At 46.3% G+C, this 72,089-nt stretch overlaps 1 protein-coding gene across 1 annotated transcript; it reads left to right on the top strand.

The window, feature by feature from the left end:
- Positions 1 to 19,106: 19,106 nt before the first annotated feature.
- Positions 19,107 to 67,845, top strand: WNT10B (Wnt family member 10B). The gene is made up of 4 exons (XM_056866081.1): positions 19,107 to 19,171; positions 38,788 to 39,050; positions 57,378 to 57,730; positions 67,387 to 67,845. Exons 1-4 carry the CDS (start codon positions 19,107 to 19,109, stop codon positions 67,843 to 67,845), a joined length of 1,140 nt encoding a protein of 379 aa, XP_056722059.1.
- The last annotated feature ends 4,244 nt before the right edge of the window (positions 67,846 to 72,089 follow it).

Genomic DNA, 72,089 nt, shown 5'->3' with positions numbered 1-72,089 from the left:
ACTTCATTATCACAGTGAGATCCCAAAAGTTAGTAGGGAAAGAAAGCTGGTGGACTTGACTGGATGAATACCTGGCTGTTTCTGCTTTCCCAAGTCAGTGCAGCTGACATCTCTGAGTTCAGTGCCAGCTCCAGCCAGCAGGGGCTGTTGCAGGATTGGTTATTATGTTAGTTTCTGCTTTGGATGGGAACTGAGCAGTATCCGCTGGTATGACAGACATCCTAACTGCACGCCTGTAATAGTCCAAATGCCCTGTTAAATGAAGAAAAGCTGCTTCCCCTGAGAGCGATTGGGAACAGCCTTTTAAAGTATTTAAGAGCTGGAAATGAATATTGCCATTTGCTCAAGATGCCCTGCTGTGCTGTGGGCTTTTACCCTCCAACCATAGTCCAGGGAGGCAATAGGAATCTCCTAGTGGTGCTCCTTGAGATGGTGCACTGAACATCTGCTAAAAGCTGCTCTCACTTGCTTGGCTCACCTGGCAGCCGCTGCAGTCCACAAGGGGCACCATTCACCTTTGCCGACATGTTTTCCGTACAATGCAACATATGGTGCCATCCTACACAGTATTACACCTTTCTAAGCCCATTCACTTCAATGGACTATGTTTAGGAATGCACTGATACCCTGCCTTTCTATCCATTCATTCACTGGCACATAAAAAGTCTTCTATAAAATATTTTTATTAGACGTTTTCGGATAAAAGAAAGATTAAAAACAAAGACAAAAGTGGAATCATTAAAGTATCTCACAAAAACTATGCATATAATCAAATAGTGTTAAAATATTGCTAAATCATACAAGACACAACACTAAGTGTACAGCCATAATCTACACCAAAAAAAGGAAAATATTAAAGACTCCTTTTTCATGCTGGACTTTCCTAATAAGCTAGATCCGTCCATAGCTACCCAATCAGCCCTTCAATGTTCAAATTAACCCTTCCCTCTATCATGAGTATTCCTATTTAGGAATAGAGGAACTACAGCAGAGGTGAGGGGTCAAGTTTTTCAACCTGCAGCTGCAGGGAAGGGATTATGGGTGGGTAGGTGCTCATTTGGTCAGGAAAAAAAACTGGCCAGGAAATGGTTAAACGCCCCCCCCCCCTTTGCAACTCTGATAAATATTTGCACAGCACCCCACCTTCTCCAAGGATGTATTTACAAAACAAAAGCCTGAGCTGGTTGGGTCATAAGATGTCCACTCATTGCTTACCCCATTTCAAGCAGCAGAAACAACAAAACAGTGATATTTGAGTTGTTCAGGTTCCTTGGGGGAATGATATGAAGATGGAATGGGATGGGCAGGAATCCTGACGTTATAGCAGGATGACCTAAGCAGCGGGACAGAAAGTGAAGCACGCCCACAAAAATGCACTGAAACCCCAATTAACAGGAAGTGATTGTTTAAAAGGAGGCAGATGAAAAAGGACAGCTGACATTTTAAAAGTTTGCATTTGTAAATTACAACACATATTCTATTAAAGATCATAAAACAGGACGCTGTTTCAGGAAAGAGCACACGGGGTTGGGAATGAAAGAGGAGCCAGGATTCCTGGAAAATTCAGAGTCCCTAAGGCTACCGTGGGAGCCACGATTGCACCACTTTGTCAATTGCTTCATCTGTGGAATGTAATCATTTCTGCTTGCAAATGCGGGGGTGGGGGGGGGAGACTGGCAATCAAGCGCTCAATGGGATGCTGGTCCTCCTGCCTGTTTCCCATAGCACTGAAACAGAGCAGGCCAATGCACTGATCACCTCATCACAGTGAAGAGAGTGAGAGACTGCTGATGAGCAGTGCATGTCTGAGATGGCTCTGATTTAAATACATATAGCAGGAGTGGTTCTCAAATTTTCAGAAGTATCTCTACACACAAAAAGGGAGCAAACTTTAAACTAAAATAGAAGCTGGGGCTTTCAGAATTCTAGCACACGCTTTGGGCTGATTCCTATTTAGCATACTAGAAATGCATGGGCAGCATATGGGGTTTCCCACACAAGAACAGGTGTAATTTCCTCGTTGCTGCTGCAGTTGCAGATATAGAGCAGCAGCAATGGAGCTTCCACGTGGTAGGGTTTCCCTCATTTTTCCTGCCCCAGTTCCCCAGCAGTGCCCCCACCATGCACTACCTTATGACTTAACTGGATGAATGCCTTCTAAAATTGGCCATTGAATATTGTTATAATGTTATAACTAGCTGTCTGTCACATTCCCTGAATTCCAAGGTTTCATTAAGGGTAGACTTTTTCATTGTAGAGATATAAGTGGAAAGGCATACCTCTATAGCTAGAGAAAAAATAATCTAAAAAAATGAAAATGAAAGCTGGAATTTCAGAGAACCCTATAGACAGATTGTTATAAGGTTATAACACTATAACAATACTCAATTGCCAATTAGAAACAAAAGACCTCCAGTGATGGGGGATGGAATGGCTGCCATGGGGGACTGGGGCATGGAAAATGGTGCAGATGTAGGTAGGGAAAGGAATATCTTTTACTGCGATCTTTCCCAAAACACTGCCACCAAACAGGTTTGGAAAAGACTGCAAGAAAGACAGGGAAAACTTAGGTGGGGGTGCACTGAAGCACTACAATGCTATGGGGAAGTGAGGGGGAAACCCATGCTTTCCAGTAGCATCTGAGGCGAGGCAAACAACCTGTGTGTAAGTGCCCATAGTATGAAGAGGAAGACACATCTGCGAAACAAGCTGCAAGCACATGACAAGCACTTTCTGCCAACTTCAGGTCCCTGGAGCATGGCTGTCATGTGTCATCAGAAAACACATGTCAGGAACCGTCCTGATGCCTGGCTCTTGACATCAGTCAGGCCCGTTGCTGGATCCCTGGCTCTTGACATTAGTCAGGCCCGTTGCTGGATCCCTGGCTCTTGACAGCAGTCAGGCCTGTTGTGCTCACTGCAAGTGTTTCCCTCGCTGCGGCCCCCTGATCTGTCCTTGACTCTCATGCTAGCAACTCCGGTGTTATGGCTTGCTCACTCCCTTCCTCCTAGCTGGTGCTGTTATCTCCCTGTTCCCAGGCCTGCCTAGTACTGCACCTGGGATTGTGTTATGCTTATAGTTTAGGCCGGTAGACTGAACTGCCATTAGCAGCTTTGAACCTGTGGATTGCTTATGCTGTACCTGCGGACCCTGAATAAACGTTAACCTGCTTTGGACTGTCAGTCTGAACGTGTGACTTTTTAGGATTACCGAGGGGAGCTGGAGAATCTCACATTAAGCTGCTAATCTTCATTGATTCGTTGCCCGCTCCCATCCCGGTGTGTGAGTGGCATGGCGGGGAATGGAGATGATCAGAAGACGGAGGACAAGCCAGTGACTCCGGATGAGCCCGACACTGGCTCGAAGGAGGAGAAACCTCCTGGGGAGAAGCCGAGCGGTGGTGCTGTACCGAAGGTTTCTCGTTTACGGTCCTGGCTGGACTCCCCCCGGCCCTGGATGGAGTCGGGAGTGGATAGTCGCGCCGGAGGCCAGCTGTTACCGGCATACCCGAAGGGCTGTGGGACCAACCGGCCCACAAGGAAGCGGTGTTGCGGCGTGAATGGGAGGAAGAACGCCAGCATCTCTGCCATGAGAAGAAGGAGATGGCTGAACGGATGGATGCGATGCAAACCTTGATGCAGGACATGTGGCACGAGTTGAACAAGTTGCAGCAGTAGCAATCCCCTCCTCCCGGCAACCAACCGGTGGTTCCTGTCAACCAGCCGGCTCAGCCACCACCTCCTCTACTGGGACAACCGGGTCCGGCGCCACCAACCCGGCGGGACCTAAAGGTGGTGTTTGTGACGTGGAAGCAGGCGGATTAGCAGTTATCCAAGACATACCACCAGAACTCCTTGCTTTATAGAAAACAGTGTTGTTTAATTTACAGTGCACAGATAAAAGACAAGCCATCACGTACACTTCTCTCCACCAAACTTCCCAACACAGAGTTACAGTTACATAGACTTATATACAAAACTCCACTTGAAACCAATAAGGCCACCTGTAGACCTGGCCATAGTATTACATCATCCTTACTGCTTTAAACCGGTTAGTTGCAGTTCACCCTAGAACCTGCAAGGCTATTGCTGCCTCTTGCATCATCCTAGATGCCTCTGATCTGACAGCTACCTGTCAGCTATGTCAGATTATTATGGGCAACTTGTTACTCTGACAGTTTGATGGGTCTAGTGACCAGTTGTCTTACTTCCTGATCCAACTGGATGTGTTTATGCGGGATCAGGGAGCAACTTTCGCCACAGATGAAAGTTGGGTGCAGTACGTTGCATCCCTGCTGCAGGGAGAAGCAGCTGCGTGGATGGTGCAACAGTAAGAACTACTGGTTCTTGTGGCTTATCCAGGCTGTGTAACCGTGGTCTTGGTATTTTCATTCCTGACGTTTCGCCAGCAGCTGTGGCCGGCATCTTCAGAGGAATAACACTGAAGGACAGTGTCTCTCAGTGTCAAGTGTGTAGGAAGAGTAATATAGAGTCAGAAAGGGGTTGGGTTGAGCTGAATCATTGTCCTGCAAAAAAATATCCAAGGTAATGTGCTAATCATTGTCCTGTAAGTATCAAGATAATGTGCTAATGAGGGTGTGGTATGTTAATATGGAACCATTGTATCCTGAAGTGATCTGATAATGTGTGCAATCCAAAGCTAATCTGCATGGCTATTGTTGACTGTAGTCTTTGTTAGTCTGGAGGTTTTCAGGACAGGAAGCCAAGCCTTATTCATTCTTAAACTCTCTTCTTTTCTGTTAAAGTTGTGCTGATGTTTATGAATTTCAATGGCTTCTCTGTGCAATCTGACAAAATAGTTGGTAGAATTGTCCAGTCTTTCAGTGTCTTGGAATAAGACCCTGTGTCCTGTTTGGGTCAGTCCATGTTCAGCCACTGCTGATTTCTCAGGTTGGCCAAGTCTGCAGTATCTTTCATGTTCTTTTATCCTTGTTTGTATGCTGCGTTTTGTGGTCCCGATGTAAACTTGTCCACAGCTGCAAGGTATACGATATACTCCTGCAGAGGTGAGGGGGTCTCTTTTGTCTTTTGCTGATCGTAGCATCTGTTGTATTTTCTTGGTGGTTTTAAACACTGTTTGTAGGTTATGTTTTTTCAAAAGTTTCTCCATCCTATCAGTGACTCCTTCCTATGGGAGATTGTTTTTCCTGAGTTTTCTGATTTTTGTTTGGTTTAATGGCCCTTCTGATTTCATTTCTGGAATAGCCGTTTGCTAGCAGTGCATGATTTAGATGATTAGTTTCTTCCTTGAGAAACTGTGGTTCACAGATCCGTCTTGCACGGTCCATTAATGTTTTGATTATTCCTCTTTTCTGTTGGGGGTGGTGGTTTGAGTTTTTGTGTAAGTAGCGATCTGTGTGAGTTGGTTTCCGGTAGACCTTGTGACCTAACTGAAAGTTTTACGGATGACAAGGGTATCAAGAAATGGGAGTTTACCTCAATTTCCTTTTCCATGGTAAACTGAATGTTTGGATGAATATTATTAAGATGGTTTAGAAAGTCCATTAATTTTTCTTCACCATGGCTCCAAGTAGTAAAGGTATCATCTACGAACCTGAACCAGACTGTAGGTTTGTAAAGTGCCGATTCTAATGCTGTCTTTTCAAAATATTCCATGTAAAAGTTTGCTATTACTGGACTGAGTGGACTTCCCATAGCTACTCCATCAATCTGTTCATAAAATTCTTTATCCCATAGGAAATAACTTGTTGTCAAACAATGGTGAAATAAGGCTGTTATATCTTCTGGAAAAATCTAGTTAATCAATAACCCTTTCTGACTATATATTACTCTTCCTACACACTTGACACTAAGAGACACTGTCCTTCAGTGTTACTCCTCTGAAGATGCCTGCCACAGCTGCTGGCGAACTGTCAGGAAAGAAAATACCAAGACCACAGTTACACAGCCCAGATAACCCACAAGAACCAATGAACTCTGACCGTGAAAGCATTCGACAATATTTAGTATGAACTATGCTCCTGAGTTTTGCAAAGTTTAGATGATTTCATGATCGCCCTTCGTAACTGGTTCGAAGATCCGCACAGGGGTGATCGAGCCAAGACGGCTTTGATGCAGCTGCGCCAAGGGACTAAATCGGTAGCGCAGTATGCCAGCGAATTTTAGTTACTCGCGAGTAAAATAATGGACTGGAGCGAGGCCACCCAGGTGCAATATTTCCGGGAGGGCCTCAACCCCGACTTGCAGCACTGGGCGTTTATGCAAGGGAATCCTCCGGACATGGAAGGATGGGTGCGCCATGCAGCGGACATTGAAAACCGCCGGCAACTCTTGCAACTCTCGAAGCAGCACAACCTACGAGACACCAAGCCCCACAGAGAGAGGCCCGGCACCGCCAAGGGATTCCGGCCCCTCCAAGGAGGGAGTCTCCCCGCTACAGAACGAGCGAAAAGGCTTCAGTCCGGGGCCTGTCTGGTGTGCGGGGTCTTGGGGCACTTCGCTGCTAACTGTCCGTTTCGACCCGAGAGGGCTTCATCCACCCAACCCGCAGCGGCGGAACCGGAGAGGGTGCACACTGAGGGACAGGCACGTCTCAGAAGCGCTCCACCGGGACGACGGGATAAGCCCACAGCTCTTCAGCTGAATCCACTTTCCAGACAAGAATCACCGAAAGCCTCATCGGCTCATCAGAGCTGAGGATTACAAAAGAAGACTCCTCTTCCTCCAGTGAGGAGGAAGAGTGTAGTCAGCCGGCAAAAAACGCCCCGGTCTGCTGTAGAAGGAGCTCCACAGCAGACTGCTTCGGATCTTGAGTAGGGAGCTCCAGTGATGGTAAGCGATCATGCAAAGAATGTTTTTATAAAGGTCGCCATCGCTTTACCCCGAGGGGGACCTGTGCTTCGAGTTACAGCCTTGGTTGATTCAGGTTGTGCTCGAACTTTGCTTAATGAAGAGACCGCATGGGAGTTGCGAGTAAAAAGAGTAGCGCTCCCCAAACCCATCCAGTTCGCTCAAATGGATGGTAGTGACTTTAAGGGGGCCCGGTCACGCACAGAATGACCAGGGTCGCCCTGGGGGTAGGGGACCATTGGGAACAGCTTCACCTCACCATTGCCCCGAGTATGCAGTATCCAATAGGACTTCTCAAACCTTTGGAAGTCCCGTCTACTCCATGGGAAGTCATTGCTATGGACTTTATTACGGACCTTCCTCCAAGCCGAGGAAAGACTGTGTTGTGGGTGGTGACGGATTTGTTTTCTAAACAAGTACATTTTATTCCTTGTACGGGGCTTCCAACGGCACAAAAGCTGGCACGCATGTTTATAACACACGTGATGAAACATCATTCGTTCCCACGCAAGATAATTTCCGACAGGTGGGCTCAATTCTTGGCTAAATTCTGGAAAGCCTTTTTGAAGTCAATGGGGGTGGAACAGGGGTTGTCTTCAGCGCATCATCCTCAAACGGATGGGCAAACGGAACGAGTGAACTCTATTGTGGAATGTTATTTACGCTGTTATATAAATTACCATCAAGATGATTGGGTGGATATTTTACCTTTTGCAGAATATGCTTATAACAATGCTCCCCACCAGTCCACCGGTTACAGCCCCTTCCGGGTGATCTATGGCAAAGACTTTGGTCCTTTTGGCAATGTGGATTTTCAACGGGAGGGGGGTTTAGCCACCGATGTGGGCGACTGGGTACGAGTGGTGCAAGACACATGGCCTTGGCTTTAGAAGAACTTGGAGCGGGCCAAACGCAAGTATAAGGAGCAAGCTGATAAGCACCGTTCCCTGGGGTGGAATCTCCAGGTGGGGGATCAGGTATATCTGTCCACCAAAAACCTCCAATCTTTACGACCTTGTAAAAAACTCAGTGGGAAATATGTAGGTCTCTTTCCTATCACACGGGTAATCAATGAGGTGACCATGGAGTTGGATTTCCCAAGGCTCTCAGGGGAATTCACCCAGTTTTCCATATCAGCCTTCTCAAACCCTATGTAGCCGCCCCCCAGTTTCATCCGAAACCCCCGCCTGAAGTGCCGACAGTGGTGGGGGGAGAGATGCATCTAGAGGTTTCCAAGGTCCTGGACTCCAAACTCAAGAAGGGAAAGCTGTATTATTTAATTCGTTGGAAGCATCTAGGTCCAGAGCAGAATGAATGGGTCGCGGCTCCGCATGTGGCAGCGCCCCATCTCGTGCGTCAATTTCATGAGTCTTACCCCCAGAAACCTGGACCTGTCTCGGAAACGGGAGGAGGGCCTTAAGGGGGGCAGAATGTCAGGAACCGTCCTGATGCCTGGCTCTTGACATCAGTCAGGCCCGTTGATGGATCCCTGGCTCTTGACATTAGTCAGGCCCGTTGCTGGACCCTTGGCTCTTGACAGCAGTCAGGCCTGTTGTGCTCACTGCAAGTGTTTCCCTCGCTGCGGCCCCCTGATCTGTCCTTGACTCTCATGCTAGCAACTCCGTGTTATGGCTTGCTCACTCCCTTCCTCCTAGCTGGTGCTGTTATCTCCCTGTTCCCAGGCCTGCCTAGTACTGCACCTGGGATTGCATTATGCTTATAGTTTAGGCCTGTAGACTGAACTGCCATTAGCAGCTTTGAACCTGTGGATTGCTTATGCTGTACCTGCGGATCCTGAATAAACGTTAACCTGCTTTGGACTGTCAGTCTGAACGTGTGACTTTTTGGGATTACCGAGGGGAGCTGGAGAATCTCACAACACAAAGTCTACACACTGCAACAACATTTGCCTTGTAATGTGTGGACTGGGTGTGGGCTAAGTATAGGGAAAGGCACACAGTTTAGCATCCACAGATTCTTGTAGTTATCTATTGGCTCAACTAGGTTCAGAATCTACAGATTTATTATTGCCCTTTATGGGCTAGAACCTACTTCTTCAGATGCACAAAGTATGATACCCATTTGTACACACACACACACACACACGAGCACAGATTAAAAACTACAGTAAAGAACGGGGTCAAAGGGTAAAAAAATGCAGGAGATACAATCTGTTACGTTTCTATGCTGCTCTAATTGGGCATCAAGCTCAGTGCCAGCCTAGTGTTGTGGTTAAGAGCAACGGGACTCTAATCTGGAGAACTGGTTTGATTCCCCACTCCTCCATATGCAGCCTGCTGGGTGACCCTGGGCCAGTCACAGTCCTCTCAGAACTCTCTCAGCCCCATCTGATGGGGCTTCCTGAGGTCGCGCTGGGCCGTGGGCCTACTGACAAGGTGGGGGGAGGCCTTCCTGAGGTTGCGTGGGGCCGCTGGCGCGCCTAGGGGTGGGGTGGAGGACTCCCCGTGGTTGAGCTGGGCCGCTAGCGTGTCCGGGTGTGTGTGGGGAAGGCTTTTCTCTTTTCTTCCTCTTTTTCTGTCCCTCTCTCTCCCCTTTTCTTTCTTTTGTTCGTTCTCTGTCTTTCTTTCTTTCTTTCTTTCTTTCTTTCTTTCTTTCTTTCTTTCTTTCTTCTCCCCCTCCCTCTTTCCAAGTGACATTTATGTCATATCCAGCCCTCCTAACAAATGAGTTCAACATCCCTGCTTTATAGCATTTGCAGGTCTGCCCTGGTCCTGTTACACAGACATGAGCTAGGGATTCCCTGATGAAACAAGATTCTCATGAATATGGAGACATGGCGTGGAGGGGCGTTCTTGGGGGCAGAGCTGCTGTTAGGCAGCTCCCTGTGCCCTTTCGGCCCTGGACGCCGGCAGTCAGGACGGCGTTGCTGCCCCTGCTTTTTAGCAGGCACAGCCTTGCTGTTTTCAATGGGGCTTTTAGCCCCCAGTGGAAACGAAAAAAGCCTTTAAAAGGCTTTTTTCATCCTGGTGGTGTGCAGGGAACGGGTTAGGAGGAGGTGTGGCTGCGCCTCTTCCTCGCCGTCCCCGCACGCCAGAAGCTCAGGAATGCGCTGTTAGAGCAGATCGTTTTGCAAACGTTTTCTAGATCATCTAGGGGGATTCACAAGCTACTCTGTAGCAGCTGGAGAGCCACTGATGGCTTAAAAGCTACCTGTTGGAGATATCACTTGCCTTTTTTATTTTTTGCCTTTGGCAACCAACTTTATTTATTTGTTCTACCCTGCAAACTCTTACAGTGCAATAGTATGCAGAGTTATGCCTAAACTGGTTGATTTTAATGGTATTAGACAGCACTAATTCTACATAAGATTGAATTGTGAGTGTATTGGCAAATAAAGCCATTCAGGCTGTTAAAACAAAGATTACACAATTAATGTTTGCAAAAAGAAATCATCCAAACACCTGTATAAATAAAAATGTCCACGTGTGTGTGTGTGTGTGTGTGTGTGTGTGCCATCAAGGCACAGCTGACTCATGGTGATCCCGTGAGGGTTTTCAAGGCAAGAGAGGTTCAGAGGTGGTTTGCCATCACCTGCCTCTGCGTGGCCTGAGAGAGTTCTGAGAGAACTGTGACTGGCCCAAGGTCACCCAGCAGGCTTCATGTGGAGGAGTGGGGAATTGAGCCCGGTTCTCCAAATTAGAGTCCGCCCATTCGTAACCACTACACCATGCTGGTTCACAACTTGACACACAGACCCATTCAAACTCTGCCCTGGGGGAGCTGCTGTGAGAAGGGGATGCCACAGTTTAGGGGTCATTACAGAAAAAGCTCTGCCTCCGATAACCAGCCCACTTCACCTTCAAAGGGGGAGGGATGAAAAGCAGGTCATATTTTTACTGAAGGGCAGATTTATATGAAAGAGCCTTTAAAATAACTGTAAATGTAATAAACAGCATGCTAAACTGTTGCTGGAAACAAATAACAAAATACTGCAGGTCTTTTTTAAGGGGCAAGATGGGTTCCCAATAGCAGACAGCAACTTCCTATCATTCTGCATAACCTGCTGAATGACTCTCAGACTACTTGTACTACACAGAATCTCTCCTGCTCTTCTAAATTCTGAGAGAGTTGGATTAAAATCTAGGAGACTCATGCATGTACTCTATCACTGAGCACCCCCTCCCCAAGCATTTGCACAACTCAGCTCAACCTCTCTTTAGCAATGGGAGAAGGAAGAGAGCTCAGCTCACCTATCTTGAGAGTCATCCACAAACTGCCAGGGCAGCGCTCAGTTATCACATGGATCCATTCAAACCACAACAGAGTGGTTATTCCAGATGAATTAGTATGGAATACAACTGTGTGGTCTTGTGCCTGCAAACCAGAAGTCTTGGGTCCCTGCCTCTCTCCAACCCACCTCAGTGTTGTTCCTATTAGGGATTCAATGCGAGTTCCATTTCTGTCAGGGCAGTTAAAGAGTTAACTTGTTTATATCAACAGTTTAGAATGAGATGAATGCTGTACAGCTTGACAGAATGAGTGATACGAAGGTTGGAAGAGGCGAAACCGAGCCGGTTACATCCTCAGCGTGGGAGCTTAGGCCGCCTGATGCAACGAAGTGTCTGCAGGATACAGCATCAGAAGAGGGCAGTCCTGAAGCTGACGGAGATATAAAGGTTTCAACCACCTTATATCATTCTGAAGTGAACAGTGACTTCTCAAGCTGGGAGAACAGAGAAGAAAAGTTTCTCAGTGGGGAGAAGAAATCACTGCAACAGTATACAGCGATAAACACATTTTTGAATATTGCAACTTCAAAGAAAATGCCAGTGATGATGCTTAACGTGACAGCTAATCATGAGCTTACCTCGATACTAGAGAAGCAAGGCTTCAAAAGGGGAAATAAAGAGAAGTGTCTATTCAGCAGAAAGGAAAATTGACTATGGCAATACATTTTAATATTACTGGACAATGTTTTAATTTGGTTCTTGTAGGTTATCCGGGCTGTGTAACCGTGGTCTTGGAATTTTCTTTCCTGACGTTTCGCCAGCAGCTGTGGCAGGCATCTTCAGAGGAGTAACACTGAGAGACACAGCCCAGATAACCTACAAGAACCAATGAACTCTGACCGTGAAAGCCTTCGACAATGTTTTAATTTGTTGTGACACTGAATCAACTGCAAGGAAAATTGCTGAACAACTGAACAAGTCAACAGGATCCAAACTGTTTGAAAAGATAAAGAACTGTTATGACATGGAAACAGAAAGAGACCAGAGTGATGGATTTACAAATAGTCAAAGAGACAAAATACTGGAATCTCTCAAGTTCATGAAATTACAAGACTGCAAATCAAGCAAGACAAGGAAGAAATCTTCAACTCAGGATTAAGTCAGTGAAAGACAAGCAACAAAGAGGACTTATTGATGAGCAATAATGTGTTGATAAATGTGATATGTGATATGTGAAGTCTGACGGCAATGTAACTCGAAAAGGGGCTTATTAGGGATTCAATGTGAGTTCCATTTCTGTCAGGGCAGTTAAAAAGTTAACTTGTTTATATCAACAGTTTAGATAGTCTCAAAGTGATGATGAAATGACAAGATGTAAGTATTCTATTGGCTAGGGAATCGCCACTGCAATCGTGCAGAAAGGCACGGAGTCAGAATCGTTTATTACCCTGTTCCTTTGTGAAAGGTGTGAAACTTTGGGGCAGGATGAGTTAGTTACTTTTGAATCTCACAGAAGCAAGATGCCTGTTCTTAGCTCTCCTGAGCTGAGACACAGACAAAGGGGTTTAAGCCTTAGTACCTGCTAGCATTCCTAGCAAGATTTATAGGGAACTAGATAGAAAGATTGTTATTTGTTTTTACTCCATGTAACCGTCCCTATTTTTAGGAAAGTAAAGGATTTTTGTTTGATTAAGAGAAAAGTCTTTGACTCTGTTTTATTGTGTGCTTGACCTGATTCTCTCTAACCACAATCACGATCCATTGGGCCTGGATCAAATCCAACAGTTCCAGCGTTCTCAGTGGACATGGCTGGTTCACACATGCAGAAGAATGAGGCAAGAATGAGACGCTACAACAGACTGTACTCTTTTAAACTGTGTGTAGCCAGCTTTAAAGGTTTCTGTTCATAAAACCATCCCATGAAAACAGACGAGGGAAAAAGGTGCTTCCATCCTCTCTCTTTACTTTCTACTTGCAGATAAATTTTAGTGCATCCCAAACCATAACCCTCTCTCTGCAGTCTAAAGTGGTGTGATCCACTTCAGCAGCATTCGACATGGTTGACCATGAGTTGTTGGCCCCACCACCTCGCTGACACTGGTTTATGTGGGACAGTTCTGCAGTGGCTGATCTCCTTTCTCCAAGGCCAGGAACAAAGGGTGGCAACTGTGGAGAGGATTTCACTGTGCTACCCTCTAGAGTGTGGGGTGGAGAACCTTTTTTCCGCCAAGGGCCTTTTGGATATTTATAACATCATTCGTGGGCCATACAAAATTATCAACGTAAAAATTAGCCGACCAAGCTACAAGCAGGCAGCTGCCCCATATGACCCACCCTCCCCATGCGGGCAAGCAGGCAGGCATCCAACTGGTGGCGCACTTGCCCACCTGGTGGCACAGGATAGTCTGTTGCACCAGCCGAGCGTAGCCGTCCAGCCGCATGCCGGAGTTGCTCCTGCTCCGCATGGTTGGGGCCAGATTCTACAGCCGGCTCCTGCTACCTCCACCTGCAGGGATGAAATGAGGACACACTGGCTAAGAACTCCCCCCCGCCATGCACATGTTGGCCCTGCCCCTTTTAACCCCTCCATTGTTGCCACTTCCGCCCCCAGCCCTCTTGTAGTACAGAGGGAATATGTTTCTCCATGGCCCGGGTGGGAAAGGGTTAACACAGTGTCTTGGGCGGTCCTAGCAGCTCCATAGCTAACAACTCTTCTGCAAGGGGGAGGGAAGGTTTCTTTTCTCGGCAAAACAAACTCACATCTGCTTTGAATAGAGACTATTCCAGGAGGGGGCAGATCACCAGCCTTAGATCCTTCTGAGCTATAGATCTGCCAGGACCCACAAAGGGCCAGACCAAATGATTTTGCGGGCCTTAAATGGCCCCCGGGCCTGACGTTCCCCACCCCTGCTCTAGAGTGTGGGGTTCTGCAAAGGGCGATCCTCTCCCCTATGCTCTTTAAAAGCTATATACGCCCCCTCGCCCAGCTAGTTAGGAGGTTTGGACTGGGCTGTCATCAGTATGCAGATGACACCCAGCTGTACCTGTTGATGGACTGCCAGCTGGGAACTGTCCCGGAAAATCTGGCTGGGTGTTTGGAGGCTGTGGTGAAATAACTGAAGCAGAGCCATCTGAAATTGAACCCATCTAAGAAGGAGGTCCTGTGGCTGGGGTGGGGTGGTCCAGGTCAGAGTGTTCAGCTTCCCACCTTTGACGGGGCCCACCTAACACTGGATGCCTCTGTCAAGAGTCTGGGAGTGACCTTGGATGCCTCCCTTTCTGTGGAGGTCCAGGGGTCACGGCACAGACAAGACAGGGTTTTTTCATCTCTGTCAGGCTCAGTAGCTGACCCCTTATCTTTCCCATATTGACCTAGCCAGTGATCCATACAATGGTCACCTCCCTTGAGAGTGCCGGATTTACGTATAAGCTAAACAAGCTATAGCTTAGGGCCCTACTCTCTTGGGGGCCCTCAAAAAATTTAAATGAAAAAAACAACTGGATGTACATTTCCAAAATATAAGAAAAAAAAACAAATAAAATAAAACCTACATACAGCAACAGTGTTATCCTTTTAAATTAGAGCTTAATAATTATTTCATTATTAATATACTTCTTAATTGTATTTCAGTTCAACAATTACTTTGATAAAATACATATTTTGTTATGTGCAAATGGCTTTAGATACCTGTTAGGTCCATAAATTACCATATAGCATATATTCAACACAAAAAACAGCGACAATTTGTTGTTGACAAAGGACAGCTGGACATATAAAGGGCCCCATTACCTTCAACAGCTTAGGGCCTCATCAAACTTAAATCCAGCCCTGCTTGAGGCTGATTCGGAAACTTCAGCTAGCCCAGAATGTGGTGGCGCAGGTCCTGATGGGGACCCCACATACAGCCAGTGCTCCGCCAGCTGCCCTGGGGCTCCAAGTTGAGTGCCAAATTAGGTTCAAGGTTCTGGAACTAATCTTCAAAGCCCTAAATGGTCTGGGACCACTGAACCTGCACGACCGCCTCCCCCAATATACCCCCCAGAGAGTGTTATGCTCTGTTGGAACGGATCTTCTGGTGATCCCTGGCCCTAAAACTATCCGGCTAGCCTCAACCAGAGCCAGGGCTTTTTCAGCCCTGGTCCCAGCCTGGTGGAACTCTCTGTCTAATGAGACCTGGGCCCTGCAGGATTTAGTCCAATTCTGCAGGGTGCCATAGACTCCACCCTCCAAAGCAGCCATTTCTTCCAGTGGAACTAGGGTGGCCAATCTCCAGGTGAGGTCTGGCAATCACCCAGAATTACAACTAATCTCTGGATGACAGAGATCAGTTCCCCTGGGGAAAATGGCATTACACTCTTCTGACATTGCTTCGCTCCCCCAAACCTTACCCTCCCAAGGCTCCACCCCCCAATTTCCAGGAATTTCCCAACCTGGAGCTGGCAACACTAAGGGGGAACTCATCTCCGGAGTTGGGAGATCCACTGTGATTCCAGGAGAGCCACTGCCGCCATTCCTGCTGGGGAGGGGGAGCAGGTAGGTGGCTGGGAGGGTGATGGGGGGCAGAAAGAGCAGTGATGAGGCGGGGGCGGAGAGAGCGAAGGGGCAGAAAGAAAGTGACAGGCATGTAGGAGACAGAGTAAGAAAAGGGGTGGCAGAAGGGAGAAAGAGCGAGAGACTGAGAGGAGAAAGGGGAGAGGGGAGGAAGCAAAGTTGGGGGGGGGCACCGCTCCCCCCGCACGTTTCTTGTGGGTCCTCGCTTGTGAATATCGAAATAAACAGATCTGAGCAGTCCAGTATATGTCTCTCAATGGAGGAGAAGCTTGTCTCTTTCCCCACCTCGGATTCATTTTCCAACCCGCCTTTTCCTCCCGGAGATGGAAATAGAGCGGCGCCGAGGCCTGGCGGACCCCCACTCACGGGGCGAGGGCTGGCCCGTCGGTGGCTCGATCCCACCCTCAGCCTCACCTTCCCGTCTGACTCAGATCTAATTGCCCCTTATAGGTTCCCAGCCAGAATAAGCAGGCGGGGAACGTGTAGCTGGGAGGAAGGAGCCGACGAGCTGCGCATCGTGGTCCAGCCGCGTCCGCGGCTGGACCACGATGCGCAGCTCGTCGGCTCCTTCCTCCCAGCTACACGTTCCCCGCCTGCTTATTCTGGCTGGGAACCTGCCAGCTTTGATGTGGGAAGGTCCCTGCCGGCTCCCGGGGAACGGGCACAGGCAAAGAGCCCCCCAAGCTGGCGAACCAGGCGACCCCGCCCGCCCTGGAAAGTCCCTCTCCTGCCTTTCGAGACGCCTGGGCGGCGCCCCCTTCCCTTCCAGGCACGGAGCTGGAGTCGGACCTCCCCACGGCCTTTCTGAGTGCCCGGGGGCTGAAACGAGCAACGGCGCCAGCTTTGCCCTCGAGGATCATAAACCACCTCGAGGGGCAATTTTCTCCCGTGCAGCGCTGGGCGGAATTCTTCCCCTTTGTTGTTTAAGGGCGACTTGGCTCACTCGCCTGAGTCACCTAACACAGCTATTTGCGCAGCACCTCTCCCCTTTTCAGGTGCCTTTTGTAGCTCATTGTTTGGATTCTGGAAGTCGGTATGTGGGAATTGCTGGGGTTATGTTCGTGCATTACTGGGGCGGGGAATGGAGGTGGGAGCAGTCGTTTTTGGATTCCAGTTTCTGATTGCAGCCACCAAGTATGTTTACAAAGTGCAAAAAATGTCTCTGCTGTCTGTGTAGCTGCATTCTTTGTGCAATTATGCACCCTTAGTGCAACCCTCTGTGGATCTGAAATGTATACGTTCTTGCTCCAAAATGCATAAATGCACCAAAGCAGCGCACGGATATTTTGTGCGACACTACTGCACCACAGTGCAACTCCTTGCCATTCAGTGCAAGCTGAACAAATTCGCTCTCCGCAAGACTGATACTGGGCCTATTTCAGCGTGTTTACTTGGAAGTCAATGAATCTCCAAACTCTGCAGAGAAATGGGCCCCTAATGTTCTAATTTCCAAGCAAGACCTACAGTTTGACGCCAGTTTGCCTCGTGGTGGGCCGTGCAGGTTCTCCTGATTGTTTGTATAGGAAACTGCCTTCCAACAGCAGCACCCGACTCTGTAGAGCTAAATTGGGAAGCGGGCGTGATGGTGTAATTATGTTTAGAAATTAATTCTAGGGGAAATTTTGCCTCTGCTGTCCACGAGATTATACCTGATTTACTCCTGCAGTTAGAATATGGTGGCAGAATGCTGAAGTGATCAAATGGACTACACCACTTCAGACTGTGGGTGAAGGATCACATTTTGGAATGCACTTCCAACCCGCAAATGGAGGGTTTTTCTTTTTTTCTTTTCTTAATGTGAAGCTCGATCCAGAGCTGGAACCCATCACCTGCGGTCTAAAATAACGCAGCGCTTTCTACCACCTGAACGTTCCGCCACCTCGTTCTCTGATACGTGTAAACCCAGAAAGGTACAGAATCCGAGTCCTATTTCCCAAACGTCTGCTGCATTTGAGGAAATGCACCTTGGGGCCCAAGGTGGCAGCGCACAGAGGGGAGTGGATGCATGGTACTTTGGTGGGTGCGCCAGTTTGAACTCGACGCCCTCTCCTTCCCAGTGGTTCTCCCCTATTCCTCCACCCTCAGCCGGCAGCAAAGAAAGGAGGGGAAGCGAGGATGGCCCAGGTGAGCGTGGGGCTGGGACGCCCCGGGCATGAAGAACCGCAGAGGAGCCTAGGAAAGGAGGAGTGGAGACCTGGATCGGAGTTGGGCTGAGAGACGCAACAGATCATCTGGACGGAGACAGAAAAAGGCAAGCAAACGACGCCGTAGGAGGGGAGGGACAATTAGAAAAGGCAGCTGGGGAGGGGGGGGAGAGAACTAGGCAGAAGGAGGTAGAGAGAAAAAGCGTGTCTATCGACCCATCAGTCTATCGATCGATCTGTCTATCCGGCGGAGACGTTGAAGCAAGCAGGTGTAATGGCCAGAGCCCTAAGAGAAGGCGGAGGCCCCATTTGGAGGGGAACGGAGGCGCTGAGTCCTGCCCGTGGGAGCCCCGCCGGGCTCGTGTTCCCGCCTGTGGGTGTGGGCACTGGAACCGCACCCGAGCCGAACAGCTGCTTCCCGGCTCCAGCTGCCCCCGGACGAGGAGGGGGAACCCCCGCCCAGGCGAGGCGCTCGCGGCCGCGGCGAGAGGGAGGCAGCGCGAGGAGGGGCAGGTCGATTGGGGAGGGGGCCGAGAAGGGATGCGCCAGGCAAGGGATGGGGCAGATCGAGGAGCCGGGGGGTCCCCAGCTGCGACGTGCGTCGCCGGGCTGGAAGGGAAGCCTTTTCTTCTTGCAAACCCGGGAATAATGTGGCGGAAAATGTGGGAGCGGGGTTTGGGGAAGGGAGATTGAAGGCTGCGAACTGGTTGCAGCTGTGGAAAGAGACAGGGATCTGGCGTGAATGGAGGAGGGTGAACCAGGAGGTTGTTGGAGGAGAGCTGGGACTGCTGGGTTGGTTATAGTGTTGCCCTCCTCCCTCCCCCCCCCATGTCACTTGGTTCTTTCATTGGGCTTGGAGAGGCAGACGTTCAACAGGCAATGCCTTAACCAGTTGCTGCATCTCTCTGATGGAGTGTGCAGCACCTCCTAAGTTTCTGCTTGTTACCACAGTGTGAAAGTGGGCCAGGAAAGAAGTTGACTACCCTAGTTCAATATCCTGCTTTATGTGTGTGTGTGTGGTGTATTCCAACTGTGGGAAGGGTTTTCATGTCTAGTGGAAAGAAAACTTGGTGGGCTTGCTAAGGGCGAGCACTTCATCGTTCTGTCTGGCCCGTGTTTCCCTCCCTTTTCCCATATACAACAAAGTCTGTGAAGCTTGGTGAGGAATTACAAGGTGCCAGTTGGGTGAACTGTTGTGGGTGGGGGAGCTTCTGTCAGGAGCAAAAGGCTTCAGCTGGGGAAGAGTTATTAACTGGCCTCCCTGGCTCCCACAGGTACATCCTTTCTCCTGTGCCAGAGCCTCCATCCCTGTGCCTCCCTGGCAGGGAAATGAGGAAGGGTGTGCCATCCGACCAAACCCCAGAGCAGCCTGCTACACACCCCAGCCAGCATGGCTCCGAGGAGCCCCCATGTGAACACTTGCCTCTTTGCCGCCTGCCTGTGTCTTTGGAGAGGGTAAGTGTGGGGTGGGGTGGGATGGGGTGGCTAGAATAGGGAAAGGAGCATTTGTGCAAACAAAATGCTCCCAAGCTGGATGCCTGGGTGCTGCAGATCATAGGACAAGGTTACCTAATCAAATTCATCAGAAGACCACTGGACTGGTTTGTTCTCTTGCTAAGGTCACGCCAACCAGCCAAACATGCAAAGACCATGGAGGCCATAAACCACCTGTTACAGATCGGGGCTATCGAGTCTATTCCACCAGAAGGACGCTCCACCCCTTTTGGAGTCACCCATTTTGAAGGGGATGGGGTCATACTGTCCACTAAGGGTGGCTTTGTTGTCATTGTGTGGGGATATTGCTGATGTTTGCTTTGATGTGGAAGGCTATCACGCTACCCATTTGGCAAGTGTACATGCTTCTCCATGACTGCATCACCACCCCCACATTGCCGGCAGTGTGCTTGGAACAGCTTGTACAGCTGCAGCCTCTGCCACAGTGAGCTTCCTCCCATCCCTGCTTTCGCACTGGCTTGAACATGTTTATGAGGATGAGAAAGAGCCCTGAATTTCCAGGAAGGCATGGGCTTCAAGGGTTACAGCTGGGGGTGCCAGGAAATAGCACTCAAATGGAGCCAGGACTCCTATGGCACAACTTTGGATGGCACCAAAGTTTACTTTAGATGAGCGGATTACCCATTTGCACACTTTGAAATTCCCTTTTCTGCCTTGCAGTCAGGGTGACTAAAGAGTGGGTTCAATGCATATTTGTGGGTGGAGCAGGGATTGCAAATTATTATGTATCAAACCCAGGATGGCTGTTACTCCAGTTTAATCCACAGCAAAACGGGTGTGGGTCATGTGTTTTGATACACAAGAAAATGCTTGCTGTTGCTAGGGATGATACTCATGCTGGCAAAAATGTATGTTGTAGCAGCCTTGCATTTAATAATTTAGGAGATGAACATGCACCCTTTGTTCCTCTCACCTGTCTTATGGGCCTCTCCCTGTCCTGTCATCTTAACTGTAGGAGGGAGCTGGGACATGTAGCTGCCCTGAATGGTATGCTATGGAAACACAGTGCAGCACTAAGGCAGGTGCTTTTTTGTCTTTAAGCTGCAGGCGTTCTCTCTCATGCATAGTTCTGGGACAAGAAGCAAGAAAATGAGCATCCCCCATGTTTTGCAGGTGGCTATGAGGATCTCTTTTTGCTTTGTTCTTCTGACCCTCAAAACCCACTGGACTGTATCTTCTATTAATGGAAGAGCCACTTCAGGTTGGAGGAAGGCTCCTTAGGCAGAAGGAAGGCCCAACAGCTCTTTGTTGGCAGAAGAACCAATTGTTGAAGGAAGCTTTCTTATACTTTAGACATTCTTGAGAATACAGGTCTGGGGCCCCTGTGCTGTGTCCTGTGTAGCATGTGTTGCTGGTTTTCCTCAGTTCATCTTCAGTCTCATGCAGCCCCATATTGGGACCAGGACCGTGCGCAGGCCTGCCGTCAGAAAGGAAATTCCTAGCTAAAAGGCTACTGAGGATGCGCCCCTCCCGAAGGAGCACGTTGCAGGCTTCACGCCTAAATGGTCACATGCTCCAGGGAGCACGCCCCCTCTCCCTTCTCAGCCACTGCCGAGATTGGACGTAGATCTTGGTGACTTTGCTCTTGATTCGTTCCTGAGACTTTCATTTACTCCTTCAAATCATCTAGATGGTGAGTGTACAGACAGCTTGTCTCGTCTGACCTCATTTTACCCAAGAAAACCTCAGCTGTTTTTGGGCGCTGCCATCTGTGGGATCAATTTTCCCCATTCCATCTTTCTCTGAGACCGAGTTCAAGCCTCAGCTCATGAAGGATCTTGGTTCTGTCTCAGCATTTCCTGCTCAGGAACTCTCTGGCTGGCATTAGACCCCCTGTTGCACCGACTCCTCTGCTTTCTCCAGATCAAATACAGGACTGGATTGGATCCTGTTGTTTGAAGCAGTTGGATCTATCAGGTAGATGCATTGACCATAATATGGTTCCATTCTACCATCCAGGGTTTTTGGCTGTTGTTCCTGGTTCCATTCCGACTTTTCCTCAGACCCTCGAGCCAGTTGGTTCCGAGCAGGCTGATGAGAAAAATAGAGTTGCACTTACCTGTAACTGCTGTTCAACGAGTGTCTTCTGTGCAGGCACACATTGGGACTGCGCATGTGCAGGCCTGCCTCAGATGTTCCTCTAGCTTTTTCTCTCCAGGGGGCACTAGACCTTGTCTTGAGCTCCCAGTGACTGTTCCCTCTCAACGGTAATCCTCCAACTGTCTAGCACCCGCCCCCCAGTTCCACCTGAGCCACCACCACAATCTGTGCCCAACAAAGTATAGAGCTTGCAGTGGGGCAGGAGGGCAGGAAGGAGTGTCTGCACAGTTGATGAACAGCAATTACAGGTAAGTACAACTCTGTTTTCATCATTGATCTTCTGTGCAGTCCCACATTGTGATTTTAGCAAGCTATACCACTGGTGGAGGGAAGAGCTCTATAACTGACCTTAATGGAAGATTGCTTGAAGTACTTCGTTTCCCACTGCTGCATCTCCTCTTGCATCCACATCCAGGGCATAGTGCTTCACAAACGTCTCTGCAGAAGACCATGTCGCAGCCTTACAGATCTTCTAGATAGGAACTCCACCTAGAAAGGCTGCAGAAGAAGCTTGGGCCCTTGTTGAGTGTGTGGTTATCCCAAGAGGACAACTCACACCCAATTCAGTATAACAACTCTTTATTGCAGAAACATCTCCATCACCTCTGCTGAGGATCCAAAATCCCTGGTTGGATTCTCCAAGCTGTCAAGTGAGGGTGCTCCACCTTGTGATGTCTCACTGGTCCCCTCAGAATCAAGTCTGGATCTTCCAGCAAGCGCCAATACCTCCCCTCTGACAACTGCATTAAAATTGGAAATCATATATGACTAGACCAAAAAGGGGCAAAAGAATTGGTCTTGTCGTGGACCATTTTTGCCACCACTCTGCCAACCAATGGAATGGGCAGAAAAGCATAAAAAAGAACTCCTGTCTACTCCATCTGAGACACATCTCCCAAGCATCCCTGCTCTTTCTCCGCGATCAAGAAAAAATTCCTTGCCTTGGGATTTCTGCTGGTGGCAAACAAATCCACCTGTGGAAACCCCCATTGTAGAAATATGGGATGCAGAAAATCTTGCAACTCCCATTCATAGTTCATCGATATCACCCTGCTCAGCTAGTCTGCCTCCACCTTGCTGGAACCAGCAATATGAATTGCATGTAAGGCCACCTTGTTTACTAAAGCCTACCCCCATATTTCTGCAGCTTCCCAGGACATACACCAGGAGCCCATTCCCCCCTGTTTGTTGAGGTGGTACATCGCAGCCATATTGTCTGACTGTGCTACCACCACTCTTTCCATTCAACATATCTGTAAATGACATCAGGGCATATTTAATAGCTCGTAATTCTAGTAAATTAATAAGGCATTCTCTTTCTGCAGATAATTCACCCTGTACAGATGATTCACCACAGTGAGCACCCCATCCCAAATTTGACACATCCGAAGTAACCACCATGCCATGTGAAAATAGACCAAATGGGGTACCCATAAATAAAACCCCATCCTGAGCCCACCTGGCCCTATTACTGCTCTTGGAATGGATAATTTTTTGTAAGGTGAATGGAGGGTTGGTCTAAACAGTCCCACAAACCACAGTTGGAGAGGCCTCATATAAAGTCTTGTTAATGGTATTACTGCATGGGTTTTTTTCAAATCTATAAACTAAACCCCTCTCTCTGGGAACAAAAGCTCTACCTTCCCTGGACTCTATGCAAGCACCAATAGATTGAACCTGCTGCACTGGCTCCAGTTTTGATTTTTTATCATTTATAACTAAACCCAATTTCTCACAAGTGTGAACAATGACTCCCACATGAACATTAAGTTGTTCCCTTGAAGGAGCCACTATCAGCTAGTCATCTAAATAGTCACGGATAAGTTCAGAAACAAAAACCTCGGAGCACATAAACCATGGACTCCGATGTCCGTACACTAATGTGCAGAGTATGGGAAACAAGCAGGAAGAACTTTTTTTTAAAAGAAATTTTATTGGTTTTTATAATACAAATTTTCCATTTCAACAAACAACAATGAAAATAATATGTAAATGTAAATCGTGGCTAATGTTGTTATAATTACTTAAGTACATAATATATATATATATAAAAAAGGGAAATTTTTGGACTTCCCCATCACCTCCGTCCGTCTCTTAATAAAGTATTCTATCCCATCGCGATATGGTCTGATCTTAATTATTCTTATATCTTAATTAAATTTCAATTACAGTATTCTGTTAATATAATTAGTTATGCTTCTTTATGTTATGTTTATATTCTTATCTAGATCAGATTGAAAGGTACTCTTCCATTTTCCCCAGTCCTAATTCATATTCACAATATATCATCCAAGCCTCCCATTCCCCCATGAATCGTACATTGTCTTTTTGGTTTAAAGTGGCTGTAAGTTTTGCCATTTCCACCAGTTCAAACATTTTCATAATCCAGTCTTTTCCCCCCGGAGTGTCTGCCCCTTTCCATTTTGCTGCATAAAGCAGTCTTGCAGCTGTTGTTGCATAAATCAGAAAAGTCCTTTGTGGTTAACACACTTTGTGGTAAGTCATCAGGTATCATACTTAATAGCATCATTTCTGGTGTTTTGGGTATATTTTTTTGTACTATTAGTCTTAATTCATTATAAATCATATCCCAAAAATTCTTAGCTTTATCACAAGTCCACCACATATGGTAAAAAGAACCAATGTCTTTATTACATTTCCAACATTTAGGGGATGTCACTTTGTAAATCCTTGCAATCTTCTTTGGTGTTAAATGCCATCTGTACATCATTTTACAAATATTTTCCCGGATTGACTGTGCATTTATTCCTTTCAAGTCTTTCGACCAAAGTCTTTCCCATTTATTTAAAGCGATATCATGTCCCACAGTTTGAGCCCAATTGATCATTGTTGGTTTAACTGTTTCCTGCTCACAATATATTGTTAAAAGAAGATTATACATTTTAGAAATCAGTTGAGTATTATTATCTAATAGGTTCCTGTGAAAAGACGATTTTTCCTTAGAAAATCCATTCTTCATATCTTGTGCAAAGACTGATTTGATTTGGTGATATTGAAGCCATTGTAGATCTTCTTTAAGTAACTGAAAGTCTTTTAGTGAGCATTTTTTCCCTTCCCAGTTGATTAACTCCTGATAGGTGACAAATTTATCCGGTCTAAGTGGGCGTAATGTCAACATTTCCTGGGGTGATATCCACATCGGTGTTACTGGTTCAAGAATGTGTTTATATCTCATTCAAATATGAATTAAGGAGGACCTGATTATATGATTACGAAATGATGCTTGTATCTTAATTTTATTATACCATAAATAGCCGTGCCATCCACTTATGTTATTAAAACCTTCAAGATCTAACAAACGTGTATTCGATAAGTTAATCCAATCCTTTAGCCATACTAAAGCGGCCGCTTCAGCATAAAGTTGAAAATTAGGTAGTGCTAAACCTCCTCTAACTTTAGAGTCCACTAAATGTTTATATGCAATCCTCGGTTTTTTTCCTTGCCAGATGAAGTTTGATATATCTTTCTTCCAAGTATCAAAATATTTAACATGTGATATTATAGGCAAATTTTGGAATAAGAAAAGTATCCTTGGCAAAATATTCATTTGGACCGTTGATATACGTCCCAAAAGTGACAACTTTTTATTTGACCAAATGATCATGACCGTTTTTATCTTGTCCCATAGTTTAAGATAATTATTGGTTATCAGTTCTTTATTTTTGCAGAGATCCAAATTCCCAGATATTTGACCTTATTAGCTTTCTCCCAACCTGTATACGATGTGAATTCCTGCTGTTCCATTTCTGTCAGATTCTTGAATATTGTCTTTGTTTTTTCTTGATTAACTTTAAACCCCGATATTCTTCCAAAGTCGTCCAAAGTTTCCGTCAATATCTTCATTGATTGTGTTGGATTTTCCAAAATTAACAGGAGGTCATCCGTGAAAGCTCTCAGTTTAAATTCATGTTTTTTAATTTTTAATCCACGAATGTTCTCCATAGCTCTTAACTTACAGCATAGTGATTCCAACACCAATATAAATAGTATCGGAGACAAGGGACATCCTTGTCTAGTTCCTTTCTTGATTGAACAATTGTCAGACATCGATTCATTCACCAAAATTTTTGCATGTTGGGAAGTGTATATAGCCGATATACCTCTCAAAAAGCGGTCTCCAAAATTTAATTTCTCCAATATCTTTTTCATAAAATCCCAGGAGACCAAGCAGGAAGAACTTGAAGCCCTTATAAAGGAAGGGGATTTTGACCTAATAGGCATTACTGAAACTTGGTGGGATATCACTCACGATTGGAATATTGAGATTGAGGGGTACAACTTGTTTAAAAGGGATAGACAGATAAGGAAGGGGGGAGGAGTAGCATTATATGTCAAAGACGTGTACACTTGTGAAGAAGTACATGAATCTGAGCATGGAAATTCAGTTGAGACTCTAAGGGTAAAAATAAAAGGAGTAAGAAATAATCGTGACATTATGGTGGGGGTCTACTATCAACCACCAAACCAGGCAGAGGACTTGGATGAGACACTCCTAGACCAGATTACAAAGTTCACAAAGAGACTGGACATGGTGGTCATGGGAGATTTTAATTACCCAGATATCTGTTGGAAGTCCAACTCTGCTAAAAATGCAAGATCCAATAAATTCCTGACTTGTCTTGCTGACAACTTCCTTTTCCAGAAAGTGAACAGGGAAACAAGGGGATCTGCTATCTTAGATTTTATTCTCACCAACAGGGAAGAACTGGTTGATGAGGTTAAAGTAGTAGGCACCCTGGGTAGTAGCGACCATGTAATCTTGGAATTTACAATCTTGGGGAAAGGAAAACTGTACGTAGTCAGACATATAGGGTGGACTTGAGGAGAGCTAATTTTAACAAACTTAAACTTATGCTGGGTAGAATCCCATGGTCAGAAATACTTAAGGAGAGGGGAGTTCAAGAAGGGTGGGAGTTTCTTAAAAGTGAAATACTGAAGGCACAATCACAAACCATTCCTATGAGAAGGAAAAATGGGAGGAGCCTAAAGAGGCCAGGGTGGCTCCATAAACAGCTTTTTAAAGAGTTGAGAAATAAAAAAGACTCATTTAGGAAGTGGAAGGAGGGCCTTATAACCAAAGAGGAATATAAACAAATAACTAGTGCTTGTAGGGAGAGTGTTAAGAAAGCTAAAGCTCAGTATGAGCTTAGGCTAACGAGAGATGCTAAACAAACAAAAAAGGGTTCTTTTCCTATGTACAGAGTAGGAATAAAAACAAGGACAAGATAAGCCCACTGCGGGGACCAGAAAGTGAAATTGTAACAGGAGATGAAGAGAGGGCAGAACTGCTCGATTCCTACTTTTCCTCAGTCTTTTCTTGCGAGGGAAGAGGTGCTCAACATGGCATGAACAGAACACATGATGAGGGAAGGGAGTTGCAGCCTAGGATTGGCATTAGGGTAGTGCACAAATACCTAGTTTCTTTAAATGAAACAAAGTCCTCAGAGCCAGATGAATTGCATCCAAGGGTACTTAAAGAACTTGCAGATGTAATTTCTAAGCCTCTGTCCATTATTTTTGAGAATTCTTGGAGAACAGGTGAGATGCCAGAAGACTGGAGGCAGGCAAATGTCCCCATCTTCAAGAAGTGGAAAAAGGAGGATCCGGGTAACTACTGACTCTCATCAGTTTGACTTCTATACCAGGATTTTTTTTTTAACAAATCATCAAACAGTCATGTCCTTGAGCATTTAGAAAGGTAGATCTGATCACTAAGAGCCAGCACAGGTTTCTCAAGAACAAGTCATGTCAGACTAATCTTATCTCCTTTTTTGAGAAAGTTATTACCTTGCTGGATCAGGGGAATGGTGTAGACATAATTTATCTAGATTTCAGTAAGGCATTTGATAAGGTTCTGACGCGGGAGCTAGTGGATTAGCAGTTATCTAGAACACACCACCAGAACTCCTTGGCTTTGTAGAAAACAGTGCTCGTTTATTTTTACAGTGCACAGATAAAACCAACCATCACGTACACTTACTCCACTATACTTCCCAACACAGAGTAATTATCATACAGTCTTATATACATGTTCAGCACCAGATACCAATTAGGCCACCTGCAGACCTGCCCACAGTATTGCACCAGCCTACTGCCTTAATCTGGTTTGCTGCAGTTCACTCTGGAACCTCCAAGGCTCTTGCTGCCTCTTGCATCAGTTTAGATGTCCCAGATCTGACAGCTATCTGACAACTGTCAAACTATTATGGTCAACTTGTATCTCTGACACTCCTTCTCAAATTATCATAATAATTTGACCAATTGTTTAAATCTGTTACTATCCACGATTTTAGTGAACAGATCAGCCACGTTTTCTTCACTAGTACACTTTACCATATACACTTGATTTCTGTTTATAGCATCAGCTACATTCTCATATCTGATCCTGATATGTTTGCTTTTGCTTCTAAAACATTGCTCATTTCTCAGTTGCATTGCTGCAGCATTGTCAGTATATATTTTAACAGGTACTGGTACAAATACATTCAGTTCTTTTAACAGATATATGAACCATTCCAGTTGATTTATAGTCTAACTCACTGCACTGTACTCAGCTTCACAAGTACTCATTGCAACAAAAGATTGTTTTACTGATTTCCAGTGAATAGGGGCCCTTCCAAAATACAAAACATAACCGGTAGTGGACTTGGCTTTTCCCTGATCTGCCCATGAAGCATCTGCATAGGCAGCCAGTTCCCCATCACAAGCTCTCAGGCACAGCTTCCTGTGCATAGATCCTTTTAGGTATCTTAACACACACTTCGCTGCTTTCCAATCAGTTAAATTAGGTGACACACATTTCTTACTCAGGCAGTGCACAGCCTGATATATGTCAGGTCTAGACCAAGTTGTGAGATAAAGCAGGCTTCCCACCATAGACTGATACATAGTCTTATCACACTCTGCCTGTGCTTCTGTTTTATCACTCACATATCCTGTGACCATAGGAGTATCCAGAGCATTAGATTCTAGAATACTGAATTTCTCCTGTAGCTGCTGTATTTTGTCAGGCTGAGACAGAGAAAACATCCCGTCCTCATCTCTGCTTATTTTCAACCCCAGATAATGACTTATCTTTCCAAGACATTTAGTTTGAAGCGTTCCCCTAATTGCTTTTCAAACTGTTCCTTGTCACCTTTATTATTTGTCATCAGACACAAATCATCAACATATGCCATTACAAAGCATTCCTTCTGTCCTGAGCATTTAGAAGAAGAAAAAAGAATCTGACACGCTCTGTTTGAAACCTAATTGTTTTATGGCCTCAGTAAGGCAGTGATTCCACTCTCTGGCTGATTGATGTAAGCCATATAATGCCTTATTTAGCCTCAGGACCTTGCTCTCCTGCTTTAGCTTAAAGCCAGGAATCTGTTGCATATAATTTGTTCCTTTAAAGGTGCATTTAAATATGCTGTTTGAATATCGTAGTGATACACATCTAGACCTTTCAACCCTGCCACAGCCAGGGCGGTCTTAATCGTTTCTGAGCGCACCGTGGGACTGAAAGTCTGATTATAATTTAAATATTTGCACTGGGCAAAGCCTTTGCAAACTATTTTGGCTTTCCGTTTCACTGCGCCATCAGCCAACTGTTTTAGCTTAAACACCCAAAAACAACCTATCACGGGTTGACCTTGCGATAGTTGAGAAGGAATAATGACATTATATTCCCTTAATGCATTCATCTCTTCCTGCATGGCTTCTAGCCATAAAACTTTCTCTCCCTTTTCCAGAGAAAGTACCTCATCTTAGCAAGCTGGCTCAACTGCTGACACATTGTTTACACATTCACAATCATCAAACCCAAAGCGTTTTGGCGGCACACCTTTTGTGCTGCGGCTAGAACTCCTGACCCCCGTCTCCCCAGAGTTTTCTCCTTCTGGAGTTTCAGACTTTACAATCTCCCTGCTAGGGGCCCTTCCAGGAGAACTGCCGTTATCTCTGGCTTACAGCTGCTCATCAACCTGCTCATTAACTGGTAGAGATACCATTTCAGGCACCATATCTGAGCCATGCAGCCTTGACCAATTAAATGACTCACCGAAATTAGCAGAATGGCTTATGGTTATTCTGTTATGTTCATCTGCAAAATGGTATGACTTGGCCGCGTTTTGATACCCCAGAAATAACAGTGGCTTGGACTTTCTTCCTCCCACTCTTCTGTGTTTTAAAGGTATATCAACCCATGCCTTTGCTCCAAACACCCTTAAGTGTTTCAAGGAGGGATTCATGTTATACAATGCCTTATAGGGGATGTCATTTATGCTTGAAGTCCATAGTCTGTTAATTAGGTAATTAGCTACTTTAATTGCCTCTGCCCAAAACCTAGGCTTTAAACCGGCATCTTCCAGTAGGCTTGCAACATGGATTTCAAGTATCCTATTCTTCTCTCTGCAATTCCATTTTCTTGAGGAACACAGGGGTTAGCTAGTCTTTGCTCAATCCCCTTACTCTCCAACCACTGGGTTAACGCATGAGAGAGAAATTCTCCACCTCTGTCCGACTGGGGATTGGCAACCTTCAAGCCTAGCTGCCTTTCCACTCTATTCACCCAGTACTTGATTGTTTTACAAGCCTCTTTTGTGTTTGAGCAGATCATCCAAACCTCGTATAATCATCAATTATCACAAGAGCAAATCGATTCTTAGACACACTCTCTTGGAAGAGGCCACAGATATCCAAATGTACAAGTTGAAGGGGTCTGTTTGTCACCCTCTTGCTGATTTTGGCCACTGGGCTCCGTCTGCTTTTTACTGACTTGCAAGCAGTACAATCCAGGAAATTATTACATTTGTTTAACTTCACATCATTTTCCCCTAGTAAGCTTAGGGTCCTCTAGATTGTGGAAAAGGCTGCGTGCCCTAACCGTCTGTGTAGGAGATGTACACAACCTGGGTGGGAGTTTTCATTTAACGTTTCCAATGCGCTTGTGGCTTCCCTAGCCCCTCGGCACACAACATACACATCTTGCTTTAATTGCCCTTGTATCAGTGTATCTCCTTCTTTGCATATCTGGCAGGTGTTTCCCTTAAACTGTACTGAAAAACCAGCCTTTGCCAGAGCTGTCACACTTAACAAGTTGTTTTCCAGTAGGGGGACGCAAAGCACATTTTGGAACTTGTAATTTAACTCAGGAAAATCTAGGCTTCCCTCACACTGAACCTCTAAACGTTTCCCGTCTGCCAGGCTAAAATGTGTTCTAGCAGACTGCTTTGTGCTAGCCAGTACAGAGGCGTCTTTTACAAACATTTTACTGGCCCCACTGTCAAGCAACCATAAATCCTCACCCTTATCATCCTCCACCAACACTACAGCCGTGTGTGTGGCATTCTGGAACTGTCTCTTTGCGGTTGTCTTCTTCTTCAGGTGTGGGCAATCTTTTCTGAGGTGCTGAGTGCTTTCACAAGAATAACATTTTCTCACAAATAACATAAAGTCCTCCTCCTCTTGCTTGCAGCCATCACTCCTCCGGTCAGCCCCACACACTTGCTTCCCTGGTTTCTGCACTGAGTAGACTACTTTCCCACCTCTGGGTTGAATCCTCAGCTCGGCTGACGTCTTCGGCGTTGCCTGTACGTTTCCTCTCTGCCAGGGTTGTAAATCAGGGTTGTAAAACTCCTGGGCTGTGGTCTCCAGAGAAGGATGAGATGCAGCTCTTTCCATGGGATGACTCATTCTCAGCTGGGCTGAAGTCCTCTGTATCCGTCCCTCCTGCCGACGCTCCTCGTCTTCTAGGAGCCTTCCGATAACGTAGTCAAACGTAAGTTGTGCTACGGTCATACACTCCAAAGAGGGTATCAAAACAACAAAGCTCTTGTCTAGAGAACCAAGCATGATGTAGACTCTGTCCTCATCAGAAAAATTCTTTCCTCTCAACTCTAACTGCCGAAACAACTCAGCTAGAGTTCTTAAGTGTTCAGAGACAGGCATGTGAGGTGATTTACAACTTCTATAAAGCATCCTCGTTAATGCTAGTATAGTCCCGGCTGAGTCTCTGCGATAAACTGTCTGCAAAGACTCCCACGCATCTTTTGCATTCGTCTTGCCGGCAACGTATACAAGCTGGCCATCTCCCACATCAAAATTATGTTGGCAAGGGCTTTCTTATTCTTCTCCCTCTTTGCTGCATTAGCGGGTGCTTGCTCCACAGTTTCCCATAAACCTTCAAGTTTCAGGTAATGCTCTATTCTCACCAACCAAATGCTGTAGTTGTCAGCGTTGAGCTTCTCCATGGGAATGGAAGATTGAGCCATCTCTCCACTCAATCTCTCAGTGTTTCAGCAGCCTTTGGACGTTCTGGACACTGTTGTGCTACCACCACACATAACCAGCGCAGTGTAGCGAATCTGGGCCCAGAGCCCTGACGCGAGAGCTAGTGGATTAGCAGTTATCCAGAACACACCACAAGAATTCCTTGGCTTTGTAGAAAACAGTGCTCGTTTATTTTTTACAGTGCACAGATAAAACCAACCATCACGTACACTTACTCCACTATACTTCCCGACACAGAGTAATTATCATACAATCTTATATACATGTTCAGCACCAGATACCGATTAGGCCACCTGCAGACCTGCCCACAGTATTGCATCAGCCTACTGCCTTAATCTGGTTTGCTGCAGTTCACTCTGGAACCTCCAAGGCTCTTGCTGCCTCTTGCATCAGTTTAGATGTTCCAGATCTGACAGCTATCTGACAACTGTCTCTGTCAAACTATTATGGTAAACTTGTATCTCTGACAGGTTCCCCATAATATTCTTGTTGACAAATTGGGAAAATGTGATTTAGATCCTGTTACTGTTAGGTGGATCTGTAATTGGTTGACAGATCACACCTAAAGAGTGCTTGTTAATGGTTCCTCATCCACTGGAAGAGGAGTGACTAGTGGAGTGCCTCAGGGATCTGTCCTGGGCCCTGTATTGTTCAGTATCTTTATAAATGATTTGGATGAAGGAATAGAGGGGATGCTTATTAAATTTGCAGATGATACTAAAATGGGGCCCTGACCTGGATGGCCCAGGCTAGCCTGATCTCGTTAGATCTCAGAAGCTAAGCAGGGTCAGCCCTGGTTAGTATTTGGATGGGTGACCATCAAGGAATACCAGGGTTGCTGTGCAGAGGAAGGCACTGGCAAACTGCCTCCGTTAGTCTCTTGCCATGAAAACCCCAAAAGGGGTCACCATAAGTCGGCTGCTACTTGATGGCACTTTACACACACACACTAAATTGGGAGGGGTAGCAAATACGGTAGAAGACAGAGCCAGGATACAGGATGATCTTGACAGCTGGAGAATTGTGCTAAAACCAATAAAATGCATTTCAACAGAAATAAATGTAAAGTTCTGCATTTAGGTAGGAAAAATCAAATGCATAATTATAGGATGGGTGAGACTTGTCTGAGCAGTAGTGTATACGAAAAGGATCTTGGGGTCATAGTAGACCAAACACTGAACATGAGTCAGCAGTGTGCTGCGGTAGCTAAAAAGGCAAATGCGATCTTGGGCTGTATCAACAGAAGTATAGTGTCCAGATCACGCGAAGTGATGGTATCGCTTTACTCTGCTCTGGTTAGACCTCACCTAGAGTATTGTGTTCAGTTTTGTGCACTGCAGTTTAAAAAGGATGTAGACAAGCTGAAATATATCCAGAGGAGGGCAACAAAGATGGTGAGGGGTCTGGAGACCAAGTCCTATGAGGAAAGGTTGAAGGATCTGGGTATGTTTAACCAGTGGCAGACCTATATTTTTGGGGCCCTGAAGCTTGAACTGTTATGGGGGCCCCTTCGCAACCAGCAACAATAGGGCAACATCCAACAAGGCCCTGGCCCTAGCCTGATGGAATGTTCTTCCAAGTAACATCAGGGCCCTATGGGACCTTCAGAAGTTCTGCAGGGCCTGTAAAACAGACCTATTCCACCAGGCCTACAATTGAGGGCAACCACAGGTTGTCATCTTTACTGGCCTCCCTCTCCTCTCCCTTGGGGCTTCTGACATAAGGATTTGGCTGCTTGGCCGGGCCTCCAATGGCCCTGTAATTATATGAGTACCACCTTGTTAACTGTATTGAATGGTTTTATGAATTTTATTGATTACTTAAAATTTTTATATATATATGATTTTATTATGATTGTTACCTGCTGTCAGGTAAGAGAGAGGAATGGGGATCTTCAGTAGCTGCCACCACTCTGGTGTGAGCCTAACTCAAGAAGGCCCAGAGCACCCTCCCTGCCCCTGGCTGCTTCTTCTCCCAACAGGGTATACTTTCTAGGTGACCAAATGAGGCGTGAGGACCCAGGCAGAGTAACAGTTTATTTAAAAGGTCTAATAATAATGATAACTCAAGCCACAATAGGATGACAAAACCAGTAAAGGCAGGCAATCAAACAAATAAAAACCCTAACACATCTATCTTTACTGTCCCTAGCCGTCTCCTGGCACTAGGCCTCAGGCTAACTCACCCATCCTGGCTGAGGGATCCCTCCATCTACAGCAGCCTCTCCCCAGCCCTGCTCCCTAGGAGTGAACCCCCTTCCTTTTCAGGCAAGGCATTTTATTCCTTCTCCCCAGGCACCACTCCCTTACCCCTGATTGGCCCTAGCCTTCCCTCCAAATCCACTTCCACCAATCACAAGGCCCAGAGGGTACCTGGGAGATGTAGGCCTGGTAACTACTTTAATATAGGCCTCCCTAGGGCCTGTAGGCTGCACTTCAGGCCTAGGATCATGACACCCACCCTGAGCCCAGCTTTGACCGGGAATGAGGGTGGGCTACAAATTTAACTAATAATAATAATAGGGAGGAGTCATCAGAGGGGGCACATGAAAATCTGATCTTTAGGTGTTAAAATGTACAAGCGAGATGAATGCAGCCTGAATTGAGAATTCAGATGTCTTTTTATGGTGCTGATTGGCTCTAGCCTAAGAGCTGAACTATAATTATTAAGCCGTGCACCAACGAAGGATCTGAGGATCCAGCTGCCAAAATGTAGGCTATGAATAGATTCTGGTGAGCTCAGTGAGCCCTTACAGCTGGGGGTTCGAGCACTGCAAGCCCCCAAGAAAATTTTGAAATTTGACCAATTACAGGAACATTTTGAGGCCATGTGAAATGGGTATTAGAGCATATTCTAAAATCAATATTAAGTACCAACCCATTGGCTTATGATTCTATCACTTAAAAACTCCATCAATATTGTAGATAAATTCACTCATTAAAAAAAAGTTGCTTCGGGGGCCCCTCCAGGATTTTAAAATCCATTAGTTCTATTTTTTTTTAATCATTGATTTTTAACCGCCCTGATGTGTACAGTAAGACAGCCAATCTTCTATCTATATGTTTTCACCCCTTCTACCTCCAAGGCGTTCAGGGTGGCACATATCGATCTCCCCTTTACTGTTCTGTATTCACAACAACTCTGTGAGGGAAGTTAGGCTGAGAGACAGTGTATGTCTCTAGGTCACCCTGTTAGTTTCATGGCTGAATTGGGATTTGAACCAGGGTCTCCTGAGTCCTAGCTGAACACCCTAACATCTATAACCACACTGGGGATCAGGTGCACCTGGGTCTTCTTGCTGATCTAAACAAAGAAGGTGGTTCTCGTGGTATAGGAGCAAAATGGCCGAAGGAGCGTTCCTCACTTCATGCCCTGCATCCATGTTTCTGTTCTGAGGATTATAAAGCTTTCTGTATCCACTGTTCCAGGAGCTGTTTGGTCACGAGAAAGGACATTGAAACAGTTTCTTCTGGAAGCTCTTGTATGAGTTTGTTGAGGAAAAATGCGTGTTCGCATGGGATAGTATACCAAGTGGTAGCGGGAGGGGAGTGGTAACGATAACAGGAATTAACCCCTGTGTCATTTTGGAGCGATTGCTAGTTCTGAGGACATCCCATCTCCATCAGATGGTTGCTATAGCAGTCCCTGTTCCTCAGGAAACTTGGCTCTATTTCCTTTCCCCCTCATCAACATGTCTGTGTCCGCCACTGCCTAGGTTATTCCTGCTCCTCCTTCTGTTGCTGCAGAGACACCCTGCTTTCAATCTGGGAGGAGCCCTTCTTTTGTTAAATGAACACCCTCACTTCTCCAACCCACCCCAAAACTTCCCTAATTGGGTGCTGAGCCACAGGGCGATGCTTTTGATCTCTCACTTTACTTTAATCTGGTGCCAGTATGTGGGGAGGGGGGGCAGGCAGGGAATTTCCCCCAAGAAACTCATGCACCTAGGTGCAGAGATCTCCCTGGGGGTGGGGAGCCAGGATGAGTGGCCGCAAGATCTTTACACAACCCTGCTACACACACCATACAGTAAATGTGGAAGCCCCCGCTCTGTGGAGCAAGTGAGGCTTAAAACAACTTAGGACTCCTGGTTCCTGGGCTTGCGCATGTGCAGAAACAAGCCCCTTAGAAAATGGAGTGACATCAAGAAATTTCAATGCAGATATGGGCTAGGAGCTTGTTTTCTGGGTTTTCTGTCTAGTCTTGGGGAAAAACGGGCTGGAGAGGAAGAGGGAAAAAATAGGAAACCATTTTGGTTTCATTCCCAGTTCTAGGACAGACATGGGGCTTAATGGCAAGGTGGAAAGTGCAGCAAATCTTGTGAGGTCATTTTGGTTCAAGTATTCATTTTTTGGTATACAAATAAAGTTTAAAAAAAAATGTATTGGCAGGATAGGATTTGTCAGATTTGAAGGGTTAGGTACCAACGTAGCCTTGCCCCCAAAATGTCTGGTCTCTATCTACCAGCCCTTCTCCAGGGTCTTCTGCCCCTGCATTTGGGCAAAGGGACACAGACCTTAAGCTCTCTGCAGGAGTTAAAATCTGAGGTCATTTATGCATGGGAGTTTTACCTAGGTTTGTTGCTGGCTGGACCCACACTTTCCTGTTGGGAATATCTGCACCAGTAGTCTCCAAGCTCAAATCAAGTCCCCGCCCCTTTAAATGCTGCTTTGTAATTGACTTACTTGTAGTGCTTACTGTGAGGGAAAATCCCCCCCAATGTCACATAAAAAAGCATTTTAAGAATAACAACAAAAATGGAGCAATCTGAAAGGGGGGGGGAGAAATCCAAGCCTCAGTTTTAAAAAGCCTTTCTTGTACTCACAAAGAGCTCCCAGGAAGCAGTATTCAATCCCTGCATCTGTACATGCTGCTTTGTAATTGGCAGTGAGCAAAATCAAGCTTGCGTGTCCCGCACTTTGCCTTCTACATGGGGATTTTACCCGGGCTTTGCTCAGGGAAGATAGAAGATTTGGGTTAACAGAGAAATGGGAAGACCTGGACATCACGAGGGCTGACAGCGAGGTCATCTCTAATGGACGGCAAACTCATGCATAACTCCAAGGAACAACCGATTCAGACTGGGGGCGAACGTGAGTGAAAGTACCCATGCATAAACAACCTAAGATTTTCTCCCATAACCTAAATTGGAATGCCCATCAAAAAGCAGCGTCCAACAAAATTAAACCTGGGGCTGGAGCTATTGCCAGTTTTTTTCCATACCAAAGGCGGCAAATATATCCCAGGGGCTATTCAGGTTTTTAACTTTAAAATTATTCCAATTATTCTTTTTGGCATTGCCATTTGGATAACTGTTGTCAATGAATCTATAGACCATCCATTGCTCCAGTTTTTACAAAAACTCTTAAATGCCCCTCGATGCATTGCTTGTGTTACCCTTCACTCCGAGTTTGGCCAAATGTCGCTTGAAGCTAAGGCATGGTTGGCCGCCTTTAAGCTACAACTTAAGCTGCGCTTTAGCACTGAGGGACTTCTAGCTTCTTTGAAGCATGACTCTTAAATTCACATGGCAAAAAATCTTAGATGAGAAATCATAATTGTTGGGCTTCTCGCAGGATATGTTATTAGATCTTGGGGAAACTGAAGTTTTCGCCAAAAGTAAAAAGTGCATTAAAGAGTTCAATTATAACAGCACTACTTTCCGTGCTCGCCGCATTTGTTCATCTCAGTTTTTCGGAATACCACCACCACGCGGTTTGCCCACTTATACTTATTATTTGACAACTCCTTGTCTTTCTAGAGCCTTCTGTTTAGCTAGACTGAATGCTAACCCCTCTGTGGTTATGCAGAGCAGGATTTTGAACATACCATACCCAGAAAGGACTTGTCCTTGCTCTTCTGGCTCTATTGGCTCGTGCCCTTTTGGAATGCCGCTTTTATTAGGAACTTAAAAGGTAAAGGTCCCCTGTGCAAGCACCAGGTCATTCCTGACCCATGGGGTGATGTCACATCCCGACGTTTCCAAGGCAGACTATGTTTGCGGGGTGCCTTCCCCAGTCATCTTCCCTTTATCCTAGCAAGCTGGGTACTCATTAAACTGACCTTGGAAGGATGGAAAGCTGAGTCAACCTTGAGCCTGAAACCTGAAACCAACTTCCATCGTGGTCGAACTCAGGTCATGAGCAGAGCTTTTGACTGCAGTACTGCAGCTTAACACTCTGGGCCACGGGGCTTTTATTAGGAACTTAGATCACGTTATATCTCTCCCCTTTTAATATATAAATCTAATGCCTCTGTGTCTGACATAATGCCTTTTTTATTAAGTGACAGGTAGGGCTATTGGAAAAAAAATTCGGTACAGTTCGGCTTCGGCAAAATTCAGCCCATTTTATTCGGGCCATGCCGAAGTCCGAACTCCCCTGCTTCGGATCCCTGGAAATTCAGGGGGATCCAGAGTTCGGGGAAAAATTCGGCCCCCCACGCGCCTTCAGGGGGATTCCCTGAAGGCGCGTGGGGGGCCCTTTAAACAAGCCCCTCTGCGCTGTCTGCGCAGGCAGCGCAGAGGGTTTCCAGACTCCCGGCAGGGCTGGCGGGGGCTGGGAAGCCCATCTGCAGGCAGCGCAGAGGGTTTCCAGACCCTCCCCCCAGCCCTGCCGGGACTCCCAGCAGGGCTGGGGGGGGGCTTTAAATAGATCTGCGCCTCTCGGCTGGGAGGCACAGATCTATTTAAAGGGCGCGGGGGGGGGGGGACAGATCTGCGCCTTCCAGCTGGAAAGCGCAGATCTGTTTAAAGGGGTCGAATTCACCGAATTTATTCAGGAACACCCCGAACTCGGCGAATTCGGCTCCCCGGTTTCCCCCCCTTTTTGAGTTCGGTTCGTCCGAACCGAAACACCGCCGAATTGCAGGAAATTCGGCTGTTTTTCAGTTCGGACCAAACCGAATCAACAGCCCTAGTGACAGGGATCTCAAGGCAAGATTTATTTCAGTCCTTATATCCCTTAAACATTAGATTTAAAATTACGCTGCTCAAGATCAATGGATCAAGGAGCTTCTAAGGGATAAAGGAAAGGAAAGGAAACGACCTAAGAATTTGTTCTCTCTCTAGCACTGGTAAGTCACTTCCTAGTTCTGCCGTTTCCCCTTTCTGTCTGTTTGTTCCCTTTATAGTCAACCTGCCACTTTCCTCTCTCCTCAAACAGGACTCTGGGCCATGATTTCCTAGGGCCGAAGGTGCTGGCAGAACCTGCTCTTACTCCGAACACTGTGTGCATGACCCTTCCCTGGCTGAGCCGACGCCAGCTTGGACTGTGTGCTCGCAGCCCCGAAGCGATGGCCTCTGCTCTGCAGGGCATCCACCTTGCCATCCATGAGTGCCACCACCAGCTGCAAGGGAGGCGTTGGGACTGCTCAGACTTGAGCAGCAGTGGCACCATGCTTCTCAATAGTGCCATTCTTAAGAGAGGTGAGGAGATTTTTGGAGAAGATGCTAACTCTGAGGTTGTGTGTGTGTAAAGTGCTGTTAAGGCCTAGCTGAATTATGGCAACCCAGTAGGGTTTTCAAGGCCAGAGACTACCAGAGGTGGAGGGTGAGATATTATTGTTGTTGTTGTTGTTGTTGCAACACTGGGATTCCTTGGTGGTCTCCTATCCAAATATTTATCAGGGCCGACCCTGCTTAGCTTCTGAGATCTGATGAGACCAGGCTAGCCTGGGCCTTCCAGGTCAGGGGCTCTGAGGTTGGCACCTCCCTTATTCTCAAGTGGGGTCTGTGGGCAACAAAATCAGAACTTGCATACATCTCATCCTACCCTTCCTTCCCTCTCTTATTTCTTTCTTCCCTCCCCACCTATATATTAATTTAGAAAGCAGGGTCCTTGGGGCAGGAACTCTGCTTATGTAAGAAAGCCAGCGAGTTGTAGTGGTTAGAGAGCTGGACTATGATCTAGGAGAGCCAGGTTCAAATCCCCACTGTGGCAGGGAAGCTCATTGGGTGGCCTGGGGCTTGTCACTCTCTTCCAGCCTTACCTGCCTCACAAGGTTGTTGTTGTGAGGATGAAATGGAAGAAGGGAAGAGCGAAGTTGAAATCATCTTTGAGTCTCCAGTGAGGAGAAAAGCAGGGCAGAGATATGAAAATAAGATTTTAAAAGGCATGTGTGCTCTTGCAATATCCAGGCAGCATTTCTCAACACAAGTTTGTTGCAGACCAGCATGAATTTAGAAGAGATTGAAACAGTGTAACCTTTTTATAAGGGGTGACTCTTCTGCGAAAGCTCATTAAGAGAAGAAGTATTTCTTTCCTTGTGCTGTTTATCTCTGTTCTTTCTGAAGATGAGGCAGGGCTGAAAGGAATTGGCAGAAAGGTCCTCAAGTCAATTCTCCTGATTCACATTTGCTTTTGACTCCCCCGCCCTACAAAAATATCAGTTATAGATGCCGTTGCATGGAAAGGCTGTAGGAAAACCATGATGCAAAGCACTGCAGTGGGCTGCACTTTCAAACATCATTGGCAGTGTTTTAAATTTCAGGGGGTTTGTTTTAAACCTGTCCTTCAAAATCAAATTCCAAAACTGAAAATGGAAGGCAAAACATAGAAGGCCTTTTCCAGGGCTTACAAGTTACAGGACTAGGCAGGATGGTTGCCAAAAGGCCCAAGGAGCTACTACACTAATTGTCCAGCTCTGTGCCAGGACACATTGTGCCACCCTAAGCAGAGTAGGTTTAGAAGGGTGTAATAAGTAGGTTTAGAAGGGTGTAATTCTGCCTAGGATGGCAGAGTTAATGTGCCATGAAATAACTGCTAGTGAGATGTGCAGAAAAAAATGTAAAGGTCCTTGTGAATTAAAAAGTGCTGACCCACAGAGGAGGCTGCCCACTAGATCTCTGTATGATATACTGCCCTGGACTTCCCTCCTTTATTAAGTTTCTGCTGTTGGTGAGCAATTCGGTTGGGTCTCTGTATTGGGTGCAGTTGGATCATTCCATTACTCCAGATGCAGAAAGGCAGCAGAATTCCCCACCTTCAGAGGAGGATGCTGTTGTGTATCTCCATGAGTCACTGTTCTAGGTTGCTCTCTTTTCATTTAGGAGTCTTGGAAGATTGGTTACTTATGGAGAAAGCACACCTGGTGGGATCCTCAGAGGATGGATACTTTTGGCCTTCAGAAGCCTTTCATGATTGGACTCATTTGTTCTCTTGGCATGCTGGCTCTTCTTTCAGATTATGCTAATGTGCTCAGGCTGGGAAGTGAGCCGGCGGTTTTATTTCAGAGAAAAAAGGGTGCCTCTGCATCCAGTGTGGTATAATGGTTAAGAGCGGAGGACTCTAATCTGGAGAACCGGGGTTGATTCCCCACTACTCCACATGAAACCTGCTGGGTGACCCTGGGCCAGTCGCAGTTCTCTCAGAACTCTCTCAGCCTCACCTACCTCACAAGGTGCCTGCTGTGGTGGGGGGGAGGGAAAGCAATTGTAAGTCGCTTTGAGACTCCTTATGGTAGAAAAAACAGGGTATAAAAACCAACTCTTCTTCATCTCTTTTCCTTCCCTAAGTTTGGAATGACATGATTCATTTAGGGAGGACTAGATGCAACCATAATAGCTAACAAATGCCACTTAACAGCTAAACGCTGGGGCTTTTGGCTTTTGTTTCCAGCCTTTTGAATGAGGATTCCACTGGTTTAATTTGGCTTTGTTTGACATTGTTTTTACTAGTACCAAATTTAAAAAAAACACCAAACACTCTTTTTCTCAGGTTTGGCATCAGGGATCCATACAGAGTTGGGCAACTGCTGAGTCTACAGTCCCCCAGCTGGAGAGTCTGGGACGGTCCCCAATGGGACAGGTGCCCGGATAAAGTGTAGGAAGCAGAGTGCAAGAGAATCCTGCTCTGCTGCTCCCTCCAAGCTTCCCTCCCCACCAGGCCAGAGATCCCAGCAGCACTGTAGTTACTTTTCCCTGCTCCTTTTAGACGTGTCAAAGAGTGCAGAGATGCCATATTCTGCACCCTCCATCATAGGTGCAATTTGGAAGGGGAAAGGCAGCTGAGGTATTGGGGATGGGGGAAACAGAGCCACATTTAGGGAGTGGAATTGTGCGTGTAATGGGAGAGGGGAGAGGAGTCATGGGTAGCCCAGTGGATACTCTATGCCCAGGAGTACAGCTGGTCTTACCTTTCTCTAAACCAATTTTTGGTTAAGCCATCTGCTGTAAATTCCTCCTTCTATAGGGATTTGGACCCAGCCAGGTCAGGATTAACATGAAAAGGATCTTGGGGTTAAGAAAAGGCTGGGATGGAAGAGATGGGCACCAGAAGAGCTGTGCTGATTTACCAGAACCACTGATCCTTCTTTTCACATGCTGCCCCTTCAACCCAGGGGCGTAGGCTTCTCAGTTTCCCGGGGAGGAGGTGGGGCACAGGGCTGAGCCTGGTCCAAGCCCACGCTTAGTAATGTATATTACATTATTTCAATATGAAATTATTTATATTTCCAAAAACCCTATGCCATCAACAATTAATCATGTGGTTTCACAACTATCATTTTTTCACTCGAAATAGTCTGAATCTCAATCCAAGAAAGAGGACTCTGTAAAAGGAGAGGAAAGATGTCGTGAACTCTTTCACTAAAACAATCTGAATAAATATTTTATTTGTGTATGAAAGGAAATAGTTCCTCCCCCTCTCTCTTTTCCTCACGACTAAGGCTGAATGTGTGACTGTCCCAAGTTAACAGGGTGCTTTGTGGCTAAGTGGGTTTTGAACTCTGGTCTCCCCAATCTTTGACTAACACTCTAACAACTATACCACTCACATTCTGGATACTGAGTACGAATCTCCAAATGCCTCTCAGAATCCATAGTAAATACTAGCATCTTAGATACCCTGACCTGAAAATGTGGGCGCTTTGTTTTGCTGAAGTAGGATCCAGGTCAGCAGATTCACCTCACTTTCCATATTTGGGGAACTAGCTTTATCTCCACCCCATCTACAGCTGCGCAGAGACAAAAAAAATGGCTAAAGAGAGAAATATTCCCATGTCCTCCATTTCTTTTCTCTAAAGCTGCAAGTCCCAGGATACCAAAATCACCTTAACTTCCAGTATGTTGTCTGTTTCAGTGATCCACAGGTTGAGAGTAGGGGCTTCAGGCAGACCTTCCAAAGATCCCAAGGAAAAAATTAGGTAAAGCAGTGGAGGGGTGTTCCTGTGTGGCAAGTAAATGTCCCAAAGTCCCAGAGAAAGAAAAGTGGAGTTGGCAGCCTCTGTGCAAGTGGAGAGGATGAGACTGCATAGTTTTGGCTGGCAGAGCAGTGATAATTACAGGAGCCAGAACAAAAGACGTTCAAAGAAATAAGATCCAGGAATTCAGGGTAGGTCCAGAATGAGAATCTGTGGATTTCCTGGCTGTGACTGAGTTAAGCGGGGAGGGGCTTCCCAGAAAAGTGACAAAAGGAGATTGCATCCACACAGGGTGGACAAAAGGGCTAGTAGGGTGGAGGCTTCCCCCATGCCTGGAGCAGGCTGGTAGGCTAGGAGACATTCAGGGAAAGTCAGCAAAAGGTAATCAGCTCACCTGGCTGCTTGATAGCAATTAGATTTTGCACACAGGAAGACTTACATTTGCTGATGAAGTTGCCTTGATAGAGCAAGGTGGGTGCCTGGCTTTGCAAGCTCCTGTTGCAATGGGTAGGCATGCAGATGTCCCATCAGTAGTGTTGCCAGCTCTGGGTTGGGAAATACCTAGAGTTCATCTTCAGTCTTCCAGTGCAGCCCCACATACGGGACTGCACTTGCATAGGCCAGCCTTCAGTAGACTTTTCTAGCCTCATTAGAACAGCAGGAGGTGCCTGATTTTCCTGCTCAAATCATCACGTGACCCAAGGGAGGGTGACCCTCAGTTCCTTCTCTGCCTCCTTTGTGTGCAGGCGTTAAATCTAGCTGCTGCGTTTTATTACTGTGTTTTTCTGACTGTTTTTCCTCAACGAACTTGAGAGTTTTTCCTCAGTTGCTTGGACTGGTGTCTTTTCGACATCAGGAAACCATCTCTCAGCATGGTTGAGGTAGCTTTCGCTGACCTACCCGTGAGTCTACCTCAGCCTCCGTTATTTAACATGGCGACCAAGGCACTTTTTAAGAAGTGCTCTCGATGCAGTACTAAGATGTCTCCCTCTGATGAGCATCAAGAGTGCCTGCTATGCTTTTGTGAAACACATAATGTCCAAACCTGCTCCATTTGTCAGAAATTTACTCCCAAAGCCTTCTCATAGAGAGCTTTCTGCCTGAAAACTGCAATGTGGGAGAAAACCCTAAAAACGGTGACGAGGGTGGGGACGCTGCAATGACTCACTTCGGCTCAATAGGCCCCCTCTCAGTCCCCTCCTGACACAGTCGCTGAAACGGCCTCAATCCACTCAATGCCTACTTCAACTTCCGAGCTCACTAAACCAGCCGTTCCAATGGTTCCAGAGGTCGCCAAAGGTTCCAACATCACTGTCTTTGGTTCCGACGGCTCTGTGCAGCCCCACCTCAGCTCCACAGCCCTTGGGCTCAGTTTCAGTTCCATCGATTCCAAAACCTTTGAGTTCCAAGAGACATAGTTCCACCCATCATTCTGTGGAACCATGTGCTAGTGTCATGGCCCAGCCGGGTCCAGGGGACACGAATGTCTCCTCTGATGAAGAGTCACCCAGCAGTCCTGGCTTCTATTTCCCAGCCAGTGGTTGAGATTGTACAGAAAGAAGCAGCTCCTGCAGGGCCAGAGCCGGACCTGCAGCCAGGAACTAGCACAGCAACCCCTCAGCCCTCCAGCTCTGAGCCAGCTGCAGAAAGCCAGCTGCCTGTCTGCTCACCACCACCACTCGGTCACCAGAGCCTCAGGAACAGTGGAGGAAGTGAACACGTAGGGCCTTACAGGACAAGTGACAAAGTGCCCGTCTAGCAGCTCGGTACCGAGCCAGCACTGACAGTGGGGAGGAGTGTTTGCAGGAACAGGTCTGAAGTGGCTGGCAGGTGTATGGCCTGAGTGGTGTCCTGTTTATAAGCAATGGGAAAGGTTGTAGCTGTGTGGAAGCAACTTGTCTATCTACTCCTGACCTTGCTGTGAACTGCTTGCTTTATCTGGACCTCGGCTTGAACCCTCAGACTTGGCTTTTGGACTTGACCCTTTGAGGTTTGAAACTGTTTGGTGTGTGTGTGTGTGTGTTGGGGGCCATGACAGCTAAGAAGGCAAAGCAAAAGCTTAAGCATAAGGAAAAGGAAAAGGAGAAGCCTTCCAAGAAGAACATAAGAAAAGCCCTGCTGGATCAGACCAAGGCCCATCAAGTCCAGCAGTCTCTTCACACAGTGGCCAACCAGGTGCCTCTAGGAAGCCACAAACAAGATGAGTGCAGAGAGAGATTCTTTGCATAAATCTCTTAGCCTGACATCAGAGGTCATTCTAGTCCCTCCTAGGATGCCTTCTCTCCACTATGGGTCCCCCGACAGTTCTCTATCTGATTTGGACTTAGAACCTTCGGTTCAGGCCTCTGCAGCTGATCAACTCATTCCTCAAATTCACGAGTCCGTCACTTGGGAGCATCCAACTCAAGCCCCCACTGTACTTCTTACCCCATCCCACATTCTGGGATGGATAGACTTCTGCCAACAATGAGGACTGGACTGGGAGGCCTTTGCAGAACATCTCTCAACAAACTCAACAAGTGTTTCACCATGTCTTTCCTTCGGTTTCCTCATATGCAGAGTCTGAAGCCTATGAGGATGACCTGGCTGGATATAGCTCAGAAGCAGCTTCAGAAACCTCCCCAGATGAGAGAGCAGGGGACCAGGATTCGATCTGTCCCAGTGAGGATGCTCGCCTTCATAGCAAGCAAATTATTTGTATGGCAAAGGTGTTAGATATTGATATATCTACTACAGACAACAAACCTAAATATATTATTTTAAGTAGATTAAGTGGTGACTCACTGGAAATTGTGGCCTTTCCCATCCTGGAAGGGCTGCAGGATATAACAGTTCCCATACTCACTATGCCTGCCTCGACACCTGCTGCCACCAAGAAGGTCGAGAATTTGTACAGGGTTAAACCTGATTCCTGTACCTACCTCACTATTCATCCACCTCCCTCATCAATTGTAACAGAACAGCTGCAACCCAAACAACGCATGGGACAATATTCAGCCCCATCTGATAAAGAGAGCAGGTGTCTGGATGCAATCGGACACAAACTCTACTCTTCTGTGGCTTTGAATTTTCACATAGCAAACTCCCAAACAATCATGGGAGGCTACCAACTTTTCCTATGGGAGAAACATTTTGATAGCCTATCTGAGGAAGCCAGGACTGTGATTCAACTGGTGCAATCTGAAGCGGTTAAGCTGTCCCTCCAGGAGTTCCTGTGGGGAAGCATGTTGCAGATATAACTACCAGAACTCTGGCGTCGTCAGTGATTCTTCGGAGGCGCTCCTGGCTTAGGACCACTGCTCTTCTCATCAAGACAAGGGCCGAGATTGAAGACCTGCCCTTTGAGGGCACTAAGTTGTTTGCTTCTGGAACTAATGAATTCCTTAAGGAGAAGAAAACGAATAGGCAGATGGCAAAGTCCTACAGGGTCTTCCCTTCTTTCTTAGCAGATTGAGTTGTTTCCTTCCAGAATGGGAGCAGATCTGTTCTGATTTGTGGGTTTTGCGTATCATACGTAGCAGTTATTCTTTAGAATTCAAGCAGTTACCCCCGTATTTTCACCCATCAAAAGCTGTTGACAACCCCTTGGTTGAGTTACTAAATCAGTTACAGGACCTCCTTCCAAAGGGAGCAGTCCAGAAAGTTGAAATTGACCCTAAAGATTTGGGATTTTATTCTAGATTCTTTCTAGTTGATAAGAAGGATGGGGGCCGTAAACCCATCCTGGATCTGAGATGCTTCAATAAATTTCTGATGGTTCAAAAGTTCAGAATGGTTTCTCTCCCTTCAGTTATGGAGTTATTAGCACCGGATGCATGGTTCTGGACCTGAAAGATGCCTATTTCCACCCTAGTCATAGAAGGTTTCTTGGGTTCAGATGTATATCAGTACACCTCTCTACCCTTTGGCCTGGCTACAACTTCTAGGGTGTTCCCCAAGTGTATAGCAATGGTTGTGGCTCATCTTCACACATTAGGCTGCACCATCTTCCCATATCTGGACAATTGGCTCATTACAGCCAGGACCAAGAACATTTTAGAACAACATGTACACTTAGTAGTGACTACCTGTTCAAGTAGTCGGCTCAAGGTTGACTCAGCCTTCCATCCTTCTGAGGTCGGTGAAATTAATACCCAGCTTGCTGGGAGTAAAGGGAAGATGACTGGGGAAGGCACTGGCAAACCACCCCGCAAACAAAGTCTGCCTTGGAAACGTCAGGATGTGACGTCACCCCATGGGTCAGGAATGACCCAGTGCTTGCACAGGGGACCTTTACCTTTTTAATTAATTGGGATAAATCTCACCTGTCACCATGACAGAAGTCAAAAAGGGTAAGAGTCCAGTAGCACCTTAAAGACTAACAAAAATATTTTCTGGTAGGGTATGAGCTTTCGTGAGCCACAGCTCACTTCTTCATGACAGAAGGTTTACTTTGTAGGAGCCATATTAGACTCTGCCACAGCCAGAAGTTCCTTCCCTCCCAAAAGGGCTCTGGCCATCAGGACCTCTGGCCATTCCTTCCAGAGGATGCATTGGCAATCTGTAAGGGCCATTCAAAGCCTATTAGACCTTACGTCTTCCACCACTGCTATGGTCCCTAATGCAAGACTACACATGCGACCCTTGCAGTTGTGGTTTGTAAGGAGGTTTAACCCCTTCAGACATCCACCCCTTCACCATTTCTTGGTCCCTAGATCAGTCATGCGTTCCCTTAAATGGTGGTTAAAGGACCAGCACTTATTCCCAGGGATCTCCTTTGGATATTGGTCACCTGATAGATTTGTTTCTACAGACTCCTCTCTACTGGGTTGGTGAGCCCATTGTGCTGGCTTCTCTGTTCAAGGTCATTGGATGGACAACCAGACGAAGTTATATATCAATGTTTTGGTGTGAGATTTGCTGTGAGATTTGCTCTTACCTCTTTTACAGATGTTCTGCAGGGCTGCAATGTGCTAGTCCAATTGGACAATATGAATGCAGTTTATTATATAAACAAACAGGGAGGGACAGAATCAGTATCCCTCTGTCAGGAGGCTGCCAGAGTGTGGGAGATTTCTGTGAGCAACTGTATTTCTCTCAGGGCCATACACATTGCTGGAGTGTTAAATACCTTGGTAGACAACTTTAGCAAGCAGTATGTCACAAACCACAAATGGTCCATTCTGGACTGTTAAGTCCAGCCCATCTTTGATCTTTGGGGTACTCCCCATGTAGATTTGTTTGCCACAAGACTGACAAGGAAGACGGAGCTGTTCTGCTCACTTGCAGGCAGAGACGACCTGTCCCTTGAGGATGCTTTCCAAATACCCTGGTCTGGCCATCTCATGTACGCCTTTCCGCCTTTCCTCCTAATACCTAGGGTATTGGGCAAGGTGGTTTCAGATCAGGCGCTTCGCATTCTGGTGGCCCCTTTCTGGCCATGCCAGATATAGTTTCCAGAACTGCACAGGCTCGCAGACTCAAATTACCTCCTTTTCTCTCTGGAACTGGACCTCCTCTTGGCGGGGGTGGGTGGGGAGAGATTCTCCTTCATGACATTACTCATCTCCATTTGACTGCATGGCTAATGGCTAATCCAACAAGATAGAGTTCTCCCAAGGAGTACAAGAGCTGCTTTTAAGGGCTCGAAAACCTGCCACAAGCTACTCTTATTCCAGGAAGTGGCAATTATTTGAAGACTGGGCTAAAGGTCATTCAGTCTCACCCTTCAATTGCTCTTTACCCCTTACCTTTACCCCATACCTGTTGTCACTAGAACAAGGTAGTTTGTCAATATCCATTAAGGTGCACCTGGCCGCTATTGCTGCATATCACAATCGGGTTAATGGGTTTTCAGTGTTCTCACATGCGTTATCTAAGAGGTTTATGAAGGGCCTGTTGAATATGTTCCTGCCCACTCCTACATTAGTTCATTAATGGTCCCTCACTTTAGTATTGACCAAGTTTATAAGGACCCCATTTGAACCGCTAAGGGATTGCCCCCTTGCACTTTTATCTCGGAAGGTTGCCTTTTTGGTGGCCATTACTTCAGCAAGGCGAATAACTGAGTTAGTGACATTCTGCTCCGACCGGGTCTTTTTAAAGGTATTTCCCAAAAGGTAGTCTCCAAATTTCATTTGTCCCAATACATTATGTTGCCTGTTCCCCACCCCCAAACCTTCTAACAAAGCAGAAAGGGTCTTACATGTCCTAGACATTAGGAGAGCCCTATTGTACTATCTTAATAGGACACAATCTTTTCATTTAAACAAAAGTTTGTTTGTTATGCTGGCCCCAACAAAGGTAGGTCAGCTTCCGCACAGACTATCTCTAGGTAGGTTGTTGAGGCGATCAGATCAGTTTACAAGGCTGCCGGGAAGCGTTGTCCTTTGCAGGTTAAAGCTCATTCCACCCAAGCCCAAGGATCCTCAGCAGCTTTTCATCGCAGGGTTCCGCTGGTTGACATCTGCAGAGCTGCCACCTGGTGACACCATTGTGAGACATTACACATTGGATTTACAATCAAGGAAGGAGGCAGAAGTGGGTAAAGCAGTCCTGCAAGTCACTCTTCCAGCAAGATTGCCTCCTACACTAAGTAGCTTGCTAACTTCCCATATGTGGGGCTACACTGGATGACTGAAGATGAAAACAGAGTTGCACTTACCTGTAACTGTTGTTCATCAAAGTCTTCGGTGCAGACACACACCCCTCCCTCCCTGCCCTGCTGTGGGCTCTCTTACTGTTCATTCTGTCTTGCGGGAGCTCACAGCGGCATCCAGGAACTGAAGTGGAAGGGGGCACCCCCCTTTAGGTCACATGACTGAGCAGGAAAATAGTCCCATAGGATCTCAGGGGAGGGCGCCCCTGCCGTTGCTATGAGGCTAGAAAAGTCTACTGAAAGCTGCAGGTTATAATGCCATAGAGTCCACACTCCAAAGCTGCTATTTAATCCAGGGGAACTGATCGTGGTTGTCTGGAGATCAACTGTAATAGTGGGAGAAGGGTGGAAACCCTACCCATCAGTAAATCAGTCTTTCATCCAAGGTTTTGGCCACTCAGTAGTACAGCCTGAGGAGAACTTTCACTTCTCCAAAGTAAGGCATTGCTAGCTCCTAACATGGCTGCCAAGTCAAATTTAGCTGGGATGGAATCAGGGCAGACAGCACATACCTAGGTAGGAAGGGGGTTCTTGGTAACACTCCCTCACACCCATAGCTAAAGATAAAATGGGACCATTTCTTTCTCTAAGGCAGGGTGACTAGAACACAGTAATAATGCAATTATTAGTATCACATCTGTGAAGGCAAACCACAGTTCTCTTGAACCATTACTTACATCAGAGATTTTCAGAGCTGAACAGCTAGAATTGAGTCCAGTAGCACCTTAGAGAGCAATAAGATTTTGGGGGTATAAGATTTTGAGAGTCAACGCTGTCTTTGTCAGACACCAGCAAAGGAGTTTTGACTCTCAGAAGCTTATACCCCAAAATTTAGTTGGTCTGTAAGGTGCTACTGGTCTCAAATCTAGCTGAGTTTGTGTTGCAGTCTACAGGAAATACATTCTTCAGTCCAACCACTGAGGACTCCAGATTGCTAGATGGATTGATCTTTCCCTTCCTCCTTCCATGTTCTTTCTCTCTCTAGATTGTTTCTTCACAGATGGTATTATCTACTGAATAATCATCCCCCTCTTATCTTCACAAAAACAAAGAGAACCAGCCCTGTGCCTCCTAGGAATTTGTTCAGTTGCTTGAACTGGAGAACCTGACAGCCTGAGCACTTTCATGATGCTCTCTGGCAGCAAGGGGGGGCATTGCCTCTACTTGGAAATCCCAGAGGGCCTGGCAGGGAAATCCCCGGGGGTGGGACTTGAGTCCTACTGCCCCCCATTGTTTACACCTCTGCCCCCCCCCCATAGTTTACACCCCTGCTTCAGCCTATTGCTTCTCTCCCTAGGTATATGCAGAGTGGCCCACGCCTGACCCTGGAGGCAACTTGGCAAGGTGCTCTTCTTTTTGCAGTTTGAATCTCCTATGTTGAATACAGCTTTGAATGAGCTGGTTCTAAATTGAAACCCCACATCAAAGCAAAGCCCCTGGGCAGGCAGGCACTGCAGCAAGCTGCAACCCCAGCACCTGGGCTGAGTTGTTGCTTGATGCATAATGGATTTGGTGGGGCTCATCCTAGGCTGGCATCAGATGGAATAACATGGAGGATACACTTTGATAGACAGGTTTTGGTAGACCAAGGAAGAAAGGAAATTGAATATGTATCTTAAATCCGTTAGGCTTAGAAGGGTGTGAATTTTCTTGGGATTGCACTTATTGATGTGTGAGTTGTAATACATAGAATCATAGAGTTGGAAGGGGCCATATAGGCCATCTAGTCCAACCCCCTGCTTAATGCAGGATCAGCCTAGAGCATCCCTGACAAGTGTTTGTCCAGCCTCTGCTTAAAGATTATCAGTGAGGGGGAGCTCACCACCTCCCTAGGAAGCTGATTCCACTGTCGAACATCTCTTACTGTAAAAAAAAAAGTATTCTTTATTATTTCCTGCATCTTATAAACCTGCTTTCTACTCTACCCTTTGTTATTGTTATCTACTCTATCAATAGCTATTGTTTACATTCTAATTAATCTAGTGCTCAGTATCAGGATTGCAACTGAGCGTACTCATAATAAAGTTTCAATTTCTTCTGAAACTCCCCCACAGGTCTTCTGTTAAACTAATGCATCAACTTTGCCCTCACTGCATATTCAGCCATTTTTTTCCTCCATCTTTCTTTCTCAGGAATATCTTCTTGCTTCCACACTGATGCCAGAACCACTCTGGCTGCCGTTGTCATATAATTAAACACATCTCTATGATTTTTATCCAGTTCTTCGGATACTATACCCAATAACATACCGATAGTCTCTGGGTCTAGAGGAAAGCTAATTTTCAACATCCTGTATTTCTTGGTGAATTCCTATCCAAAATTCCTTGACTTTTTTGCAAGACCACCAGGTAAGAAAATAGGTCCCGTCAATTTCTTTACACTTCCAGCAACGACTATCAGCCTTTTTATTCGTTTTTTTTAAATGTCCATTGGTGTCATATACCATCTATAAAACTGTTTGTACCAATTCTCTCTCAAATTATTGCTGGCCATGAATTTTATTGACCTTGTCCAAAGATTTTCCCATTGTTGCATCGTGATCTCTTTAAAAATTCTTCATCCATTTAATCATGCAAACTTTGCCTTGTTCCAGTTCAGTTTCATTTTTAAGTAAAAGGCTATATATTTTCCCCAATAAACGATCTGTTTCTTTGTATGTCTCAAATTCTGTACTTTCTTTGATTTTATTTTGTTCAAAACAATCTTGTCTGAGTTTCGCAATTAACTGATTATAGGTCAACCAACCTATCTTCTTATTGTCCTTCTTGATTTCATCCCATGATTTAATTTTACCTTGTTTAGTTAACATTTCCTGGTATCTTATGAAGTCCTTTGTCTTCTTTCCCGCCATATTATAGTAGGCTTCAGTTGGTGACATCAAAAGAGCAGGTGTTGGGCTCAACCTATTTTTGTTTCTTAACCAAATCTTCATTAAACAATCTTTAATCACATGCCGATGCTTTGTTATTTCTTGTTTGTTGGCTTTCCAAAGATAATAATGTAATCCTTGTTTCCAATCTCCCTTCTCTACTTTCAATATATTATGTTCTGGGTCTTTTATCCAGTCTGCGATCCAAACTAATCTCGTGGCTTGATAATATAATTTCAGATTTGGTAATGCTAAGCTGCCTCTCCTTTTCTCATCTTGCAACTTCCTCCACCATTTGATGAAGGAAGTTGTCGGCCAGGCAGGTGAGGAACTTGCGTGACTGGATGCTTTGCAGAGTTTGTTTGCCAGCACATATCAGGGAAGTCACCCATATCTATCAGGTCTTGTTGTTTGGATACCCTTTCAAGCTGCTCAAGGAGGGCAGCATCCACCTCCTCAAGGAGGGCAGCATCCACCTCCTCACCTTGGTCAGGAGGTCTGTAGCTGACTCCAACCTCAAAACTGTGTGTCCTTCCTTCCCTTATCCTCATCCAGATACTTTCCACTGGGCTGTCATCCTCCTCCTCCAGTATTTCTTGACAAGCAAACCCCCTCCTCACATACAGCATCACTCCTCCACCTCTTCAACCTTTTCAGTTTTTCTTGAACAACTCCTATCTATCCAATACTACATTCCAGTCATGGGAATTATCCCACCAAGTCTCTGTAATGCCTACTAAATCATATCCCTCTGACTGCATTAGAAGCTCAAGCTCTTCCTTCTTATTGCCCAAGCTTTGGGCATTGGTACATAGACACCTGAAGCCCCGCACCTTCGCCTCCCTTAGACCTGACCCTCCCAGGTAGGCCTCTGCTGTTTGCTCGCCTTCATTTAAATCCCTGTGTTGGTTGTCTTCTTCCCCTTGTGGTGTCAGTTTAAAGCCCTCCTGATGAATCTCTCCAGGTTTCTTCTGAAAACATCCTTCCCTGAACATGAAAGGTGAATTCCATCGTGTGCTAGTAGGTTGTTGTCCAAAAAACCTAGCCCTTGGTCCCAGAATCCAAATTGCTCCTGTCGGTATCACCAACGCAGCCAGTGGTTCACCTCCATTATCTTTTGTTCCTGTTGCATTCCCTTCCTCTGACAGGAGGGATAGAAGAAAACACCACCTGTGCCCTCATTCCCTGGTCATAGTTTTGGTATCTAGTCTACAATATCTTTAATTTTCGCCCCTGGCAAGCGATACTCCTAATCTCACATAGGATTAGGGGTTGGAAAATGTGAACTTGGAGCTAGGAATTCAGGAGCAGGAGGGAATAGGAGAGCAATGGATCAGGCTAGAGGGGTATTACCAGAGGTACAGGGCAACCCAAAGATTTGCAGAGGGGATAACCTGCATAGATCAAATCAATGTGATGAAAGATTTTCCCAGTGAGCAAAGAGAGCAATGGGTGGGGCTGCTGGTATTGGGTGCAGAATTCAGCAACCTAAAAATCTTACCTTTCAATTTAAAAAAGGCTTCTAGCCCTTAAGGCTTCGAAAGTGACTAGGGATTTTGTGGGTAGCACCTGATGAAATCCTAAAACTAAATATGGGGGAGTGGGGTGGAGGGGGCTGAGCAAAAAGTTTAGTGATGATTCTGGGGGAGGATGTCAGTGCCATGACTAGCCCCACTCAGGACTAGGAAAACATAATACATCATTCTATATTTATTTAAGTATTACAATTTTCTCCAAAAAGACTGAAAGCAGCTTACGACAAGAAAAACAATACATAAATAAAACGGAGCATAGCAAGAAAAAAAAGCAAAACAAGTACTGGTATATGTCACTCTGGTCCTGAATTCATTGGCTGACTTGATTTAAGTCACAGGCTATGAGCCATAGAACCAAGAGCCCCATGGTATACACCTCCAGTACTGCCCAAGCTTCATAAGGTATCTGAGTCAGGAAGAAGGAAAGCAGGCCTCAGCAAAGATGCTCCTTCTGTTACTGGCACCCTCTCTTACTGCAAAAAACAAAAACAAAGGTGTGCAGATTTGATTGATTTGCCATTATTCAGGTTGCAGAATATGGTATTTCTTAAAGTAGAATTTGGGTTAGCTATGCAAAATTTGTTTCCATATTTATCCATGTCAGTTTGAGTTGCTGCCAAATGGACCCCAGAGTTGGTATTTGGCCCCAAGAGGAGGGAAAATAGCTTGATTGGGAGAGATAGTCATGTTTGGGAAGATGATATATGGGAAAGGGTTAAAGAGGCAGGTTTCTGGCTCAGTGGTAGAGGGCCTGCTTTGTATGCAGAGGATCCTAGGCACTCCTGACTCCAGATAGCTGCTGTCCATCAGAGGGTACCATACTGACCATGACAAGCCAGTGGTCTGATTCAGTACAAGGTGTGAGTTTGTCATTTAGATCAAGAAAATACTTCTGCCAGTCCAAGATAGGACATTAGAGCTTAATTCTAATGCAATCTCTATGATATGTTTAAATAACCAGATTCCCAAGCTAATCTCCCAGCCTAATCTCACCACTGCATGACTCACAGCTTTTTAATATTTTAATAATGTTTTTATTTTAGAAGAATAAAAACGAAACATGAACAAAACATTAAAAGCTGAGATTACTACAAAGAAGAAGGAATCAGGCCATGATCTCCTTTACAATTAGGACAGAATACAATTATACCAAATAAAAAGAAAAATATATCGATAATGTTAAATAAATGGCATCTTCAAACAATATGTAAGATGATAATAAAAAAGCATTAATTAATGATTATCCTAATATTTTTCATAAATCATAACATTCTTTAGTTATTTATATTCACCAATATATTTAAATGAGTTATAACATGATATAATTAAAAAGAAATAATTTTGATAATTAGATTACATTTCTACTAAAATCAATTGTTGTTTTATATTTCTAGTAATTATTCACAATATTAAAAATTGAGTTCCCCCCTTGAATATTCTACACATTATATGAATGAGATTTTTCAAAACGATGAATATCATATCATTTCATATCATATCATATCAATAAACTCCTTTTCTGTTCATCATTTTTAGGGACAATATAAATAATATGCTTTCCATTTGTCTTGGAACTCTTTGATTGTTCTTTTATTCACATACTTTGTCAGTTTTGCTGTTAGTTCATATACAGCTAAATTGCTGTTCCAGTCCTCTCTGTCTGGGCACTCTTTTGCTTTCCATTTTGTTGCAAATGTAACTCTGGCTGCCGTAATCATATATCTGAACAGTTCTTCTGAATATTGTCGAAGGCTTTCACGGTCAGAGTTCATTGGTTCTTGTAGGTTATCCGGGCTGTGTAACCGTGGTCTTGGAAAAAAATTCCAAGACCACGGTTACACAGCCCGGATAACCTACAAGAACCAAAGTTCTTCTGAAGTTTTATTAATATTCTTTGGCATGGAGCCCAATAGCATAGTCTTCTCTTCCATTGGGAATTTGATATTTGAGACTTTCTGAATTTCAGCGTGTATCTCTTTCCAATATTTCTTTGTCTTATCGCAAGTCCACCACATATGATAGAAATTCCCATCCACCTTTTTGCATTTCCAACATTTCCCTGTATAATCTTTGTTCAACTTCTCAATGTCCTTTGGAATAATGTACCACCAATGCACTTAAAAACGCAAAGTGTGACTGCAACAAGCACATGTTTGCAAACTTGTGTATCAGAGAGATTTTTTTCAGAGAGATGGGACTAACCATGGCTCCCTCCCAGGTGTATGCTCTGGGCCAATTCTGTGTTTGCTGCTGCATCATGTGTTTGGTTATAATTCTGGGAATGTTAGCTTTTGTTTTAGGAGATTTTACGTTTCTATCCCTCGTGATAGTAGAGATCAATCTGAAAATGGGAATAGAAAACAAATATTAAACAGGGAGAAACTGTGGGTAAAGAATTTTTTAAAGCATTGCTTTTAAAAATTCATGTAGTTTGTCAGTTTTGCCGTTACTGCATATTCAGCTAATTTGCTGTTCCAGTCCTCTCTCTCTGGGCACTCTTCTGCTTTTCAGTAACTCTGGCTGCCGTAATCAAAAGCATTGCTTTTTAAAATAGTATACTGAATCCATATATTTAGACCCTCTCTTCCTCCTTACTCTACAAGGGCTGATAGTAAAGGCATGGTTTCTAAAAAAGAATAGTAGAAAATATCACATTAAAAGCACAGCAAGCCCCTACATTAGCTACTATGTTGAACCAGCACACCAAGCCAAAAGAAGGGATGATACCTTTTCCCCTGTTAATAATTGCAGAGTGGTACCTGTTATGTCTGTTGCAGTGAAGGTATATAGGAGGACTACTGCATCTTAGGTTGTTTATGCATGGGTACTTTCACTCACGTGCACCCCCAGTCTGTCTCGGTTGTTCCTTGGAGTTATGCATGAGTTTTCCGTCCCTTACAGATTACCTCGCTGCCAGCCCTCACAAATCCCGGGACTTTCCGTTCCTCTGTTAACCCGATTCTTCCCTCTCCATACATAAGGCAAAGTGTGGGACACACAAGCTTGGTTTCTCTCACAGCCAATGACAAAACAGCATTTACAGAGGCGGGAATTTAAATGCTTCCTGGTTCCTTGGAGCTCTTTCTGAGCAGAAGAAAGGCTTTTTAAAAACCAAGGCTTGGGTTTCTCTCCCTCCCCCCCCTCCATTTCAGATTGCACTGTTTGTTTGTTTGTTCTTAAAATACATTTTTATGCAGCAATTGGGTTTGGGGGGATTTTCTCTCACAATAAGCTGTACAAAGTAAGCCACTTAAAAAGCAGCATTTAAAGGGGCGGGGACTTGATTTAAGCTTGGAGACTGCTGGTGCATAGATTCCCAACAGGAAAGTGTGGGTCCAGTGAGCAATGAACCTCAGGTAAAACGCCCATGCATAAACAACCTTAGTGACATTTGTCACTAACTTGTTGTGACTTGATAGCACTTTCCACCATCACCATCTTATGATGAAAGCTGGCTTGGATTCCTATTGGGGAGAAAAACTGGGGCTAAATAAATAAATTGGCATTGGAGTTCACATATATGTCTTTTCTGCATTTCCAACCCTCCTTCTGCTCTCGTATGACCCCCCACAGGCTTCCGGGAAAGTGCCTTTGCCTTCTCCCTGCTGGCAGCTGGTGTGACCCATGCAGTGGCTGCAGCTTGTAGCCTTGGTGAGCTGCGGAGCTGTGGCTGCGCCAGTCCAGGTGCCAAGAACCAGAAGCTGAAGCTTAGTCAACTGCAGACACTAAGCCAGGGCAAGAGCCTGCTCCCCAAAGCAGCCTCCTTGTGGGGGGAGCCTGGTCTCCAGGACACCTGGGAATGGGGCGGCTGCAGTACGGACTTCGGGTATGCCCAGAAATTTGCCCAGCACTTCTTGGACCCTCTAGGGAAGCCACGTGATGCCCATGCCCGGATGCAGCTACACAGCCACCGCGTGGGCAGGAAGGTAGGAGATATCTTTAGGGCAGGGGTATGGGGAATGCTAGGAACAGTGCCTGCGGGTAATAAAGGACTGGGTGGTGTTTTGATGAAGTGACAAGTTGGCACGTACATGTGTAATCTTGTGTCTTGTGCAACATATGTAAGGATATACTGGTAATATTATCTTGCTAAATTAAATACTTTACACTGGTATTCCCAGGCTGTCTTCCAGGATTATTAGGGTGTTTTATGAGAAATGCTTGTGTGCTGTGAGAAATTAATTAATTAAATAACTCCTGTGAGCCCAAATTATCCACTCATGAAGGAGGCTGCCCATTTATATGATTTACTGCTGTAGCCATGTCATCTTGTAGCAAGACTCTTTTAGGGGTCGGCCATTCTGTTGTGCCCTTGACCTGGATGACCTAAGCTATCCTGATCTCACCAGATCTCAGAAGCTAAGGAGGCTCAGTCCCGGTTAGTACTTGGATGGGAGACCACCAAGGAAATCCAGGGTTGCTATGCAGAGGCAGGCAATGGCAAACCACCTCTGTTCATCTCCTTGAAACCCCATTAGGGATTGCCATGAGTTGGCTATGGCTTGACAGCATTTTATGCACATAATTTGGTTCTATCTCTGCGTTGGTTGTGATTGGGTTGTTCAATCTCTTCTAACGCAGATATATAGTGGAATTACACAGTCTCAAAGAAGACTGCTGTTAAGTCTCCGCATGAGTCAGGTTACCCATATTTGTGACTCATGCAGAAATTCTTAGATGGATTCGTCTGCATGGGTATTCCTTCCTTTTTAAAAGAGTATATAGCTTTTTTGTGTGTGAGTTTCACATTTTAAGCCAGAAAAAAAGTATGCCTTGGCTATTAGAAACACGGGGAACAAGACTGAACACTCGTAAGTCCAAAAGCATTCCATACATGAAATGTTACAAAAATCCAAATCTGGAGGCTAGAAATTCAACTTCAAAAAACAATCAAATTTGTTATGTGAGACTTTGCTTGCAAAGTTCTCCCCAGATTTGTTCCTGCTCTTGTTTTGGATGTTCTGTGGGCACAAGGGGGCAGTCATGTGTGGGATCTTGACTTAAAGATAAACAACACTAGAGTGGCATGCAGTCTGGACTTCTACTAAGTTGAAAGCCATCATTGGCCTTGATTCTATATGGATAAAGTTAGGAGTGTTCCTGTATCCCTGTATCTCTATGGTAAAAGTTGTATATTTCTGACTTTCACAATTAAATTGCAGTCGTAAAGCTCAGATAACAAATGGGACCCTTGGACATTAGTAACACGTTATTGGTGGCATGATCAACTCTATTAATTAAAAACTTGTACCCTGTAGGGTGCCAACTAGAGAAAAAAAGTCCTGTCCCCTTAATAGAGGCTTAATGGTATGTTATTTACCTCCATGCCATGAAAAACTTCAATTGCTCATTTCCACACACTGGCTACTTATGCATGGGTTGGATGTCTCTGGTTCATCCCTCTCATGTCTCACACTTTTATATCCCGAGACTGGAAAACCTCATGCATGGTGTTGTTTATAGTTAAGGAACTCCTGGACAGTCTCTTGAACACAGCATAATCACAAGGAGAAATCAGAGAGAGAATTCATACGATCCTAGCCTCCGCTGGCTCTCTCTGCAATTGTTAATAGTATTTTGGATGATATGATGATATATCGGTATTCCATTAGAGCAGCAGGGGGGGGGATTTAAGTGGCGTGGGGGCACAGCGAAGCAGGTGGCCATGGCCACCTCTGTCTCTGATATGGCTTCCTGGGGCATTGTGGAGGGGATAGCTCAAGGCTGGCTGAAGGAGGAGGTGGATGAGAGTAGGAGAACAGGGGCATGTCATGACATGGGAAGATCGACCCATGGCTGAACTATGCACCTACTCGCATCCAAGATAAGCTCGGAAGTAAACTTATTTCGGGATAAAACAGGAACTGGAAAACCCGGGGAAACCTCAGAATGGAAGTGAGCTGAGCCCCAAGGGAAGGGAACGTCATGCTTAATCCCCGCAGAGAATCGGGACATTCTCAGGAGAATCACATGACAAACCAGCCATGCATAATCAACCATTAAGCCTCTACTAAAGAGACAGGACATTTTTTGCCAGGCCAGTGGTCAACCTTAGTACCCTGTCTTCCCACCATCAAACAGCGGCTGAAATTTACAGATGAAGACATAAATCACACTGAACAAACATATTAAAGCACTATATATACAACGGCCTCAGACTCATTTATGCCACATGCACTCAACTGTATGAACTTTAATTGAATAGCCCTAGCCTCCACAACTGTGCCAAGTTGGGAATCCTCCTCACCTGCTTTGGGAGGCTATCCCAAAGAGCAAACACCACAGCTAAGAAAAAATGTGCATGAGGCGTGGCAGTTCTCGGGAACCTCAGGAATGGATTACTCCTAGAGAAAATCTTGATAGAGTGTCATGAGTCAGCCTGCAGAGACCTCCTCTGACAAAGAGGGACATCCTCAGGCAGAAGTCCCACAGGAACAACCACAGGGCCTACAGCCTGCCGGAGTGGAGGATCAGCGAAGGTCAGGGGATGACTCACCATGTCTGCAGCCAGCCAGCTCAAGGACTCCAGTTGGACCTGACACCTTGCAACATGCAGTGTCTCCAGAGGCCTCGCCAGGGCCACTGGAGCAGAGGAGAAAACAGGTCCGTCTGGCAATGCAGCAGAGACGGCAAAGTGCTAGGCTGAAGGCTTTACAGAGGAACCTCCCCAGTAGCAGTGATGAGGAAGAGCAGGACTGAAGCACCACCTGTGAACTCAGCCTCATCAGCATCAGCTGGCTGCTACAGCAGCAGGGGAAGGGATTTAAGCCATCAGTTAGGCTTGGCTGTCGTGCAAGCAACTTGTCACCAACCTCCTTGAGTACCTGCCTTGTTTCCCTGCTATCCTTTGGATTCCTGGTATCCTGACTTCTTGGACTGGCTCTGACTAACGCTTTGGACTTCCCTTGCCTGTATTGATATCTCGGTCTCTGCCTTCACTGTGAATGACCTTGGACTGTTCCCCAGACTACGCTTACAGCCCTCGCTCCTCGCCTGTACCACGACAGATTGCTTGCACACCACAAAAAAAACAAAACAAACTCACCCTCCCTCGCTGGCAGGATGGAAGGGGCCGACGTCTCAGAGATGGTGGTGATTCAGCTCCAGCTGTTAAAGGCACAGATAACGCAGCTCACTCAAGCCTTGGCTGTGCTTCAACAACAACCGTCTGCAGCAGCGGTTGCCAACTGGCCCATCAGCCTGCCAGATAAGTTTGCGGGGGATGTGGAGAATTTTCCTACTTTCTTTGCCCAGTGCAAATTATACCTTGATCTCCGAGCCCAGGATTTTCGTACTGATAAGATGAAGGTCGGATTTGTGTTAAGCCTCTTAAAGGGACAGGCTGCCAAATGGGCCACCCCTCTGCTGCTTGGCCAATCCCCATTGCTGGATAATTTTACTGCTTTTGAGGCTCACTTGCGTGGGTTTTTTGCCAACCCCTTGAAGGCTGAAAAGGCTAACCAGTGCCTCAGGCACCTCAAGCAAGGGAATGGGACAGTGGCAGCATATACAACAGAATTCCAGCTGCTGGCTCAAGACCTGGAATGGAACGAAGCAGCCCTAATGGACCAGTACCAGGAAGGGCTGTCAGAAGAACTGCAGGATGAACTAGCCCGAGTAGAGCGCCCTGCAACTCTTCAAGCTTTAATTTTGCTCTGTTTGCGGATTGATGGGCGGCTGGAGGCCTGAAGGCTGGCGCGCAAAAGGGCCCACCCTGGTCTGGTGGTTGGCCAACCACCCCTGCCGTCCATGACTACTGCAGGCTCAGAAACATCAGTGGAGGAACCTAGACAGCAAGGAGCTGGTAGGCCATGCCTGCCAGAGACAGAAAAGGACAGGCGTCGAGCCCTGCATCTATGTTTATATTGTGGAGGTTCTGGGCACTACGTCAGTTGCTGCCCCGAAAAAAAGGACCGTGCCGGAGCGGATGTTAAACACCAAGCCCCAGGTCAACACAAGTCAGATGCTTTGGGACACGCTGAAGGACTAGAGGGGCCCCCCAGCACCAGTCCTGGACCTTTCCTGGTCCCTGTGAAATTGCAGTTGCCCTATGGGCGTTGGTTGTTGGCCTATGGTATGATAGACTCGGGGGCCTCCCGGTGTTTCATGGATGCCCAGTTTGCTGCCCAGCATCGAGTCCCACTACAGCCAAAGACTACTCCTGCTCTAGTGGAGGCCATTGATGGACGGCTACTACGGTCTGGACCAGTTACTCAGGAGACTGAACCGCTGATCCTGGAGCTGCAGCGACACCATGAACAAGTGCAATTTGATGTGGTCTGTATGCCCCGGTTTCCCATTGTGTTAGGGCTCTCCTGGTTGGCCCTCCACAACCCTGCCATCAACTGGGCATGTCAGGAACTGCAGTTCAGGAACCCTTGCCCACACGAACGCTGCCCTACAGTCCTGGGGGCAGCTGCCTCTTCAGCCCTGGCCGGCCTCCCCAAGAAGTATGCTGATTACAGGGATGTATTTGAGGAGAAGGGGGCAGATCAGCTGCCCCCCCACCGGCCATATGACTGTGCCATCAACTTGGTACCTTTGGCCCCTCTGCCTACAGGTCGACTATACCGCCTCTCTGAGCCGGAACTGGAGGCGCTTCGGGACTTCCTGACCAAGAACTTGCAAAGAGGATTTATATGCCCCTCTAACTCCCCAACCTCAGCACCTGTCCTCTTTGTGAAAAAGAAGAGTGGAGAGCTCCGATTGTGTAATGACTATAGGGCTCTCAACAAAATTACCATCCGGGACCGGTACCCCTTGCCCCTCATCCCGGAGCTGCTGGAACGCCTACGAGGGGCCAAGGTGTTTACTAAGCTGGACCTTCGTGGTGCTTATAACTTGGTAAGGATCCGCCAAGGGGATGAATGGAAGACAGCATTTGCCACTCGGTATGGGCAGTATGAATACTTGGTGATGCCATTCGGTCTATGCAATGCTCCGGCCGTGTTCCAGCGCTTCATGAACGATGTATTTCGTGATTTGCTAGACAAGTTTGTCATCATCTACTTGGATGACATCCTGATTTATTCCCAGGATCCAGATAGCCACACTGAACATGTGCAAATAGTTCTGCACCGGCTTCGACAGCATGGCCTCTATGCCAAGCTGGAGAAGTGTGAGTTCAATCTTCCGGCCGTGGAATTCCTGGGACACCGCATTTCTCCTCAGGGCATTATGATGGATCCCCAGAAAATAGAGGCAGTACTCTCGTGGCAGGCTCCCCAGAACCGAAAGGATGTACGGCGTTTCCTTGGTTTTGCAAACTATTACAGACAATTTATTCCTGAGTTTGCGTCCTTGGCTGTACCCTTGACCAGGCTGCTGCGACCACGGGAGCCCTTCCGCTGGACACCGGAGGCAAAGCGGGCTTTTCAGGACCTCAAAAAACAGTTTGCTACCCATCCACTCCTGCGGTATCCAGACCCCAATTTGCCCTTCACCGTGGAAGCCGACGCCTCAAATAGGGCTATTGGGGCCATACTTCTACAGCCAGGGACGGCCACCAGGGCCCTGCAGCCATGTGCTTACTACTCCAGGCAGCTCACACCAGCTGAGCAAAATTATACTATCTGGGAGCGGGAGTTGTTGGCCATCAAAGCGGCTTTTGAGGTATGGAGACACCACCTGGAGGGGGCTCGACACCCGGTGGTGGTCCGGACAGACCATCGGAACTTGGAGAGTCTACAGACCGCTCGGCGGCTGAACCAGAGACAGATCCGATGGACCTTGTTTTTCTCCAGATTTAATTTCACCATCACATACATCCCCAGCTCCCAGAACAAGAGGGCGGATGCCTTGTCCAGAAAACCAGAATACTCAGCAGTCCCCATTCAGGAGTGCCCTCTTGCTACAGTCCTACCATCTGAGAGCTTTGCCGCCATCCAGCTCGGTACCTCCCTCAGGGAACGAATAGAGCATCAGCAGCGAATCGACCCCTTTGCACAGAAGCAGCTCCAGGCTCTTAGGGACTCCCAAGGAACAGCACCTCCAGGCTTCATGGTGCAGGGGGATGTACTCACCCACCGGGGTAGGATCTATGTGCCTCCAGGGCCCTTACGAGCGGACGTTCTGAAGCTGGTACACGATGCCAAGCCTGCTGGGCACTTTGGCTGCTACAAGACCCTTCACCTCCTGACTCGAGACTTTTGGTGGCCACGGGTCCGGGCAGACATTAACCAGTATGTGGCATCCTGTGAAGTCTACCAACGGGCCAAGTACCAGCCCGGGAAGCCTACAGGCTTGTTGCAACCCTTGCCCACTCCCTTAGGCCCTTGGAAGACCATATCCATGGACTTCATCACGGACTTGCCTAGGTCCGGTGGCCACACAAGCATCCTGGTGGCTGTGGACCTACTCACCAAGATGGCACACTTTGTTCCCTGTCCAGGTCTCCCCTCCGCTCGTGAAACCGCTCGGTTGTATCTACACAATATCTTTCGGCTTCATGGACTGCCAGAACACCTGATTTCAGATCGGGGCACTCAGTTTACCTCCCGGTTCTGGCGGGCCCTGCATTCCCTCCTGGGGACCCAGGTACACCTCTCCTCAGCTCACCACCCTCAAACTGATGGGCAGACTGAGCGCACAAATGCCACGCTCGAACAATACTTGAGGTGTTTCGTGAACCACCAGCAGGACAACTGGTTTGACCTGCTACCCTTAGCAGAATTCGCCCACAATAATGCGGTTCACTCCTCCACCCAGCAGACACCCTTCATGGCTACCTATGGCTACAATCCCCGGTTCTTCCCTCAAGTGACGCCAGCCTCGGCAGTTCCTGCTGCCAATGACCTCGTTCAGGAACTGCAGGCTCTCCACAAGGTACTCCGGGACCAGCTACAACAGGCCAAGGAGGCATACAAGATGGCCGCAGACCGGCACCGGCAACCTGGGAAGGCACTGACGGTTGGTGACCAGGTTTGGCTCTCAACCCAACACCTTCCTAGCCTGCGACCATCCCGGAAACTGGATGCCCGTTTCATCGGCCCTTTCCCCATCGTGGAACAAGTCAACCCAGTGGCCTTTCGACTGCAACTTCCAGCCACGCTCCGGATCCACCCTGTGTTCCATCGCTCCCTGCTGGTACCTGTTGCACCCCCGTACCCATTGAGGCCCTCGACACCACCTCCATCGCCTGTCATCGTGCAAGGTCATGAGGAGTTTGAAGTGGCCCAGATTTTGGACTCTCGGCGTCGGCGGGGCCGGCTCCAATACCTGGTTGACTGGAAAGGGTATGGACCGGAAGATCGCTCCTGGGAACCTGCTGATCATCTCCATGCACCGGACCTTCTACGGCGGTTTCACCGCACTTATCCCCAGAAGCCAGGCCCAGGTTCATCGGATAGGGGGGGCCTTGAAGGGGGGGATAGTGTCATGAGTCAGCCTGCAGAGACCTCCTCTGACGAAGAGGGACATCCTCAGGCAGAAGTCCCACAGGAACAACCACAGGGCCTACAGCCTGCCGGAGTGGAGGATCAGCGAAGGTCAGGGGATGACTCACCATGTCTGCAGCCAGCCAGCTCAAGGACTCCAGTTGGACCTGACACCTTGCAACATGCAGTGTCTCCAGAGGCCTCGCCAGGGCCACTGGAGCAGAGGAGAAAACAGGTCCGTCTGGCAATGCAGCAGAGATGGCAAAGTGCTAGGCTGAAGGCTTTACAGAGGAACCTCCCCAGTAGCAGTGATGAGGAAGAGCAGGACTGAAGCACCACCTGTGAACTCAGCCTCATCAGCATCAGCTGGCTGCTACAGCAGCAGGGGAAGGGATTTAAGCCATCAGTTAGGCTAGGCTGTCGTGCAAGCAACTTGTCACCAACCTCCTTGAGTACCTGCCTTGTTTCCCTGCTGTCCTTTGGATTCCTGGTATCCTGACTTCTTGGACTGGCTCTGACTAACGCTTTGGACTTCCCTTGCCTGTATTGATATCTCGGTCTCTGCCTTCACTGTGAATGACCTTGGACTGTTCCCCAGACTACGCTTACAGCCCTCGCTCCTCACCTGTACCACGACATAGAGCTAAAGATGTCTCCTCTCCAGAAACCTGCTAGGAATGCCAACTTCCTGTAGAAAAAAAATGTCCTGTTCCTTTAATAGAGGCAATGGGATGTCATTTGCCAGGTGATGTTCCATGCCATGAAAAGCTTCAGCTGCCAATTTCTTCACATTAAGGATGTCTTAAAGAGACAGGTCATTTTCCTCCACATTTTCCTCTAGACCTGCTCAAGGTAGTTTGCAAATTAAAAACAATACAGTAAAATAATAAAAAACAGCAGCATAAAAATCAGCAATCAAACAAATTGTAAAAACAAGCCAGAAGCATAAAAACAGCACGAAACAGCCTTACAAGTGATATTTATAAAACACTTCTTATGCTGGAAGCAGACCATTAAAAACAGCCAATAAGATGGAACCTGAGTTAAAAGCTTAAGTAAAAAGAAATGTTCAGTTTGTAATGGACTGCTTGTCTACAGGTGAAAGGAAATCAGATAAAAGTTTTGGCATAGACATCACAGCTTTTGCTTTCCTTGCTTAGAGGTGCTAGTAATCTTTGGTATAAGAAGCACATGTCAAATTTGTATATATGCCTCTGGAATAATATTCAATTATAAAGTATGATGAAGCTGCAAATTGTGTCTGATAATCAAGCTAGAAAAAACACAAGAATGTACAGAATAATCATGTATAGAAGTTGCTAGATTTTATCTTGAAATGCAAACCCTGATTTTTCCCCCTCCTGCTAAACCTTCTTCCCAGAAACCATAGCTCCAGACTGAAATTAGATATTTTCGTAGTGGCCAGTGCTTGTTTGTGCAGTCCACTCTCTCCCCACATAGCAGGTTAAGAAGGTCCTCTGTTTGTTTCTTGCTGAGAGAGGGGGGATAGATTCTTAAAGCCAGACCTGGATCTTCCCCCCCCCCAGAATTTTTTCCTTAGCACAGAAAAGGGAGATATTTAAAAAGAATTTCATCTTCTCTCTTTAAAAAAAAGTTCACAAGACAGCATGAGTTATCGGCAGGGATCTTGCTCTCCTCCATCACTTTAAAATACCTCACTGTACAAGCAATACACATTTTTAAACAAAGTGAAATAAATAAGTATAAAACCTCAAGGAAGTTTACTTTGCAGTGCAGGCAAGGATTCTGTACTTGACGGAAATAATGCATTTTTCCATGTAGAAGATACGAATACCTGGAATAAACAATAATTCAACAATAGAAGAGCAGTTGGGAGAAAAATGTTTCTCCCATGATTATGCATGCAACCATTGAATAGCACATGCACATTTATTGTGATGGCTGTTTACATTTCTAGTGTACATCTGTCTTAAGAACTGACTGATGATTTTTGCAGGTTGCTAAGAGCCACCCTTGGGAAGGTAAGTTTGGTTGAGGAACCATTTCCAAGAGATGCTTGCTTAACAAACAGCTATGTCTTTCACCCAGAACACAGCATTGTGGCTTGCTCCTTTGTCACTCATCGCAACACAAGAAGAATGAAGCAACAGTAAAATCGAATTCCCTGAAGCTGGGAATTCCACCGTTTCCTGCAGCTCACACTTCCCTCTGTTTCCTATTGACAGGTTGTGTCTGAGCTGGGTCAGCGGAAATGCAGATGTCATGGCCCCTCAGGGAGCTGTCAGTTCCAGACATGCTGGTTGGCAGCACCTGAGTTTCAGAATGTGGCCTTTAATTTGAGGGAGCGAATGGACCACGCCATACTCCTGAGGCCACACAACAGCAACTCGGGAGCCTTCCGGCCACGTCTCCACAGGTCTCGCCTGGCCAAGCACCTCATCTTCTATGAGCCCTCACCTGATTTTTGTGAGCCCAACCCAAGCCTGGGCTCCCCAGGCACCCACGGCCGCCCTTGCATCAAGGATAGCCCTCGGCCAAATGGCTGCAGCAGCTTGTGCTGTGGGCGTGGTCACAACATGCTGCAGGAGATGCGACTTCAGCGTTGCCATTGCCGCTTCCACTGGTGCTGCTACGTGCAATGTGAGGAGTGCCCTGCTACACAGTCAATCAGCATTTGCAAATGAATTTTGCAGGGCAGACACTCTAGAGACACAGGCCACATGTGCAGGGCCACGCCCCAGGCAGGCCTCATATTGTAGCCTGTTGCAAAGTCAGGAGGCGTTGTAAAGCAAGGAGCTTTTGGACAGCATCATACTCATAGGGACATCACCCCTCAAAGACTACTCCTATCTGCGGTCTACACTTTCACTGGTTCTGCCACATGCCACGCAAGGTGCACAGTGACTTGGGTTCTTGATGCAATTACAAGTTATTGGCTACAAAGCAGAACAGCATCTACAAATGAGTGGCAGTTGGATAGCAGAGTGAAACTGTCTGCAAGGTGCTGTCACCTTATATGGACCAAGTTTTCCATGGCTGTATTACCTGCCGTGTGCGTAGGGGTTGGCTTCACAGCAAACTACCATCTAAAAATATTTGGGGGGGGTGAAGCAGTAAATACTTCAGGCTGTATATCCTACTGTTCTGCTCCTCTAACACCTGTTGCAGAGAAGAATCAGGAAAAATATATTAGGGGCAAAAAGTTGTGAATGAGAGCTGTGGTGCCCCCAGGACATGTAGGAGAGAACGTGCAGACCCCTAGTTGGGCTGCTACAGGTTCCAGAGCCCTAATGCATCTAGCAAAGAGGAACTTGGGACATTAAATCGGGTGGGGGGGCACACAGACATTCTGGGTTTGTTTTTTTTAGCAGGGAGACATATAGAGATAGGTTTGTAAATGGCGCAATTGTTTTGAATAACAGCAGCCTATTTTGCAATAGCAACAGCACTGTAACAGCACTGGGGGAGTTACTTAAGGATTAATGTATTCTTCTGACTTTTTATTTGACTTATGTGGGCAATAGGAGAGGTGTCACCTCTGCTCCCCAAGCCCTGTTCAGTGCAAGTAGATTGATTCATTGGACAATGCCCATTGGTTTCATAGACCTACACATGTGTGTATGTGAGAAAGAGCAAAGTTGGCTTACCTCACTCTGCATCTTGTTGTATGTGGTGGGGGGTGATCAGGGATCACAAGGAGATTTTACCAATTCCTAGCATTGTGTTAAATTTCAAAAACCCTCAGAAAAGCTATAATAATCACCTCATCAATTCTGAGGGGACTTCAGTTTTGCTGAAATTGAAACTGAAATTTTTACACACCAGAGCATTTAAGCATGTTGAAAGGTACAGACATTTGTCCACATAAACATTAATACAGTTAATACAGTATGTTTATTTATAGGATATCAGTTCACTTGCAATTCAAAACATAGAAGAAAGTAGGATGTTTATTAAAATCTGTCTATCCTATACGGGCAGGGTCTTTGCAGATTTAATTACAGGATACCAAAAGTCAAAAGTCCATTTTTTGTAAAGCTGGATCTGAGATCCGGCAAGCAAAAAAATCTTCATGAATCCAGCACACATATTATCCAAAGGAGCCGGGACAGAGACGCTTAAGCCATCAGAGATTCCAAGAAAAAAACTCAAACTGAATCTGAATCTCCAGAGAGGTGCCATCCTACCCTTTAATAGGGAAAGCCTTGGAGACTGGGCAAAAGGGTGTTCAGATAAATACATGGTATGTGAGCTGGTGGTGTGAACCAATCAACATTGTACAAGAAACCCCCTTAGAGACTGCATGAGGCAGAGTTTACAAAAAGCCAGTTGGAGCCCAGCCAGTGATGAATAATGACATGCCCCAGAGATGAGCCCTTCTGCCTGATATTAAGGGTGATTAGCATCTAAACTGAAATTCCATAGGGCAGGAAGATACAAAATATTTATTAGAATGTTCTGGTCAGAAAAAAAGGTTCGACAGGCCTCTTGCTGCATGTGACAGGCAAGAGTACGCAAAGAAAATTAAGCTTTCACATAGTCCAGGAAGGGCTGCCTAATTTGCTGGCATTCTCTAAAAATGGAGTTTTGAGGCATTTCCCATAGCAGCCCCCCTTACCCTGTTCCATAAAATAAATGGAGCAAAGGATGTAGAGCTGCCAAATGCATACTACACCAAATCAACAGGACCTGAGATCTGGAATGAATGAACCTCAAGTGTTTTTCCAATTGCTCCCCTTTCCCATGCTTCATACAAGTGAAGAAACTCTTTGGTTTCATTCAGTTATATGGGAACAAAAGAGGCAGAAATAAGTGTGGCTAAAGTGTTGGACTAGGATCTGGGAGAGTTAGGTTCAAATCTCTACTCTGCCATGAAGTTCATTGGTGGTCTTGGGCCAATCGCTCTCTCTCAGCCTAACCTACTTCATGGGGTGATTATTAGGATAAAATGGAGAAAGGGAAACTATGAATATGATTCTGACTTCCTCAAAAGATGGGCAGGATAAAAATGTACTAGATAGATAGATGTGTATGTGTGTAAAGTGCCGTCAAGTCACAGCTGACTTATGGTGACCCCATAGGGTTTTCAAGGCAAGAGGTGGTTTGCGTAGGCTGAGAGAGTTCTGAGAGAACTGTGACTGGCCTAAGGTCACCCAGCAGACTTCATGTGGAGGGCTGGGGAATCAAACCGGTTCTCCAAATTAGAGTCCCACTGCTCTTAACCACTACACCACACTGGCTCTCTAGTTAGATAGATACCTTGGGCAAATTTGGGAAGAAGGGAAAGAATTTACTCTCTTTTAGTCCAGATCCTGTTATTCCAAGGGTGGAGGCGGGATTTTCATCTCCCTTTTTTTTTTAGAGATTTGCCTGGAGCCCCTGGAATTCTGAGTCTCTTAACATACCAGGCATGTGGACCTGGAGGACCATGGGCAGCCAGGAGCAAAGTGAGCCAAGTGGTCCCTGCCACCTGTAGGCAGTGCCACAAAAGCTACCAAGGTCTGGCCACAGCAGGCCAGGGGGGCATGGACTCAGCTTGTTCCAGGTTGTTTTAACGCTGATTGGAGCTTTAAATTAAAGAGCATCATGTAATGCTCCTTGTCCTCCTGGTCCTGAAAGGCTGTAGCGGCTGAGCTCCTTAAGAAACCTCTGGAGAGCTGCCTCTGTGATCCAAAGGCCAAGATCTTCATCTATTTACACTGGTCTCAGCCCAAGAGGGACCCCAAGCTGTGAGTCAAGCTAGACTCAGCCAGGCCTCCACCCGCAGTGATGACTTCACTGCATGAGGTTTGTAACCAAGCATTTCTCTCTCTCCAAGCACTTCAGCAGGGAGTGGTTCTGTTTGAGCACAGCAAAAGCTCAGCCAAGTATGTGAGTGAGGGTGGAGAGGGGCAGGGCTAGTGTGTTACCCTATGGACATGGGGGGTCTTTCGGTGTTAGCCTGTGGCTATGAGTATCTCACATTACCTCTGCAGCAACAGGAAAGTTTTGATTTGGCATGCACCCCAAATCACCTTATGTATGTGTTAGTGGCATAGCAAAGACCATACCTCATAGGGATCTTGTACCAGGATCTGATTGCCTCACTACAGAATTATACTACTGGGTTTCAGTTCAGTCCTGAAGTTATCAGGAGCTCAGATGGCAGTGAAAACAGAACTTGAGTGACAGTAGCTGTTTCAACATGGATGTTCTGCAGAGCTGTTTGGGGGAGCACACACATCATATCATCCTCTATTTGTCCTGCTTCCATGTTTTCAGATGCATTGCTGCAATCTTTCCTAAACCTGGTTTGGAACTATCTTTTTGTTAAGATCATAGTTTAAGTGCCTTTGGACACTGTGTGGATGGGAGGCGTTTTTGCAGGCGTAGACCACATTGGTATCATTTTGCTTATGTCAGATCTCACAGCTGTCATTTCTTCCCCTCCCACTGGAGGGATTTTGAAGGCGCCCTCCCCCCGAATTGTCAATTGATAGATCGCTCTACTGCAATAATGTTATAGTGATCTATTTCAACAACACCCTTGTTCCCAACTTTCATTAAAGAAGTCTCTCGCCCTTTTCTTTGTGGAATTATAAGGCAAAATGTGTAGGCTGCATGTTTTCCCTTATAACCTCAGAATGAAAAGGGCCAGAGCAGTTTTTTATTTAAATTAAAGCTGGAAACTGGTAAATCGTTATAGTATTATCAGTTTATAACTATTATTACAATCTAGTGATTCCTGTGTGTATTTTAACCCCTCCAGAGAGGTGAAGGAAATATAGCCTGTGCGGCCTAAGACAAGGAAAGTGCAAGTAAAACTGCTGTATGTATGCTCTGTTGCCACTACAAATCCCTATCCTTTTGCAGTAGCAATGAGAGCTACACAAAAAATTGTCTCCATATGGAAGCAGCCAATGAGGACTATTCTTGCCATCTTGCTTTT

The sequence above is a fragment of the Euleptes europaea genome, chromosome 1 (genome assembly GCF_029931775.1).
Source record: "Euleptes europaea isolate rEulEur1 chromosome 1, rEulEur1.hap1, whole genome shotgun sequence".
Lineage (NCBI taxonomy): Eukaryota > Metazoa > Chordata > Lepidosauria > Squamata > Sphaerodactylidae > Euleptes > Euleptes europaea.
Note: the sequence above shows the minus strand (reverse complement) of the source record. Positions and strands in the feature narration are given on the sequence as shown.

What these genes read in the sequence shown, in the direction of transcription:
- WNT10B (XM_056866081.1), top strand. Translation starts at nt 19,107, where the DNA reads ATGGCTCCGAGGAGCCCCCATGTGAACACTTGCCTCTTTGCCGCCTGC. An exon ending in TAGTGCCATTCTTAAGAGAG is followed by an intron (nt 39,051 to 57,377) that starts GTGAGGAGATTT and finishes GACCCCCCACAG; the next exon opens with GCTTCCGGGAAAGTGCCTTT. An exon ending in GCCACCGCGTGGGCAGGAAG is followed by an intron (nt 57,731 to 67,386) that starts GTAGGAGATATC and finishes TCCTATTGACAG; the next exon opens with GTTGTGTCTGAGCTGGGTCA.